This window comes from Talpa occidentalis, unplaced genomic scaffold, assembly GCF_014898055.3.
Source record: "Talpa occidentalis isolate TD23 unplaced genomic scaffold, MPIMG_talOcc4v2.1 talOcc4.16, whole genome shotgun sequence".
In the NCBI taxonomy this organism is placed as follows: Eukaryota; Metazoa; Chordata; class Mammalia; order Eulipotyphla; family Talpidae; genus Talpa; species Talpa occidentalis.
In genome coordinates, this window is record NW_023601653.1 from 64,969,565 (window position 1) to 65,041,653 (window position 72,089).

Sequence of the window (72,089 nt, forward strand, 5' to 3'; positions counted from 1 at the left end):
TTTATTCACTTTACATGGCTGAATTTTATGCTTTATAACATATCTCAATAAAGCTGTTTTTCAAAAATTCTGCGATAATGTTTGAGAACATTTAATCTTTAAAGTAATTTGGAGTTTAGTCATCTTTATCATTTTTACTTTTTCAGTATATCAAGCTCAATCCTTCCTTCAATTTGATTTTTTTCATTATGCTTTGCATTTTTCTTAAAGATATTTATTTTTACAAGAACTGGGGTACAGTTCAGAGGCACGGGTAGTTAAGATAATTCACCAGAGATAGTGTGGGGAGCAGAACAGGCAGACGACCAAAGACACTACTGATGGGAGCAGTGTGCGGGGCAGGAGAGGTCTGCCACACCATGTGGGTTTCTCTCTGGCTGGCCGGGATTTGAACCCTTGCTGCAGAGGCTTTGGACAGCCTCACAGCACAGCGCTCAACCGGCTGTGCCACCGGGGAGGCCCCTATGCTTTGTATTTTTACTGAAGTCATAGGGAAATGATGTTATGCTTTAGTAATGGCACTTTATTTAGAATTGTCTGTTAGCAATTTTTAGTGCTATAAAAAACAATACAACTGAAGTTGGCTTACTGATTTATAGGCAATATTTTTGAGCACTTTACATATTAATTCTATCATTCTAATATATAAATCTAAATATGTATATATGAATTATAAATTTTGATATAATAGTTATGTATTATAAATAATCAGACCTTTCTTCTCTCCACCTGCAATTAATTTTTTATTGGCTCATTACAGACCAGAGCTTTATATCCACTATTGAATAGAAGATACTGTGCTTGATCTCTATGTATTCCCAAGTAGGGGAAAAGATTTCAATATTCATTCTGAAATTTGAGGTTTAGTGTAACTTTTTCATCATCACTCTCCAATTAGTGTCATACCATCACATTCTTATTTTTGTAATGGTTTTATAAGTTGGATGTTCTATTTTTACTCATTTTGCATCAATTGGAATGAGAAATGTTTTCTTTATAAAATGTTTATGAAGTAAATTATTTTTGTTTCTTTCAAATATGAGATGACCTTGCATTTTTGCAATAAAACTATAGAAATCATTCTGCGTGTTTTTTACCCATGTACATATTTTATTTAGATCAGCACATTTGTCTTTCTTATTCTCAAAAAGATTAGACTGTGTTTAATTCACAGCAACATATTTGACATGTCTTGTATCAAGGTAACTTTTAAAAGGATTCCTGTTATTCTGCTGGCTGAAAGACTCTCTGTAAGAGCACTGTGGTATTGAAGTGTTATTTCACTGCTGAAATCAACTGAGCATGTAAACCTGTTTTAGGGGAGTTTTTTTGTAAGATCTCAATGGCTCTAAGACATGTGAAATTTCTTCAGGTAGAATCATTTGCTGTACAGCTTTTGGTGATTTTCATTTTCTACAAATTTTCTATTTTGTGTGCACATTAAAATATATTCATAATAATGGCTTATTGTCTGGTGCACCTATTAAAAACCATTATGGTTTTTTTTCTTTTTCTTTTTTTTTTTTAAAGATTTATTTATTTATTTTATACAAGCACTGAGTACAGTCAGAAGCGTGGGAGGGTGAGAGAATTCGCAGAGCCAGAGCAAGAGCAGAACAGACAGACTTGACAAAATACACTGCTGAGGGGAGCAGCGGACCTGGCAGGAGAGGTGATGGAACCAGAGCTGCAGAGGCTGCGGGCAGCTTCGCAGCCCAGTGCTCAATCGCTGTACCACCAGGGAGGCCCCATTATGTTTTTTTCATGTGGAACCTAGATACAAAGACTTGGGTTCTCAAATGTTAAGTTTTTACACCAAGAATACATTGGCTTTGTTCATTTGGCTTTTTAAAAATTTTGTTTTTTGTCATTTGTTTCTGTCATTTATTGTATCCTTCCTTCTATTATTGTAGAATAATTTCACTTAATTTTGACTTTTCCATTTTTCAGTAACTTTGATGTATGCTTAGATTTCTGTTTTTCCCTTTTCAGCAATATATGCATTTAAGGTATTTGATTTCAAAAGATAAAATATTGCTTTCATATATTCCTTCTAATTTATATGATATTGCGAACATACATTCTGATCATTTCTTTCACAAATAAAATAAATAAATATATCATTGAAAGAAAATCATGAAGGGATTTTCTTTTTATGGTTACTAACTTCTATTTTAGGTGAACTTTGTTAGAGAATGTCTTTGAAGCTGGAAATGTAACATTTCTTTAAATAATGGCTAGTGTGACTGAGAAATAATTTGAACTTTAAAAACCTACATTTTCTGTCCTCCAATTTTTTATTTAAGTGATGTTTAAAAAGTTAACTCTTTGTCCCTAAAGATTTAGTCTTGGGCTTATGTCATACTTTCATAAGTATTCCTATTAAGTTCAGACTTTTTGTAAATAATCACTTCTTGATTATGTTATGATTGGGGTGCGAATCAATGAAAAGCATAATGGGAAATTATTTAAGATTTCCATCATGGAATGGTGATATCATTCAATGATTTGAAAGCTTTATCATTCCAAGAGACAATTTTTATCAATGGAAATTTAAACAACTATTTTATAAATTAAAAACTGAATGCAGAGAAATAGAGAAGAAAAGTGTGGGAACTGGAGATCAATGGACTATAATTAAGTTGAAAATGTAATTCTTTAGCCTACCTGGTGATATATTATTTAATATATATGTGTATCTTAGGGGATTATGGTTTTAGAAAGGTTACCATTAAAATAGACACAATGTATGAAAGTATAAGAAAACGTTATTTAATGCCAAGATACAGCAATCTTATATAACAGTAAAACATCTATTATTCTCTTCACTAGACTTAAGTTTTTAAGGTATTTGGATGAGATAGAAGCAATTTAACAGCCAAGTATGGTGACATTTGTTGCCCCCTGATATCTTTTAGAATAGGAACACAATTTCTTAGAGGCATTTGTCAATGGACAAACTAAATGACACACTACAAATTCAGTCTCCTCTGATCTGGAGGTGTGTGATGAGAAACTGCCTTCACAGTAGCTAGGATTTCCTGTTCAAGTTTTAAGTGACACTTTGGCAAGAAGTCTACTTTTTCCAGTGCAGCTTCACTCTGCAGGTTCACAGGAGAGTCTGTGTAAACCACAGATATTATTTGTTTCCATGAGTAAGCAGGTGTCACACTAGAGGATACTCCACTCTTTGGCCAACAGAAGGTATGTGTCCCTGCTCTCCTGTCTCTCTACCAGCCCATCTCATTATTACAAATGCTGTATATGATGCAGCAATTGATATGCAATCAAATTATAGAGAACATTGTTATCTTTACTGAATAATCCAGGGTGGAAAAATAATCATAAATATGAAACATATTAAAGGTTATCTTAAATATTCAAATAATTTTGTGTATTACTCAATTCCATATATACAAGGATAATTGGGTTTTCAAATCAATACAATTTTATCTGAATTCCCATAAGCATCAGAATATGGATAATTTATTTTGGAATTTGTAATCAATCTAAATATAATTCTACATAACATTTATTGTTCAGCCCAGTCTTTAAATATAGTTTCTTAAAATTAATTAATCTAATCAGGAAGGTCAAATGTAATTCTTTATATACTTTTTTAAAAAGATTTATTTATTTATGCACACAAGATCAGGAGTACAGGCCAGAGATGGTGGGGGTCGAGGATTCACCAGAGACAGCGTGGGGAACAGAACAGCCAGACTGAAGAAATACATTGCTGAGGGGAGCAGCGGGCGAGGCACTAGAGGTCAGCCGAGTCATGTGGGTTGCTCCCTAGTTGGCAGGGGATGGGGCTCATGATGCAGAGGCTGCAGATTGCTTCCTAGTGGGGCACTCAACTCCTTGTGCCACCAGAGAGGCCCCTTATATAATTTCTTAATCTTAATAAAGCCAATTTAATTTTTCATACAAATGAGGATGAAGTAGTCATAAAATTCTAACTTATAAACTATCAAAAAAATTTTAATGTTTCTTAACATTGCCAAGAAGATACACAACACTGATAGAAGAGACTACTGTTAAGGAATTATGTTATATGGCCTAAGGGATATGAATCAAAAATAACTACATCAGTGTGTCAAAACAATAATTAAAATAACTGACCTTTCATTGAGAGCTTATAAATGGCAGGTTGAATGTTACATATTTTACATGTTTTATATCTTATGTTTTTACTCCAGCTTTAGATTGTTAGTAAAATTGGTAGATACTGTGTAATTTTATAATTTTGAAAGCCAGAATTATTTTCAGATTCCTCTCTGCAGAGCTCTGTAATCAATTATGAAATTGCATTATTGATTTATTACAATTATCAATACAATGAAAATCCTTGGAAGTTTGAACCAACAGCAGTGTTCTCTAAATGATTTTTAGTTTATCATTTTATACTTTTTTATCTTTTTCATTCACTCATTTACCATCTTCTTGTATAAAATAAATGTCATTTCAAAATCTTTACCCTATCAATATTGTTCAGGATTTCAAGAAGCTAATGTGTCACCTATTATATTTTATATAGTAAATATTCTTCAAAATTTTAATGATTTCTTAAAACCCTACAATATTTTGAGAAAATTCTGAAGTAGTCCCATCTCCACCTTCCCAGCCCTGCTCATGTGTGCTTGGTGGTAGGAGGTGAAGTGTGTCCTGGCTGCTGATTGTTGTCACTGTCCTGAGGTATCACCTTTGTCAGGCTGCCCTGCTGTTGCTTCACAGGACACCTCACTTCAGGGGGGAATGGCTGCCCCCAGCCTCCTCCTGTTGTAGATTTGTGTTGACAGGACACAGGCCTAGGTCAGAAATTTTCTTGTTCACATGAGATGAGTGAAGTTCCTAAGTATAAATGTTCAGGAGCTCATGTTATGTAATGATGATGTGCTGGTGAGAGTTTGTGGCTTCATACACAATAGTTTTCAGCACACTGTGTGTATGTGCTGTGAGGTTGGAATCTGTCTCTTCCTTCTGGAAGTGTAGGATCTTGTGAAAGAATCCGTTACCTGTGCTTTTTTTTTTTTTTTTTAAAGGATTTATTTATTTATTCAAGAACCGGGGTATAGGCCAGATATGCAGGAGGATGAAAGGATTCACCAGAGACAGAGCGGGGAACAGAGCAGGTAGACTGAAATACACTGTTAAGGGGAGCAGTGGGCAAGGCAGGCGAGTTCTGCTGCACTATGTGGGGTGCTCCCTGGCCGGCTGGGATCGAACCGGCACTGCAGGGGCTGCGGACAGCTTCCCAGTGCTGCGCTCAATCACCTTCACCAGCCTTCTGATGAAGGCTTTCATCAATCCTATGTAAGTGAAAATTCTTTATGTTTGAATAGAAATTTATGAAATCCATACGGTTTTGCCATGAATTGGAGTCTACTTGTAACGGCAGCAATCAGCCATGGATGCTGATAAATGGGTTAACTTCCCAACTAAAGTAAGTTTTATTTAAATAATATGATAATGGTATTAAAAATTATACTTTTTTTTTTTTTGGTTTGCCCCACCCTTATGAACTTAGAGAAGAAATGTATGGAGAGGAATATAAGAAGAATGGCTTTAGTGCATTTGATTTAAATAATAGAAATGAAAAATGGTGCTGAATGTGAGTGGAATCTTGATAAATATTGAAAAAGGACAACTCAGCTTGTCTAACTCCCAACTGTTACAAATATTCGATAAAACTTATCTCCATCCATTTTCAAAATATGCTTGCATCGCAATTAAAAGCAATGCTATGGTTTCTTGGTTTGCTCCAACGTTATGTAACAACAGAATTATGCATTTTTCTTTATTACAGGAAAAGAAAATCTTCAATCACTGGTAACAATCACTGTGTTATGCAACAATCTAAATATTATGCAGATAATTGTGAAGCTCCTTACATGTATTATTGCAAGCATAAATTTTAATTTAAATATAAATACTTAGTTTGGATTTATTTGTGTAACTTTCCATTTCATGAAATAATTCTTATATTGATTTTGTTTTTTTGTTCTAATGACATTTTTCAACATAATTTTTGAATACACTCTCTTCAGCAAAAAATACAGTTAACATTACTTTTGTGCTGACATTTTTTGTTCAACATTTCATGTGTGGCATTCAACCTTCATAAAGATCATTTGTTGTATGAGTCCATTTATACATAATGACAAATTCACTTTCATACAGAAAGTGAATTGGGGGTTGCCAGGAACTGAGGGGAGGTGGGATGAGGAACTGGCCACTGATTGGTTCTTTGTTTCCTTTTGAAATGATGGATGTTTTTCAGTGCTGAGTGTAGTGAGGTTTGCAAAATCTGCATTTTCTAAATGTCTTTGATTTATTCACTTTAAGTCGCTGAGATTTGTGCTTTATAAATTATATGTCAATAAAGCTGTTTTTAAAAAATCCTGTGATGTTTGAAACACTTAATCTTTAAAATAATTTTGAGAAAAATACATGACTGGATCAAGATGAGTGGTATATATACACAATGAAATATTACTCAACAATCAAAAAGACAAACTCATACTATTCACAGCAAAATGGATGGAGCATTTGGGATCATGAGCAGTGAAATAAGTCAGAAAGAAAAACAAATACCAGATGGTTTCACTTATAGGAGGAATGTAGAAGATCCAAATAAGGGATCAGGAAAAAAAATAATTATAATAAAGTGAAAATCAAAACCAATAGGCAACTATAAACCAGAAATATTCTGCCGGAGGGTCGAAGGGAGTAGGATTAAAATGGGTGGCAAGAGCACAAGAGGTTCATGGGTGAATTGGTGGTGGGAATTTCAGGGAGGGGCAGGGGAACTCAATGAACTATGGTTGAGGATGAGACCACATGTTCCCCAACTCAACTATATAATTATAAAGAGTGATTTTAGGAGGATGCCAAAAATGTGTGGGATTGGAATAGAAAGGGTCACAGAAAAGCCAGTGATGGAAGGCCAAAATGGCAGCTTTCTTTGTGTTTAACTTTCTACTCACTTTCCTAGGGTGTGGAACACAATGGGTTCTTTTCTGGACTTGAGGATTAACAGTATTTATTTCAGTACTTCTTTTAGAGGAAGACGGTGTCTTTCTAAAATTTCTATATCAGTCCATATGTTTTTAAAATCACTGTAGAAGAATGTGTGTGACTCTAAGGCAGTCAGCTCCAAAGAGAACACAGGATGGACGGATGGACACATTTGTGCATGTCCAATCTTCTGTTCTAAAGTACTAACCTGGAAAGTATATTTATTAGTAATTAATGAGTGTAAACTTGTGGATAAAATAAGACATTCACATTTAATATGCCATTTTGTCCTTCATTCTATGAGGCCTCTCCCTTACAGACCACCATTGATGTGTGTGTGAGTGTGTGTGTGACTCTAATACAACATGGAAAAAATTAACTTTCGCTCCCCACATACTCTGAATTGGCTATCACCCTCTAATAATGACCTCAATATCTGAGGTTTGTATTTTCATTTTCTTCCTCACTTTTTGTTCTAACCTATATGTGTCAATATTATCCAAGATGTCCTGCAACAGTTTTCCCCATAAACATTTCACAAAAACTTCCCACCATAAAAAATGCCTAAGTACATACAATGATGAAATGCTAGCAATGAAAAAGCACTTGATGTATGAATCAGCATGTGGAGGCCATGAGGTTCCAAAGTAGATAATTAATAATTAAAGGTCTCTTTCTAATTAAATAAAAAAAATACATTTTTACATTCTCACCATTAACTTTTTTTCTTAACTCATTCATTTGTTTTTATGAGTTTTGTTGCATCTCCTTCATTAGCTTTTCTGAGGGCTTTTTTATATCACTTTGACAGCCTTAAGTTTTCTTCTTTCTCATTGAGTTTCTACCTTCCCCCCTCCCTCCATTCCTCCCTCTCTCTATCCCTTCCTTCCATCTTTCTTTCTGTGTAGAAAAACTAGGGTGTAGGCCAGAGGTATGGGGGGTGGGGGCTGAGAAGAGTCACCAGAGACAGAGTGGGGAACATTGGATTTACTGAAATACACTAAGGGGAGCAGCAGGTGAGGCAGGAGAGGTCTGCTGTGCCATGTGAGTTAGTTCCCTGGCGGGGTTTGAACTCAGGCTGTAGTGGTGATGGTGATGAGACTTAACCACCAAGGAGGTCCCTCTTTGAGTTTCTTTAAAAGGCATAGTTCAATTCTGTACCTGATAGGCATATACAGTCTTCTGTGTCTTTGTAGTTTTATTCTGGATAGTTGTTCTTTCATTATGATATATTATTCCCATGAGGTCTCGGTTGCCATGTGTTGTAAGTTTTTGGTCTGCCAATTTTGCTACTTTATAATTACTTATATTAAAATAAAATATGCAGCAATATATTAGACAGTTAAACTACTTTTACTTTTCTACAGGTGCCACTCTGGGTTTACTTTATTTTTATTTTATGTTATTGGTCTTCGCTGGCTTCCATAACTATTGTGATCTGTTTTTGTAATTGAGGGGTCAAAACACTGTCACAAATATTTTGGGGAACAGGACAAATATTTATGCCACAACTGATATTCTTTCTCTGGAGTCCCCAATATGAGACTCTGAAATATGACTATTGTCATTTTACATATTGAGCTCAATACCTGCCCCAAGAGATGAGAGAGGGGGAGTGCTGTCAAAAATACCTTCTCTGTTGTTTACCTCACTGGGGACCTGCCTGTGTAGAGTACCCCAGGTCACCCATGTGGGTCTCCCCTCACTCAGAGTGTGTACCTCCACTCCTTCCCCACTCTCTCCTCTCCAAGCTGGCAGCTCTGCCATCAATCTCCCCGCCTTGGACTCCAACATCCAGGTCTTTCTCTACATCCATTCCTTGTTCAGTCCCCTCCCCCGCCATGTCCCCTCTTTTGTAGTCTAGGGTAATCTCTGAGGTAGAAAGACTTCTTCAGTCTCAACTCAAACCAGAGGACTCTCCATATAGTTTCCTCTTAGGTGTTTCTATTGACAGAGAAGCAATGAACCATCTTGGTGATCTCTCTCCACAAAGTAAATTTACATTTTTATTAAGATTATCACTAATGATTAAAGAGAGTATCATGTATGTATGTATTTATGGATGTATAATATATATGTATGTGTATTTACAATCATTTCACTACTCAATAACATGCTTCATAAGATTGAAAGAACTCACTGAGAAATAAAAATCAACTTTTTAGATTTTTTAAACCAATATTGCAAATTATTAAGTTTCATCTTTTGGGTTTTTTAAGTTATTTCACTCAAATATTCATTGCTTTAATATTTCTTGATAAAATCAATTTTATTCCACATTATACAAACTTTTTTAAAGATTTGTTTATTTATTTATGCGAGAACTGGGGTACAGGCCAGATGTGCAGGATGGTGAAACACAATTTTAAGAACCATAATAGAAAAATACATTGATTTAGACACAAAATCCATAGAAATGAACATCACAGTATACAGAAACTTGGTATAACATGCCTTGCTATGCTAGTTTTGTCGGAATGGGTAAACAAAATTTATGCATGATGTTTTAAAGATATTGTGTCAAGACAGAGATACAATGAATAGTAAGTATAATACAGTTTTCATTTAATTTGGATGAATATTACAATTTCTTTGAACTTTATCTTCATTTTTTCTTCATTCACAATAAATGCATTTTATTCTCTCCAAGAATATATTAATCAATAGGATTCAAATAAACTTTCATTAATGTAATAATTTTTTTAATTTGATGTAGTCCCATCTGTTTATCTTTGCGTTCACTATCACTGCTTTGGGTGATGTGTCTGCAAAGATATCTTTGATGTGCATATCACGTAATGTTTCACCTATATTTCCTTCTATGTATTTTATGGTTTCAGGTCTTATGGCTAGTTCTTTAATCCATTTTGAGTTGCTTTTTGTGCATGGTGTGAGGTAGTAGCAAGTTTCATTCTTTTGCATGTAGCTACCCATTTTTCCCAGCACCATTTATTGAACAAACTTTCTTTGTTCCAGTGTCCAACCAGTATGGAAAGCTGTGTGGAGATTCCTCAACCTACTAAAGATAGAGCTCCCATATGATCCAGCAATTCCACTCCTAGGTATTTACCCAAAGGACACAGAAACATCAAATCCAAAGAGCACCTGCAACCCTTTGTTTATAGCAGCACTATTGGCAATAGCTAAGCTTTAGAAACAACTCAAATGCCCCAAAATAGATGACTGGTCAAGAAGATGTGGTACGTATACACCATGGAATATTACTCAGCATTCAAAAAAGATAAACACATGCAATTTGCAGCAACATGGATGGAGATGGAAGGGATCATGCTCAGCGAAATAAGCCAGAAAGAAAAAGAAAAATACCAGATGGTCTCACTCATAGCAGGAATCTAGGAAACCTAAACAAGGCACCAGGAAAAAGAATAACTATAAGAAAGAAAATATCAAAATCAACAAACAACTATGAACCAGAGACATACTATGGCGCGTGGGGGTCGGGGAAAGGAGGGATGAGGTCAAAATAAGGGGGTTGCAATTGTATGGGGAATATAAAAATAAAATAAAAAAATACTACATTTTATAGAATACATTCTCCATTCATTAAAATCTAAAAAATAGTATATATACCCTTCCAGCATTAAAAAGACTCATGTACCATTTACTTTTAATTTGTGTCATATTCAATCCTTGACTTCTAATATGAAGTTATAATTATAATTTGAAAGCTTATCATCAAAGTTATATTTACTCAATTCATTTAGATTAATCACATAATTCTTTTATCTCTATCCTTTTTGCATATACAAGTTATCAGGTGCAACAGTGTTTCATCATTAGAAGATTTTTTTATATATTTTTAATTTTTTCTAATTTTATTTCTCTTTTTGCATAGGAGAGCTGGGGTATGGCTATAGATGCAGGGGGTAAGAGGATTCATCGGAGAAAAAGTGGTGGAGCAGAACAGACAGATCTACTAAAATACACTGCTGAGGGGAGCAGCAGGGAGATAGGAGAGGTCTGCTGCACCATGTGGGTTAGTTCTATGGCTGGGGATGAAACTCAGGCCAAAGGTGTGATAATGTGATAGCGCTGAGTCTTAACCTGAAAACTGTATCCTTTGTTTATTGTGGAGTTCCAATTCATCCACCTTTCTTATCATTGGATATTCTCACAATTAGAAAGTCACAAATTATGTATGCATACATATGTTTGTATATATGTGTATAACACACACACACCCCTGTATGATTATTTCTACAAATGTCACAAAAAGTAAATAATAGTTACTCTTATTATTATGAGTAATTTTTGAGACTTTATAGTGTTTGACCATAGACTTCATCCTCATCAGCACTTGTTGTTTCTGATCTTTTTGATATAGCGTGCTCTCACAGGAATGAGGTGGTATCTCCTTGTGTCTTGATTTGCGATTCTGTGATAATGATCATTTTGTATATGCTTTCAACTTGCGTTTTTAAAGTCTATTTTTTTCTGCTCTCCCCAATTTTTGGTTCAGTGAGATTTTTGAAAGTTACCCTTGTAATTCCCTTACATAAGTAAAGTGCCCTTAGGTTTTTATCATTTACAACAAATATTCCCACTAAAATACAATTATATTTATTATATAAATACAATGAATGAATGATTGTAATATTTCAGTCATTGAAATGATGATATGGTTTAATATTCTTTTTTTGTCTGTGGAAATCTAAATTGCTTATTTATAAAGAATAAAATTGAATTCAGGAATTTTATGAACTAGGGAAGAGATAAGGAGAAGTTTAGGTATTGATCTTTGCTATAATAGAAAATTTGGAAATGTAGTCATTTTTTTAGAAAAATTAGTGACAAACTTCATTAAACACCTATTGGTAATGGAATAAAAATACGGATTTTTTCCATTACAATATAAATAATATACTGAGAGTATATGGGAAAAGTATATGTCAAGATTTATGAATCTTGGGCCTCCCTGGTGGCACAGGCAGTTGAGCACAGTGCTGTGAAGCTATCCGCACGCAGCCTCTGCAGGAGCGGTTTGGTCCCAGCAGGCCTGCAAGGGTCTCACATGGTGAGCAGACCTCTCCTGTCTTGCCCGCTGCTCCCCTCAGCTGTGTATTTCAGTCAATCTGCCTGTTCTGTTCCCCTCTCTGTCTCTGGTGAATCCTCTCACCCTCCCGCATATCTGGCCTGTACCCCAGTTCTTGTATAAATAAATAAATAAATCTTTAAAAAAAGATTTATGAACATTGCTTGGTAGTAGAATTTAAACATCTAAGACAGTCTTAATGAGGCCTAAGTTTGGAAACAAATAACAAGAATGGGTGTTCAAGTCTTTTATTTCCTGATATATTTCAGAGGCATTTGAAAATGGAAACGGCCAATGACAAGTACAAACCCATCATCTCCTATAGTCTGCTGGTGTGTGATGAGGTGAACTGTCTTCAAAATAGCCCAAGTGTAACAATTTCCTGTTCAAATTGCTAGTGACACATTCATGAGAAATCTGCTTTTTCCACTCTTGCTTCACTCTGAAACTTCACAGGGCAGTTCTCAAGATCACAGATATTGTTTGTGATCACAGATCAAAACAACACGAGCTGGTGAGGATGTGGAGAAGAGGGAACCCTCTTGCACTGCTAATAGGATGCTCTGTGGGCCAGTCCCTGTGAAAATCAGTATGGAGGTGTCTCCTCCTTCACTCAAGGATGCAAAACTTCCTCACCAACAGAAGGTATGTGTTGCTGTTCTCCTCTCTCTGCTGGCCTGTCTCTTTAGTGGAAGTTTATGAAGGTTAGAAGTGAGGCAATTGATATACAATTCATATGCAATCAAATCAAAGAAATTTTGGTATCTTTTTATGAATAATTAGGGGCAAACACAAGAAGAGAATGAAATATTTTGGGGATTTCTCAAAATATTTGAATTCTTTCCAGTGGAGAATTAGTCAAGTTTATAACATCTGTGTATAATTAGATTTGTAGATCAATCAATTTAACTTGATTTTTCACCAGATCATGACAAAGAAAAAATTATTTGTGAATTCACAATAAATACAGATATAATTCTTTATATATTTTGTATTTAGCTCAATATTTAAAATTAGACTCTTAAAATGAATACATTCCTTCATGAAGTTCAAAGGTAATTCCTTATGTAAACACTTAGAGCCAATATAAAACATTTTAATGTTAATAGAAACCAGGATGAGACAGCTTCCATAAAATGCTTTTGAATTTAAAAGTATACAAAATGCTTAAAAATAAACAAAGCGTGTAAAAGAAATACCACACTAACAAAACAAACTGCTGTTTAATGAATTAGGTTGCAGGGTATAAATATTATGAAACAGGGAAAACATGGTGGTTGTATCAAAATAATAATTAAAATAAGGAATGTATTATTGACAGCTGACAAAAATCAGGTTGAGTATCATGTATTACATGTATTATATCTTAGATATTCCTAGTTCCATTTTAGATTAGTAAACTAAAACTACTTTGAAAATTATATAACTTATTTTATTTTTCCTTTTTCTTTTTTAATGAGATAAAATTAAAATGTGATAGTATCAAAGTCAGATTTAATTCTAGATCCCATTCATTACAGAGTCTACTGACTGAATTACTAAAATTATTATTTTTTTTATTTATTGCAATTTGTTGCACAACTATAGCAACATTCATTAACTTGGATAGTTACAGGATCTTTCTGGCAGTTTTAACCAATAATGTTGTTCCAATAATTAACAAATCAATAATGTATGTATCTTATTGTTTTTTTTTATCTAGCTATTAAATCAATTACCTATTTTTTGTATTACTTAAAATTGTGTATTTTTTTAAAAGATTTATTTATTTATTTATACAAACACTGGTACAGTCAGAAGCACGGGAGGGTGAGAGAATTCACCAGAGCCAGAGCGGGGAGCAGAGCAGGCAAAAGGACCGAAGTACACTGCTGAGGGGAGTAGCATGCAGCAGGAGCGGTCTGCATGCCATGTGGTATCCTTGCCCTGTGCCCGGAGGTCAAACCGGTGCTGCAGAGGCTGTGGGCAGCTTTGCAACCCAGTGTTCAACCGCTGCGCCACCAGGGAGGCCCTTAAAATTATGTATTTTTTTAAAAAAATATTTTTGTTGCTTTGTTTTCTTTATTATTTAGGTTTTGGACAAGTTTAGCATGCCATTAACATAATTTCTTTAATATTGTAAATATTCCTCAAATATCACAATAATGAGAGATATATTTTGAAAGAAAATAACCTGAGATTGAATAACACCTCATTCCCTTTTAATAAATAACAAATTACTAAATAAAAAAATAGTGTAGGAAATGCTAATACTGCTATTTCTCCAAATTAGAACAGTCATTAACCATTACTTTTAAAAATTGACAAAAAAGTTTTTTTCTAAACCACCATTCTGATTTCAATACAGTTATACAAGTAATGTTAAGATGCTGCTGTGGAATGTGATTTTAAATTAATAAAGATAATATTGGTCATGAACTCATTTTTGGTTAATTTTTTTGCTTTTCTTTTTCCAACCAATACTATTGTGTCAGCATGGAATATTCTTTCAAAAAAACTACTTTTTCCATCAAGAAACATGTGTTTAAGGTTCCTAGGAGTTCATATTTTTAAATATTTTCTCACTGAGGTAATATTTGTTTACACCGTTGTCTGTATGTTGGAGCGACGGGACCCGCCTCTGGTGATACTACCTTAGTGCTCTAGGACTCTAGAGCAGACATGTGTGTTGTTCAACTGCAATATGAGTCTGTCACTCCGCTCACGCTCCGCCCACAGTGACCTGCTCCTATGCACCATTTATTAAAGACTGAGAAGCATTTATCACAGAGCGCAGTTCCTGACTTTACAGAGCAGCAGAGATGAACCAGCAAAGAGTCACCTATGCAGAGATGAAGCAGGCAGGGATCTCAAAAAAACCGCAAGTGAAACCTAAAGAGAGTAAAAGCTCCACTACTGGAACAGAGCAGGGAGTAACCTATGCAGAATCAAGTCTGCACAATGCTGCTCGGGATCCTCAGGAGAATGGCAAGTCCTGTCACCTCCAAGGTAAAGCATTTAGTAGATCAAAGCACAACTGTTCTGGGAGATGCAGAGGGGTAGATGTGCACAAAGAATAGGGTATTAACTGACATGCTTTTCATTTGTGAGGATCAGAATTTGGCATTGGAATATGGTATTCTAGTAGGAAAACTGATGGCTATTTTTTCCCCAGGTATTGTTATAATTTATAATTGTTGACAAACAACAATTCATAGGTGTTTTCTTTACTAAAAAAACAAAACAAAAAAAAAAACAAAACAATGATGTATTCTGGGGGAAAGATTCCAGTAGGAGATAGAGGTCTCAGGTCTAAATTTATATATGTGATTCCCTGTGCATGTTGATTTTGTTGTGTGTAAACTGAGTAACTGTCTTCATCTGTCCTTTCTCAGCGTCTCTAGTTTCTCTCCCTGCAGGCTTAGCTGCACCTCCAGAGAAGTTCATTGCTGGGATCTTCGGACTCAAGTGCCTTGTGTTGATATTCATTATTGTGCCAGTGTGGCTTTATACCCGTAGGTAAATTTATGAAATATTATAATGGAACTTTTCACTTAATGATTGTCAGTGCTTTTAAAAATTTCCTAGTATTAAGGAAAGAACATATGTTAATATCAGTTTAATTAAATGTTGGATGGTTAATCTCACCTTCTCAAAAGTATAAATACACAGAATGATTGTGGAGATTATTTTGTGTAGATTCAGATATCATGATTCAAAGTCACACTTTAGGAGACTGAAATACTCTATCGAAAACTTTGAAATGATTTTTGAAATTTGGTGACTACAGACTGAAAGAGATGGTGATATTGACTCTAAATTTTTGTGATATTTTCCCCAAGGATTTATTATTTTAGTAATTGTCAAGGAAAGTCAATTTTATTATAAGATTATTACTATAAATCTACCAAAACACGACATTTCTCACTTAGAAATATATTGATTATGAGATTTTCTTAGAACACTATCAATTTTTATAAGAATTATTTTGTTTTTTCTAGCTCCTACTGAAAATCCACACAAGAATGATTCCTCCACAACAACAAACATCCAGAAAGGTACACAAAGATTTCCAAAATTCTGATGTTACTACAGTTTATATTATGTATATAAGTTAGACTAAGTAATGATGGTAATAAATTTTCTGTTAGAACAGACATCATAAAATCAAAAAATAAATGTTCATGAATAATGAGGACAGGAGGGGTTCCTCATATTCAACAACAGGAAGAAATTTTACTTAGAACTTCCACACCCATGTTGCCAATTGGCTCATGTCCTGCTGCTATTAAATGTATAAAAAAATTCACTGTGAAAAATGACCTTATTTACTCTGTGTTAGGACATACACAGTGGATAATTGTTTTGTGAGAGTTTGGATCATATGGGCACCTAAATTATAGCATGAGAAGCTGCCCTTTCTCTGTGAGTGTGTGTTGTATGCACCAGCAGTGAGGCTTGTGCATGTGTTATGTACATGTATGTTCATATCTTAGCATGTATACAATATGTCTTATTTTATTGACACAAATAGTTTTAGGTAATAATTCATAATCTCCCTTCAGCATGTCATTGTGGCCCTTGTCCAAAGGGGTGGATTACGTACTCCAACAACTGCTATTACTTTAGCGCTGAAAAAAAAACCTGGAAGGAGAGCGTGACAGCCTGTCAGAGTAACAACTCTCAGCTGCTCTACATAGACACTGAGGATGAAATGGTAAGAATTTCAGTGTCCCAACCACTTTATTGAAGACTTATTCAGGCCCATTTTATATTTATAGAATTCATACATATTTTTAAAAAAAATGTAGTTTAAAGTTTGCATAAAATTCCATTGTCTGACTTTATGGATTTTTAAAATCTTTGACCCATTAATGCACATTTGAAAAACCTAGTTTGGCTTTCATAGAGGACCATATTTCGTGTGTGTGTGTGTGTGTGTGTGTGTCAAATAAAGATTGCTCTTTAATACACATCAAGGAAGGCAAGAATATTGTGATCGGGCAGATTAATCACCAACTGAATGAAAATTTTATCTGCAGAGCAGATCCTGAGTAGAAGTTCCAGCCCCCAGTACACCCCAGACACCCTGTGTGCTCTCTCTTCACTCCTACTGTCTGGTTATTTAGCCACTGACTTGATTTTTAATTTCATAGATCTCTTTTCTTTTTTATGAACTGAAATACAATCATATGGTATATACTTTTGTTCCGGTCACATCACTCCTCTATAATTTCTTAGTAATTCATCTGCATATTGCTTTTATCTGCTGTTTGCTAATTTTCACTGTAGAATTTTATCATATAACATTTTAAAATCCATTCTGTTTAATGTGTCAGGTGCGGGATGTGAATGTCATCTGCTCAGAGATAAAGAAACTTCCTGGGTTCTCTATTTTCAGTCACAGGGTCCCCTTAGATGTCCCATCTGTACATTCCCAGCCCTGCTCATGTGTCTCTTGGTGCTAGGATGTGAAGAGTATTCCTGGCTGCTGACTGTTGTCACTGCCCTGAGGCATTGCCTTTGTCAGGCTGCCCTGCTGTTGTTGCACAGGACCCCTCACCTCAGTGCAGGATGGCTCCCCTGAGCCACCTCCTGTTGTAGGTTTGTGCTGACAGATCACTGACTTAGGTCAGAATTTTCCGTGTTCACATGACAAGAAGAGTGAAGTTCCTAAGTACAAATGTTTTGAGCTCATGTTATAAAATGATGATGTGCTGGTGAGAGTTTGTGGCATCACTTACAATAGTTTTCAGCACATCACATGTATGTGGTATGAGATTGGAATCTGTCTCTTCCTTCTGAAATGTAGGAACTTATGAAAGATCATATTGCTTGTGTTTTTTAAAAATGAAGACTTTCATCATCCTTATGAAAGTGAAAATTCTTTATGTTTGAATAGAAATTTATGAAATCCATAGCAGTTTCATCATGGATTGGAATCTACCGTAACAGCAGCAATCATGAATGGATGTTTTTAAATGGGTCAACTACCCACCTAGAGTAAGTTTTATTTAAATAATGTGATAATGGCATTAAACATGCTATTGTTTCTTGGTTTGCTCTGACTCTATAGAATTTAAGAGAGGAAAGGTATAAAAAGGAATATAAGAAAATGATATTAGTGCATTTGATTAAATTGTAGACATGTTGAATGTGAGTAAATCTTGATAAACATTGAAGGATAGCTCAGTTTGTCTAACTCCCAACTCTTTCAAGTATTCTATGAAAATTGTCTTGATCCACTTTCAAAATATGTTTGTATTGCAATCAAAAGAAATGCTATTATTTCTTGGCTTGCCCCAACAATCTGTAACAGCAGAATTATGTCTTTTTCTTTATTACAGGATAGGAGAAACATCATCTGCTAACAATAGCTGTGTTGTGCTACAATCTAAATATTATGCAGAAGATTGTGAAGATCCAGATATGTATTATTGCAAGCAGAAGCTTTAAATTAAAACAAAAAAAAATTGGATTCATTTGTGTAACTTTCCATTTCAAGAAATAATTCCTATATTGATTTTGTTTTTGTTCTAATGACATTTTTTAAATAATTATTGAAACACACTATGTTCAGAAAAAGTACAGATATCATTACTTTTGTGTCTGACATTTTTTGATTTAACATTTCATAGTGGCATCCACCTTCAAAAAGATCATTTTTTGGTGTGAGTCCATTTATACATAATGGCAAATTCATGGGTACAAAAAGTCGGGGATTGCCCAGAACTGAGGGGAGGCTGGAGAGGAAGTGACCACCTATTGGTTCCCTGTTTCTTTTTGAAATGATGAAAGTTTTCTGAATATCAAAGTTAATGAAGTTTGCAAACTCTGACTTTGCTAAATGTCTTTTTCTTATGCACTTCAAGGATGAATTATGTTTTGTAAATACATCTTAATAAAGTTGTTTAAAAATAATTCTGGGATTGTGTTTGAGACTACTTAATATTATTTGGAAATTACTTAATATTGATTTCTTATCTGGTATTTGTCAATAAAAATTATTAATATCCATGTTTAATTAATATCTAATGGACTTACATCTTCTCAATTGTTTTCTAAACAGTTTGTTGTTACTTTTACTGTCTTTACAATGAAAATATGTGTTTTGTTAATTTTCTTTAATAATAATTTTGTTCTTTTTTGTTTTGTGCTCTTTGTTTTCTCTTCTTTACTTTTTTTATAATCATTTCACCTACATCTGACTTTTATATTTCAGTTTCTTTGTTGCATATTCATTTCTGCCTTTGCTATTTTTGGCAGTGTATGTTTTAAAGCAATCAATATTTCACAAGACATTCTCACTTTTATTTCTCTAATTGATATGATTGTGAACATTCATCTGGTCATTTCTATGGCTCATATGAAAAATAGAAATATATTACTATAATTAAAACCATGTAAGGAATTCAAATTTATGTTGGTTGACTTCTATTTTAGGTAAATTCCAGTTGAAGTATTTTCTGCAAAGCTGCAAATGTCTTAAGTCTCTAAATATGGCTTAAAATGGCTAGTGTGACTGAGATATCAATCTGTAAATTATATTTATCTTTATTTATTTCATTTGAATGTCCAGATTGCAAGAATTCAAGACAAAGGTGATAAATGACTCTTGGAGTGACACCGCAAATCTATACATTTTATATTAATATGAGTGAACTATACTGTGCATCTTTGTAAAATTATATTTATATGTGAATTTATAGTGTATGCACAGGATGCATACATGTACCAATTTTTAAGTTTAACTTTTCCATAGATGACAGAGAGATCTGCATTTTTGATAAGCAATGAGATTTGCTTAAATATCCATTTATGATTGTTCACTGCATTTTTCTCAAATGTATATACAACTTAGAAGTTACATACAGATTTAAAAATATTGCTAATGGCTTCAAAACTGTATTCAGCATTCTGAAAACTCCTCATTTTTTTCCACCAATGATTCTTTCTACAGGTTTGTGTTTCTACAGGTATATTTTTTCATCATTTTGACTTCATCATGCTTTACATTTTTGTAAAGGATTAATTCATTATTCAGCAAACAACTGTTTAATATAAAACAGTCTATGAATTTCAATTGAGAATGTATCTCTATATGTTTAATATAATTATTAAATTATATAAGTGTTATATTGGTAAATATATAGATAAAAATATATGATAAACATAATATAATTGTCATTTACTCTGGGAAGAATACTGCCATTTCTCGGAACTCCAATTTTTCTTTTTTTCACAATATTTATATTTGTGCCTTCTTCCATAAGTACTTGTTAAATTAATATGATTTAAATAGTTTGTATCAGAATCCTCAATTTTTGTAACATACATTCTTTACTCATTTCCCTCAGCAGTGTATTTCATCAGTCTGTCTGTTCAGCTCCCCGCTCTGTCTCTGGTGAATCCTCTCACCCTACTGCAAATCTGGCCTGTACCTCAGTTCTTGTATAAATAAATAAATAAATCTTAAGAAAAATAAAATAAAATAAAATGCCATCCTGTCTTTCTTTAAAAATAAAAAAATAGTCTGAAGAATTGGTACTCATAGCTTTTCATGGAGTAAATGAATTGGTTGCCCTTTATTATTATTGTTATGCCATATTTACATACTGGAATTTTAAAATAAATATATTTAGAAATACAAAATCTTTTCACTACTATGTTATGTAATTAATATGCATTTGGATTTTACACATAATTTATTTTCTTTGTCTCTTTTGTCCTCCATGAACACACTTTTCTCTAGAATGAATGCATTACCTTTAAAGGAGTAGTAAATATTTTCTCTAGAAGTAGTAACTGAAGTCTCCATTTTAAAAATCTGTGAATATTAATGCACTTAAAAAACATATTGAAAGAATATTTTCATTTGTTATTAAGCTCCAGAGTATCTGTCTCTCTTAGACCTTTAGAATAGCCATTATTAGGGCCTCCCCTGGTGGCGCAGTGGTTGAGCTCTGGGTTGCAAAGCTGCCCACAGCTTCTGCAGCACCAGTTCGATCCCTGGTTGCCGTTGAGGGTCCCACATGGCTTGCAGACCTCTCCTGTCTCGCTCGCCTCTCCCCTCAGCAGTGTATTTCTTTGTCAGTCTGCCTGTTCTGTTCCCCACTCTGGCTCTGGTGAATTCTCTCACCCTCCCAGTGTACTGAACCCAGTGCTTGTATAAATAAATAAATGAAACTTTTAAAAAATACTTTATTAAAAAAAGAATAGTCATTATTAGGAAAATATATGCATACAATAAATTAGCTATCCATTATTTTGAGCAATTTTTATTATGAATTCATATTGTCTGAGTACAGATGTCATTACAGATAAAATTCTACAAAATGAACCCGTAGTTTGACATATAGCAAAAATAATGATATATGTATATGTCAGATGTAATTGAAAATATCAAAGTAAACACATAGACTTCGAATTTTAAAAAATCAACATTGGTCAATGTGACATCATTTGGCATCCTTAATAAATAACTTAATTGTTATAATTCCTCTTGTGGTTAATAGAAAATTCTTAATTTAGTTTATGAAAAGCTAAATATGTATAAAGCTAGCCAATTTTGTCATTGTTGTGGGAAACTCATATATTAGTCCAGATGGAAGGATATAACTATAGTGTTTCCAAATTTAAGACTTTATAAAACTAAAAATTTGACTTTGTATTGACTCAACAGTGCCTTAGAAGTAATTCCCCTAGAGAATGACAGATAAACATATTCTTTTTTTTTTTTTTGATTCAAGGAGAAAATGATGAAAATAACAATTCTCTTTGCAACAAACTTAACACATTCAATGTTTTGTTTCTTTTTTTAAAGATTTATTTATGCATACAAGAATTGGGGTGTAAGCTAGAGGTGTGGGGGGTAGGGGGTGAGAGAATTCACCAGAGTGAGTGGGGAGCAAAACAGACAAACTGACTGAAATACAGAGCTGAGAGAAGCAGCGGGCATGGCAGGAGAGGTCTTCCTTACCATGTTGGTTGTTAGCTGGCTGGCCCTGGGTTCAAACTCATGCTGCTGTGGCTGACAATAAGTTGATAGAGCTGTCATTAGCCCCTTTGCCACCAGGGAGGCCTTGTTTGCTTCTTCTGATGTTCTTGTGCCATTTAACTTTTGTTTTAAAAGCTTACTTTCATCTTTCTCTTTCTGGCTTATTTCACTTAGCATAATCCCTGTTGCTGACTAGGGCATGAGTTATTACTTTTTTGATTGCTGAGTAATATTCCATTTTGTATATGTACCAATACCTGCCAATACTGATTTACTTGTATGTGAAATATAGGAAAACCAAAGGATCAAACAAAGGCAAACCTTAACCCTTGAAAGCTGGCCCTAGATCTACAGCTGTGAGAGGAGGAGGGGAAAGGGTAAAAGTGTGGGTGTGGAGGGAGAGCACAGTGGGTTTTGGTGAAGAACTGTTGGTGCTTCAGTGGTGGCAGTTGTTTGGAGACTTGGGAAAAATCTTGTACTTTAAAAACTGCAAGGATGTGAAACAATGGTACTTCAGGACAATGAATAAATTAAAAAATAAATAAAAATTGACTTTTTCTCTCTTCCCTCTTTTTGGTTATTATATTTTTAAAATATTATTATTTCTATTCTATGTAGTTAGAATTGGGCTTTTGTCATTTACAAGAAATATTCCTATTAAAATACTGATTATCAGGTAAAATCTAAACTGTTTACAGTTTAGAATATTGAACACAGAATAATGGCTAAGAACTGGCAATCATGTGACTTTTATAAAAAAAATTTGAAGATGTAATCATTTTTGAGAATAATTAGTGACATACATCATTTAATACATATTGCTAACAGATTATGATTTTAGAAATATTTCAGTAAATTAAAAATGAAAATTAGAACATAAGGAGAAGTTACATAATCCTAAGATACAGCACCCTTCTCTTAAAGTAGAACATATAAGATGCAAGACCTTAGTTTTCAGTGTTTTGTTGTTGAGATGGAAGAAATAGAACAGCAGTGACCAGACTGGTTCCCTGATATCTTTTGAAATAGGAAAATATATTGATTAGTACAATCTTTTCCAACTTTTTCCGTATTGTTGCAAATGGCATGGGTTGAATATAAAGTAACTAAATTCATAGTCAGATAAAGACAAGTTGAGAAACTAACCTGTGATATCTGACTACAAAACTGAGACCCCAAAGGAGAGGGGTGGAGAAGGAGAGAGGGAGGCACAAGTTCTGTAGTGGTGGACAATGGGCTGGGTGGTGGTGGATGCACTATTATGGTAATGTGTGATGGGGATACCTCAATGTTACCTAAGTTAAAATAATAATTTAAAAAGTGGGAAATAATTTCTCAGAGGCTTTTTTCAATGAACAAACTAAAGGACACATTGCAAAGTCAAAAGTCTCTACTCTGGAGGTGTGATGAAATAAACTTTCTTCACAGTCTAGACAAGTGCTAGAATTTCCTGTTCAAATTTTGACACTGATAGAAATCTACTTTTGCCACTCTTGCTTCGTTCTGAACCTTCACAGGAGAATCTGTGTAAACCACAGATATTGTTTGTTCCCATGGGTGACCAGATGTCCCACTATAGGATACTCCACTCTTTGGCCAACAGAAGGTATGTGTTCCTATTCTCCTCTCTCCCACCCCATCTCATTGATTCAAATGTCACAACTCATATGCAATCAAGTTATAGAGAACTTGTTATCTCTATTGAATAATTCATATGAAATATGTGGTAGAGGTTGTTAAAAATTTAAATTCAGGCTTGTGAAGAATTAGTATAGTACATAAGTAAAAACATAATTAGTTTTTTAATCAATACAATTTAACTTAATATCCCATAAGCATCATGACAGGACCAGTTTATTTTGGATTTTGTGATCAGTTAGCTATAAATCTATATAATGTTTTACTCATTTTTAAAATAAATTCTCAAAATGAATTCATCTAATCAGGAAGGTCTAATGAAATTCCTTATACACTTAGATTCAGTAAAATAATTTTAATTTTTATAAAAATTAGGATTATGAAGTATCCATAAAATTTTTAGTTCTTAGCCATCAAAAGTTAAAAAAAAATAGAATTAAACATTGAAAAAAAAGATCTACAGGCTCCCATTTAATGAATTATTTTATATGACCTTACTATAATGGCAAAAATAATAATGGCAAATGTGTAAAACAGTAAACTAAATATTTGAAATGTTGAGAGCTTATAATAGCCTGATCAAATATTTTATATGCACTCTATATGTAAATGCATATTTGTATTCCCATTTACGTAAGTAAATTTAGCTTGTAAACACTAGCTAATTTTTTTATGATCACATTTTGTAGCTTTCAAAGTCAGAATTAATTCTGGATTCCACTCACTGCAGAGTGATTACTAAGATATTAAATTATATTATTTAATATGTTACAATAGTTTATGCCACTAAAGGAACTTTCATTGATATGGACACTCATAGGATCCTTCTGAAAGTTTGAATCAATAATATTGTCCTCTAAATGAGATGTATTTTATTGTTTTATGCTTTTTTTTATCTTAACCATTTAGATATTTGCCAATTCTTGTCAAAAATAAGTGTCATTTAAAAATCTTTGTCTTGTTGTCAATATCCCTTAGGATTTTATGAAACTTAATGTATCATTGTCATTTTTCATACATAAAACATTCCTTAAAATTTAATGATCATCAGAACTTTATATTTTCAGAAAATAGCATTCAGTAATCCCTTTAATTATATGTGTAAGTGAGGAAATGAAAGCTAATTACTGCAGAAAATTAATAGATATGCTAACATGACTATGCTCCATGGTAGAACATTCAATCTTTACCCAAAAGAGGATTTGCAAATTATCATAAATACTGGTGCATCATTTTTTCTATATAATATAGCAATTTTAACACAATTACTCTAATAGTTTCAAAACATTTCCGAGGATGTTGACTTTAATTACTAAAGAAATTATTATTCATGAAACTTATTCCATTATTATTTGCTCATCATTTCTCTAATCAGTAAAACTGTGAAAAACAGAAGATCATTTTAAAAGCTATTCTACCAAGCAATACATTTTTTAAGTTCTAAGGAAATTATCATCACTGTCCATTGTTCAAACCCACTTGAAAACATCAGTCAACTCACGCTCCACCCACACCGACTACCCTGTGGAGCTGGTCAGCACAGGCACCATGTAATAATGACTCACCTGCAGTTATCAGAGAGCACGTCCGTGGTGCTCCTCAGCTGCAGAGATGAACAGCCAGAGAGAGAACGCCCCAGAGCTGAACCTGGACCCAAGAGAACAGCAAATGAAAGGTAAGGCCACTGAAAGCCTCCTTTTCAGTAACAGAATAGCAAATAACCTCTGTAGAATGAAAGCAAAATGCTTCTCAGGCTCTTGGAGGGAATGACAGGCACTCCCCGTGCAAAGGGAAGACATTCAGTAGATAGCGGTGTGGCTGCTCTGGGATGTACAGTCTGGGTGCCGGGATGAGGGAAAAACTAGGGGATAAGCTCACATAGATTTCCTTTGCCTTGTCAATATTGCTTTGTCATTGTAATGTGAAATGTGTGGAATAATTTTATTCTCGCATTGTTTGAGGTTGTAGTCTTTGACCAACAACACACGCAGAGTTATGTCACCAGAAACAATGGGATATTCTGGCGGCAGGATGACAACGTGAGACGAGAGTCGGATCCAAGTTTCTATGTGTGACTCCTTGGTCAGGCGGGTTCTCGTGTCTGTAAACTGTCAACATTTGTCTCCACCTTTTTTTGGTGTTTCCATTTCTCTCCCTCCAGGCTCGCCATTGTCTCCATGGCAGATTGCTTCTGAGGTCCTGGGGATCTTCTGCCTGGTCTTGGTGTCCACTATAGTGAAGACCATAGTCCTGATTCTCTGTAAGAACACTTTTTGACAGATTAAAAGGAAATTTTTTCCTATGAAGATGTTATTGCCTCTAAAGAGTTCATAATATTACGGAAAATAACTGAGTTTAATCCATGCCTTTAGACTATATTTGGTTGTTTTTTCAAAAATTGTTAATAATATTAAATACACAGAACATATATTTATTTATATTTTTTCTTTAAGGTATGAAAATTATTATATAAAATTTAAACAAAATCATTACAAAGTATATTTATACATTTATCAAAAGTATATTTATACTTTTATCAAAAGTGCACATAACACCATGAACATATGTATTATATATCAAAGGTATGATTAGGAGACTAAAATACCTGACTGAGAAATACAAATTAATTTTTGAATGTGATAAGCCAAATAACTTATGATATTATGTTATTTGCTTCTTTAGGCTTTTGAGAGGTTTTTTTTTTTTCTCTAAATATTCAATACTTAATTTTATTTATTTATTTTCATGGTAAAAACATTTATTTTAGATTTTAATGGTAAATAATACACCTACTTTTAAATGAATAAATAAATATTTGATCTTTTTCAAGCAAATTAATTTTCATGAGATTTTCTTTAGTATTTCTTTTCTAGATATTTAAATACTGGAACAGAATAATTTATCTTCAGTAACAGCAAACCAGGAAGGTGCATCACCATTTTCAAAATAATGATATTATTACATTTTATAAAGTTTTGTTCTATTCTACTCGGAAATTTAATTTGTGGGTGTTATAAGTAATTGTTTATGAAAATCCTCCTGTATGACTTTTTCCTACATATTGCATTGCATTTGTAATAATATACCTATTATGTATAAATATATAGTATATATTATATTTTGATAATATGCTATATCTATTCTACTATGATAATCTGTAAAAATAATTATGTTATCATTGTATCAATATATAAATATTTTATGTTGCATCAAATGCACCAAATGATTTTGCTGGGTTATAAATATGGGTGTATGTTAATTAACTAAGTTATCCCACATTTTTAAAATTTATTCTGTGAACATGTACATTTTACCTAATGGCCTCTTGATCCACAACTTTGTACTTTCAGGAATTTTAATATTATGTCTGATGCTTATTTAACATTATCATTATGCCATTTATAGGCATTTTCCTAATTATTATATTAAACTGAACACATTTTTCTGGAGTATTCAGTACTGAATTATTTTGTGAGATGCTATTCATATTTTTTCCCTGCTCTCCTACATGGTGTCTGTATTTTCCTGCCTGGAGGCTCTAGTTATATGACAGCTGGGTTCTCTTTTTATTTTGTGAGCTACAAGGAACATTTTTGACTATGCCTTAATCTTTTTACTTAAATATTGTAATCCTTTAATGACCAGAATCTATTAATGCTTTCATTTTGCATTTTGAATTTTTTGTATGTCCTGGAAGCAAGGCTTTTTTTTTTTTTTTTTTTTTGAGATCTATCATTTGCAAATATTTTCTCCAACTCTTGTGATTTTTCTTTTCCTTTGAAAGATCAGAAATATTTTATTTTATTACACACATCATCGGTGTGTTCTTTTATGGATTTTTTTGGGTATTATATCTAAAAAATTTCTGTCTAAACCAAGGGCATGTTATTGTTTTTTATATTTTCTTGACGTTTACACTTTACTGTGCAGCCTATTGAGCTTATTTTTTCATATAGTAGGAAGAATGGACAAAATCATCATCATTTAGCTAAAAGCCTGCTATTTCCTCAGCATTGATTGGAAAGTCTACTTTCTTCACTCAATGAGTCTCCATCTTTGTTGAAATCTGCATGTCATGTATGTGTGCATATACTGCACACTTTCTAATCTGTTTTGTTATCTGATTATTCTATTTTGAACCAATCCTAGGGCCTCCCTGGTGGCGCAGCAGTTGAGCACTGGGTTGTGAAGCTGCCCACAGCCTCTGCAGTGCCGGTTTAATCCCCCGCTGCCTGTGAGGGTCCCACATGGCACACAGAACTCTTCTGCCTGCCCGCTGCTCCCCTCAGCAGTGTGCTTCGTCAGTCTGCCTGCTCTGCTTTCCCCTCTGGCTCTGGAGAATTCTCTCACCCTCCCATGTTTCTGACTGTACCCAGTGCTTATATAAATCAATCAATCAATCAATCAATCTTAAAAAAATAATTCACAGGTGAGGGCCCACCTTTATCTACCAAATTGTAAGTTTTTTTGAGAACTATTATCTTGATTTTCTTAAAGAGAATGATCATAGGCATAGAAAGCAATATGTGAATGACTCTATAAACATAATTAAATGGTTCCAATGAAAACTTATATTGGATATATTCAGGCTTAGGTATGATCATTAGCCCAAATACACTGTTTTCACCAAAATATTAACTAATAACTAATATTAATAAATATTACATGTATGGATATTAATTTTGTTATTCTCTACATTGCAGGATACCACATTCTTCAGAGAAGGATAAAAAAATGTCCATTTTTAAATTTTGAAATGAAAATTGTCTTTTGATTCCTGTTTAGAAAAAAAAAAAAAACTTTATATCTGTAAGCATCAAGCACCTTGGCTTACCTAAATTTGGTAAAATGCCACTCATCATCTATAAAGTCCACATTTCTAGCTTTAGGTTGTTTTCTTAGAATTTTTTATAAAGATATCATTTTTAGAACATTGTCGGTTCACAATAAAATGATGCAGATATTTCCCACATGCCCTCATCCACACACAGGCACAGCCTACCCATTAACAACATCAGCAACCAAAATGGTGCATCTATTATGGAGGATGAATCCACATTGTAATAAAATAACCATTTAAAACTTCATAGTTTACTGAGTTTTGCCCTTAATGTTATAGACTTTATTCTAAATCTTCATATTAATTAGGAAGATACATGTCCAGGTACATATTACACCTCTTTTTGTTGTTTATTAAAATAAACCATGTATAAATTATGAATCCTAATGTCAAGAAGTGCTGTATCCAAGTGCTCAAAACTGAATAAGTCCACTACAATTTTCTCATTAATTGATTTGTTCTAGCCCTTGAAGTTGATAATGAAGATTCAACAAACTACAATAGCAAAGCATTTAAGTCATAGACAAGTCAGAAGACACAAATCAGGCAAAGTTTGATGCAAAGAATGATTATTTGGTGAGGACAGATCTCTGGTTGGTCTGTGGAGCAGGAACACTCCTTGCCAGAGTATCCAGAGGCAGAGGCTGGAGTCCAAGAAAATGTGACAAGGATTCCTTGGTGGCACAGAGGTTAAAGACAGTGCTATCAAACTATTGCCAGCCACAGCAGCAAGAGTTCAATCCCCCAGCCAGGAGCAACCCACATGGCGCAGCAGACCTCTCCTGTGTCACCTACTGCTTCCCTTAGCAGTGTATTTTGGTCAATCCATCTGTTCTGCTCCCCACTCCCTCTGGTGAATCCTCTTACCCCCATACCTCTGGTCTACACCCTAGTTCTTGTAGGCATACATAAATAAAACTTTCACTATGGGGGGAGGGAGGGCAAGGGAGTAGGTTCAAAACAAGGGTGGTGGGAATTGTATGGGGACTATAACCAAAAGAAAATGCATATATTGTGCAAAAAAGGAAATATGATATAAAAATATAAATAAATTAAAAAAAAAAAACTGTGACAAACTGACCATGAAAGCTGGCCAGAGGTGAGTGCCACAACACTTTCTGCATGTGGACCCTGACAGCTGCATCTCAGCCAGTGAAGCCACCCCAGCGAAGCCAGGAAGAAGAGCCCCTTCCCTGCAGTTTCTCCCCAGTGTTTGTTAACATTCATGTGTGCCGGAGAGGGAGAAAAGATTATAGGATTTAGCTCCATTATCTCAGAACAGGACAATGAAATATAGATTTGGAGTTGAGTAATAATTTATCAATTGGTACTCAGGTTATCATGCCACAACCACAAAGTTGCTCTATAAGAAACTTCTGTTTCTCTGGGCCTCCTTGCTGGCACAAGAGGTTCAAATGCAACCTGTGAAGCTATTGACAGCCACTGCAACAAGAGTTCCATGCCCCGCCATGGAGATACTCACATGGCGCTGTAGACCTCTCCTGTCTCGCCTGCTGCTCCCCTCAGCAGTGTATTTCAGTCAATCTGCCTGTTCAGTTCCGCACTCTCTCTGGTGCATCCTCTCATCCCCCACATCTCTGGCCTGTACCCCAGCTCTTGTATGCATAATAAATAAATCTTAAAAAAATAATAATGAAAAAAGAAACTTCTGGTTCTGCCCACTGCCTTGGAGAATGTGTAACAGGGTAGTACCCAGGGAAATGGGAGGTTCCAGGATCCCTGCCCTACCCTAAGGAAGGGAAGAGCTAGGCAGGGAGGAGAAACTGAACAGAAGACTGGGACAAGGGAGGAGAGAGCAAAAAGCCCTGGAGGAGGCACATGGAGCAGAGAGACATGTGAAAAAGCTTGGCCTTGGACTTGTACCAGGGAATGGGCAACACAGAAGGATGTGTATACTTGGACAGATGTGGGTGAGAGACCATGGGGAGCCTAGCAATAGCAGCTTTTATTTATTTACTTATTTTTAATTTACACTTTATTTTATTTTATTTTTATTTATTTATACAAGAGCTGGGGTACAGGCCAGATGCACGGGAGGGTGAGAGGATTCACCAGAGACAGAGTAGGGAACAGAACAGACAGACTGATGAAATACACTGCTGAGGGGAGCAGGGGGCTGCAGGAGAGGTCTGCACTCCATGTGGGACCCTCGCCTAGCGGCGGGGGATCGAACTGGCGCTGCAGAGGCTGCAGGCAGCTTCGCAGTCCAGTGCTCAACTGCTGCACCACCGGGGAGGCCCTCAGATTTCTTTCTTATAAAATGTGATGAAAATAGTATTTTATAAAGTATAGCTATATGCAAATTTTTGAATAACTCTTAAAAGGATACTTTAGTGAAGTTAAAAACTAAACCACCACTCTTGGCCCTGCAGACAGGTCTGGGAGACTTGAAGAGCTAAGGGGATAGATAAGCCTGCCTTGGGATAAGGTCATAAAACCGACCACCATTACCAGAAAGGCCATAAAACTAATCATCATGACCAGAAAAACCAGCCCAGCTCCAGTAATGCAGAAAGCAGAGATGAGGACATGTTTCAGTGACCAAGTCCAGCGCTGGACACCAGGCATCTCAGCAGATAACTGGTGCAAACTGGCCCCCACGTTACAAAGTCTGTGAAAACCTTTTTTCTTCTCCCTCTGTCTCTGGTGAATTCTACAAACCTCTCCCTCTCCCCATCCTTAGGCCTCACCTTGATCTTCTCCCCACAACAAAAGATAAGAAAAGCAGGGCCTCCCTTCAGGTAGTTTAGCACAGCACTGTGAAGCTGTCCACAATCCCTGCACTAGGGGTTCCATCCAGGCCGCCAGGGATATACCCACGTGTCGTGGCAGACCTCTTCTGTCTTGCCAGCTGCTCCCCTCAGCAGTGTATTTTGTTCAGTTTGCTTGTCCTGTCCTCCACTCTGTCCTCTCACATTTCCACACTTCTTGCCTGTACCCTGGTTGTTGTATATATAAATACATTTTTAAAAAAGTAAGAAGAACAATTCTGGCCACATAAGCACTCACTAAATCACATTTATTTTTCCTGAAAACCTATGATTTAGTTCCATCACCTGACTTTTTTTGAAAATAATTATTGAAATATACTATGTTCAGTAAAAAGTACATAAATAAATAAAAATAAAAACTTAAAAAATTGTTTTATATTTATGTATGCAAGAATTGAGGTGTAGGCCAGAGGAGTAGTGGCAAGAGGATCACTTGAGACAGAGTGGGGAGCAGAACAGGCAAGATCGGAGAGGTCTGCTGTGCCATGCGGGTCAGCTCCATGGCTGGTGATGGAACTCAGGCCACTGCTGTGATAATGTGATAGTGCTGAGACTTAACCTGAAAGGGAATTCTTTGCTTCTTATTGAGTTCCAATTCATTCACCTTTCCTAGGTCACTGGATATTCTCACAGGTAGAAAGACACAAATTATATATTCATACGTATGTTTCTATATATATGTATGCATACACACACCCTGCATGACTATTATTATATATACATATCATAAAGAGTAAATTATAGTTACTATTAATATTTTGAGTAATTTTTGAGGCTTTATATTGTTTGACCGTAGATTTCATTCTCACCAGCACTTGTTTCTCATTGTTTTATGTTATAGATCTCTCACAGGTATGTGGCGCTATCTCCTTGTGGTCTCCATTTGCATTTCTGTGATAATGGTCATTATGTCATATGCCTGCAACCTGTGTTTTCAAAGTCTATTTTTTTCTGCTCTCTCCAATTTTTGGTTCAGTGAGATTTTTGAAAGTTTATAATTCCCTTACATAAATACATTAAGACTCCTATTAAAATATAATTATAATTGGAGGATGAATGAATGAATAACAGTAATATTTCATTCACTGGATGATGATATGACTTAATATTGTTTTTTCATCAGTGGGAATCTATATAGCTTATTTATAAATAATAAAATTGAATTGCAGACTACGGAAGAGATATTGAGAATTTAAGTTTAGGTATTGATTTTTGTTAGAGTTTTAGAAAATTTGAAAATATAGTGATTTTTTGGGAACAATTAGTGACAAACATCATTAAACACCCATTGGTAATGAAATAATAATATTAATTTTCACATTATAATATAAATGATATAATAAGTGTATAGGTGAAAAGTTTATAACCTCAAGATTTATGAATCTTGCTTTATAGTAGAATTTACACATCTAAGACAGTCTTAACAAGGCCTAAGTTTTCAGCATTTATGGTTGCTATGGAAACAAGTTACAAGCATGGGTGTTCAAGTCTTTGTTCCCTGATACATTTCAGAGGCATTTGAAAATGGAAAAATAAGTGACAACTATAAACCTATCCTCTCCTATAGTCTAGAGGTGTGTGATGAGGTGACCTGTCCTCAAAATAGCCCAAGTGTAATAATTTCCTGTTCAAACTGCTAGTGAGACATTCATGAGAAATCTACTTTTTTCCACTCTTGCTTCACTCTGAATCTTCACAGGGCAGTTCTCAAGATCACAGATCAGAACAACAAGTGCTGGTGAGGATGTGGAGAAGAGGGAACCCTCTTGCACTGCTGATAGGATGCTCTGTGGGCCAGTCCCTGTGAAAATCAGTGTGGAGGTATCTCCTCCTTCACTCAAGGATGCACAATTTCCTCGCCAACAGAAGGTATGTGTTGCTCCTGTCCTCTCTCTGTGCTGGTCCATGTCTTTTAGTGTAAGTTTATGAAGGTGAGATGTGAGGCAAGTATTATTCAGGTCATCTGCAATCAAATCAAAGAGAAGATTGGTATCTTTATTTGAATAATTCAGGTCAAACACAAGAAGGAAAGGAATTGAATTCTTTCCAGCAGAGAATTAGACAAGTATATAACATATGTGCATAATTTGATTTGTAAATCAATACCATTTAACTTGAAATTTCACCAGATCACGACAAGGAGAGTTTATTTTTGTAATTCATAACCAATACAGATATAATTGTATATATTTTTTGTATTTAGGTCCATCTTTAAAATTAGACTCTTACATGAATTCAGTCCATCATTAAGGTCAAAGGTAATTCCTCATCTACATTCTTAGAGTTAATATAATAGGTTTTAATGTTAACAGAAATCAAGATGAGATAGCTTCCATAAAATGCTATTGTGAATTTAAAAGTATACAAAATGCTTAAAAATAGACAAAGCATTGTACAAGAAAACCACACTAATAAAACAAACTCCTGTCTAATGAATTAGGTTACATGGCATAAATGCTATGAAATGGAAAAAACATGTAGGTGTATCAAAATAATAATTAAAATAAGTCATGTATTATTGACAGCTTAGAAAAGTCAAGTTGAGTATCATATTTTACATGTAGTATATCTTAGACATTCTTATTTCCATTTTAGATTAGCAAACTAAAACTAAGGTGAAAGACTATATAACCTTTTCTTTTTCCTTTTTCTTTTTTACTGAGTCAATATTAAAATGTGATACTTAGTATCAAAGTCAGAACTAATTCTAGATCTTACTTATTACAGAGTCTATTGACTGAATCACTAAAATTATGATTTTTAATTATTACAATTTCTTGCCCAACTAAGGCACCATTGATTAACTTGGATAGTTATAAGATCTTTCAGTAATTTTAACCAATAATGTTGTTCCAATAATTAATGAACCAATAATGTACATATCATTTTTTTTGTTTTTATCTAGCTAGTAAATCAATTTCTCATATTACTTAAAATTATGGATTTTAAAATTATGTTTTTTTGTAGTTTTGATTTCATTATTGTTTAGGTTTTGGACAAGCTTAGCATGACATTAACAAAATTTCTTTAACATTTTAAAACTTTCTCAGAATATCACAAAAATGAAAGACATATTTGAAAGAAAAATAACTTGAGATAATTTAATAACAACTCATCCCCTTATAATAAATAGCAATAAAACACTAAATAAAAATTAGTGTAGGAAATGCTAATACTGCTACTTTCCAAATTCGAAAATTCCATCTTTAACCATTAGTTTTAAAAATTGACATAAAAACTGCTGCATCAGTTTTTTCTAAGCCACCATTCCCATTTCATACAGTTATACAAGTGATGTTAAGAGGCTGCTGTGGAATATGACTTTAAATTAATAAAGATAATATTGGTCATGAACTTCTCATTTTTGATTAAATTTTTTGCTTTTCATTTTTTCAACCAATACTATTGTGTTAGCATGGAATATCTTTTTAAAATTACTTATTCTGTCATGAAACATATGTTTAACGTTAGTAGGAGTTTATATTTTTTGAATTTTCTCATTGAGGTAATATTTGTTTACATGATTGTCTGTATGTTGGAGTGATGGGATCCGCCTTTTAGTGCTCTAGGACTTTAGAACAGACATCTTGTTTGTTCAACTGCGATATGAGTCTATCACTCAACTCACACTCCGCCCACAGGGCTCTGATCTTATGCACCATTTATTAAAGACTGAGAAGTATTTATCACAGAGCGCAGTTCCTGACTTTACAGAGCAGCAGAGATGAATGAGCAAAGAGTCACCTATGCAGAGCTGAAGCTGAAACAGGTCTCAAAAAGACCGCAGGTGAAACCTAAGGAGAGTAAAATCTCCACTACTGGAACAGAGCAGGGAGTAACCTATGCAGAATTAAGTCTTCACAATGCTGCTCCGGATCCTCAGGAGAATGGCAAGTCCTGTCACCTCAGAGGTAAAACATTTAGTAGACACACAGCACAACTGTTCTGGGAGATGCAGAGGGGTGGAGGTGCACAAAGAATAGGGAATAAACTGACATATTTTTCATTTGTGAGGCTGATAATTTGGCATTGGAATATGGTATTCTAGAAAGATCTGATGGCTATCTTTTTCAGGTAGTGTTATAATTTATAATTGTTGACAAACAAAAATTCATGTTTTTTTTTTTTTTTTTTTTTTTTTTTTTTTTACTAAAAAAGCAATGATATATTCTGGGGGAAAGATTTTAGTGGAAGAAAGAGGTCTGGGGTCCAAATTTATACATGTGACTCCCTGTGCATTTAGATTTTGATGTATGCAAACTGAGCAACTGCCTCCATCTGTCCTTTCTCAGTGTTTCCATTTCTGTCCCCACAGGCTTAGCAGCACCTCCAGAGAAGTGCATTGCTGGGATCTTGGGACTCACCTGTCTTGTCTTGATAGGCATTATTGTGCACATGTCGGTTTATACCCGTAGGTAAATTTATGAGATTTTAATGGAAATTTTCACTTAATGATTGCCAGTGATTTAATTATTTCATAATATTAAGGAATAGAACAATTTAGTTAATGTATTTAATTAAAATTTGAATGGTTAATCTCACCTTCTCAAAAGTACAAATATACAGAATGATTGGTTGTATTATTTTATGTAGATTCAGATATCAAGATTCAAATTCACACTTTAGGAGACTGAAAACTATGAAATTATTTTTGAAATTTGGTTAATATATACTGTAAGAGATGGTGAAATTTGACTCTAAATTTTTGTGATATTTTCCCCAAGTTTTATTCTTTTATTAATTTTCAGGGAAAGTTAACTTTATTATAGATTATTACTAAAAGTCTACCAAAACACATTTCTAACTCAGAAATATTATACTGATTAGTATTTACTTAGAACACTCTTAACTTTTATAAGGACTATTTTATTTTTTCTAGATCTACTGAAGAACAAGAGAGGAATGATTCCTCCGCAGTAACAAACATCCAGAAAGGTACACAATGATATCCAAAAGTCTAATGTTAGCACGGTTTATATTATGTGTATATGTTAGACTGGGTAATAATTGTAATATATTTTCTCTTAGAACATACATTATAAAATCAAGTAATACATGTTCATGAATAAGGATAATGGGGGGGGTTCATCATATCCAGCAGCAGAAGAAAATTAACTTAGTGGGTTCTGGACACAGAGATCCATGTTCTAAAATTGCGAGTCAGGAGGGCACTTCCATGTGCCAGCAAACTGCCCCTGTTGTGTCTGGATTGCCCTCTAGGCTCCAACTGGCAGCCAGACAGGGCCTGGGTTGCGGGGGCTTTTCAACTCAACTCTGGCTGGGGGACAGCCCCTTCCCAGTTCCATACAGTCTAGTTGGGTTCAAGAAAATTAACTTAGGACTTCCAAACCCATGTGGACTGTTGGCTCATGTCCTGCTGCTATTATATGTATAAACAATTTTACTATTAAAAAATGACATTATTTACTCTTTGTCAGGAATTTACGTGAATATTTTTTATGTGAGTTTGGTTCCTATGGACACATGAATTATAGCATGAGAAGCTGCCCTTTCTCTGTGTGTGTGTGTTGTATGCACCAGCTGTGAGGTGTGTGCATGTGTTATGTACATGATTGTTCATATTTGGCATGCACATTATATGTCTTATTTTATTAAACCAAATAGTTTCAGGTAATTATTCATAATTTCCCTTCAGCATGTCATTGTGGCCCTTGTCCAAAGGGCTGGTTTATGTACTCCAACAACTGCTATTACTCTAGTATGGAACAAAAAACCTGGAAGGAGAGCGTGACGGCCTGTCAGAGTAACAACTCTCAGCTGCTCTACATAGACAATGAGGAAGAAATGGTAAGAAATTGATTGTTCCAACCACATTATTGAAGACTTATTTCACTCAATTTTATATTTGTAGAACTCATAGCTTTCTGGACAATTTTGTCGTTTATTTTAAAGTTTGTGTAACATTCCATTGTCTGATATTGAGGATTTTATAAAATCTTTGACTGGTTAATGCACATTTAAAAACCCAGTTCTGGCTTTCTTAGAGAAACATTTTTCGTGTGTGTGTGTGTGTGTGTGTGTGTGTGTGTTAAAAAAGTTTGCTGTTCAATACACATCAAGAAAGATAAGCATATTGTGACCAGGCAGATTAATCACCACGTGAATGAAAATTGTATCTGCAGAGAAGATCCTGAGTAGAAGTCCCAGCCCCCAGTGCACCCCGACACCCTGTCTCTCTCTCTTCGCTCCTGCTGTCTATGTAGCCACTGACTTGACTTTTAATTTCATAGATTTTTTTTCTTGTTTATGAACTGAAATGCAAACATAGGGTATATACTTTATTCCTGTCATGTCACTCCCCTATAATTCCTCGGTAATTCCTCTGTATGTTTTATTTATCTGCTGTTTGCTAACTTTCACTGCAGAATCTGATGATATAACATTTTAAAATCCATTCTGTTTAATGTGTCAGGGGCACAAAGTGAGTGTCATCTTCTCAGAGATAAAGAAACTTCCAGGGCTCAGTATTTTCAGGCATTGGGTTCCCTTAGTTGTCCCATCTCCACCCTTCAAGCCCTGCTCATCTGTCCCTCGGTGGTGGGAGGTGAAGCGTGTCCCTGGCTGCTGACTGTTGTCACTGTCCTGAGCCATCGCCTTTGTCAGGCTGCCCTGCTGTTGCTGCACAGGACCCTCACCTCAGGGGAGGGATGCTGCTCAGAGCCTCTTCCTGTTGTAGGTTGGTGCTGACATCCACAAGCCTAAGTAATATTATCTTTATTCACATGACAAGAAGAATGAAGTCCTGAAGTATAAATGTTTAGGAGCTCATGTACTCGTGAGAGTTTTGACATCATGCCGATGGCTGTCAGCATACTACGTGTATTGGTGTGAGATTGAAATCTGTCTCTTCCTTCTGAAAATGTAGAATATTTTTAAGAACACATTACTTGTCTTTTTGTTTTTAATTAAGTTTTTCATCATTCCTATGTAAGTGAAAAATATTTTTATGTTTGAATAGAAATTTATGAAATCCATGTCAGTGTTTTCATGGATTGGAGTCTACCGGAACAGCAGCGATCAGCCATGGACATTTGTAAATGGGTCAACTTTCCACGTACAGTAAGTTTTATTTAAATAATGTTATATAGTAGCATGAAAAATGCTATTGTTTCTTGGTTTGCCCCAACAGTATAGAAGTTAGGAGAAGAAAGATAAGAAAAGGAATATAAGAAGAATGATATTAGTGCTTTTGATTTATATTATTGACTGAAGAATGGTGTTGAATATGAGTGGAATCTTGATAAATATTGAAGAAAGGACAGCTCAATTTGTCTAACTGATAACTCTTACAAATATTCTATGGAAATTGTCTTCATCCATTTTCAAAATATGCTTGTATTGCAATGAAGAGCAATGCTATTGTTTCTTGGTTTTCCACAACATTATTTAACAGAATTATACTTTTTTCTTTATTATAGGATAAGAAAACCAGTATATGCTAACTACAACTGCGTCAGGCTACAATCTGTATATTATGCAGATAATTGTGAAATTCCAAAGATGTATTATTGCAAGCATAAGATTTAAATAAAAATAAAAATCTAAGTATGGTATTGTTTGTATAATTTTCCAATTCAAGAAATAATTCGTATTATTCATATTGGGTTTTTTTTTTGCTCTAATGACATTTTTTCAAAACAGTTATTGAAATACACTATGTTCAGCAAAAAAAAATACACATAACATTACTTTTATAACTGCCATTTTTAGTTCAATTATTCATTTGTTTGAGTTCATTTGTGTGTGAGTTCAGGAGTCCAGTTATAACTAATGTCAGATTCCTTTCATAAAAAAAGTGGATTGAGGGTTGTCAGTGACTGAGAGGAGGTAGGATGAGGAACTGGCCACTGATTTGTTGTCTGTTTCTTTTTGAAATGAAGGACATTTTTTTCAGTTCTAAGTGTAGTGAGGTTTGCAAAATCTGAATATGCTAAGTGTCTTTGATTTATTCACTTTAAATGGCTGAATTTTATGCTTTATAAAATATATTTCAATAAAGCTGTTTTTAAAAAATCTTGTTCTCAAACATTGTTTGAGAACATTTAATATTGAAAATAATTTCAAGAGAAAATACATGACTGGATCAAGAAGATGTGTCATATATACACAATGGAATATTACTCAGCAATCAAAAAATATAGTCATGCCATTCAAAGCAAAATGGATGCAGCTGGAAGGATCATGCTCGATGAAATAAGCCAGAAGGAAAAAAAAAATATCAGACGTTTTCACTTAGAGGAGGGATGTGGAATTTCCAAATGAAGGATCAAAAAAAAGTTATTGTATAAAGTGAAAAGCAAAATCAACAAGCATCTATAAACCAGAGACATTCTGTAGGGGCAGAGAAGGGAGTAGGATCAAAATGGGTGGGAAGTGCACAAGGGACTATGGTGATGGTACATGGGTGAATTGGTGGGAATTTCAGGGGGTCAAGGGGAACTCAATGATCTATGCTTGAGAAGTGTGTGCCCTCTTGGTGGGCATGGTATTATGTCTTGTACAGGGAGGTTCAGTCAGATCACATGTTCCTCAACTCAACTATGTAATTATGAAGAATGATGTTAGGAGGATGCCAAAAATGGGTGGGTTTAGAATAGGTAGAGTCACAGAGAAGTCAGTGATAAAAGACCAAAATAGCAGCTTTCTTTGTGTTTAACTTTCTACTCCCGTTCCTAGGGTGTGGAACACTGTGGGTTCTTATTCTGGACTTGAGAATTAACAGTATTTATTTCAGTACTTCTTTTAGTGAAGATGGTGTCTTTCTAAAATTTCTATATCACTAAATATGTTTTCAAAATCACTGTAGAGGAATGTGTGTGACTCTAAGGCAGTCAGCTCCAAAGAGAACACAGGATAGACACATTGTGCATGTCCAGTCTTCTGTTCTAAAAGTACTAACCTGAAAGTTGTATTTATTAGTAATTAATGCCACTTGGTCCTTCATTTTATGAGGCCTCTCTTACAGAACACCATTATGTGTGTGTATGTATGACTTCTAAGACAACATGGAAAAAATTACCGTTTGCTCCCCACATACTCTGAATTGGCAATCACACACTGATTTAATGATCAATATCTGACGTTTATATTTTCCTTTTCTTCTTCACTTTTTGTTGTAAACTATATGTGTCAATATTTTCCAAATTTCCTGCAACAGTTTCCCCATAAACAGTTCACGTAAACTTACTACAATAAAATATACCTAAATATATACAAATAATATAATTCTAGCAATGAAAAAGCACTTGATGTTTGAATATGCATGTGGCAGCTATGAGGTTCCAAGGTAAACAATTAAAGATCTCTTTCAAATTTCCTATTAAATAAAAAATACACTTTTACATTCTTACCATTAACTTTTTTTCTTAACTCATTCATTTGTTTTTGTTTTTCTTCATCTCCTTCATTAGCTTCTCTGTGGGCTTTTTTTTTTATCACTTTGACAGCCTTAAGTTTTCTTCTTTCTCACTGAGTTTCTTCCTTCCTCCTGCCCTCTCTCTATCCCTTCCTTCTATCTTTCTTTTTGTGTATAAGAACTGGGGTGTAGGCCAGAGATGTGGGAGTGAGGGGTGAGAAGATTCACTAGACAGAGTGGGGAACAATGGGCTTACTGAAATACACTAAGGGGAGCAGCGGGTGAGGCAGGAGAGGTCTGCTGTGCCATGTGAGTTAGTTCCTTGGCAGGGATTGAACTCAGGCTTTAGTGGTGATGGTGCTGAGACTTAACCACCTAGGAGGTCCTTCTTTGAGTTTCTTTAAATGGCATATTTCAATGCTGTATCTGATAGGCAGATACAGTCTTCCATGTCTTTGTAGTTTTATTCTGGAGAGTTATTCTTTCATTATGATGTATTATACCCATGAGGTCTCGGTTGCCATGTGTCATAAGTGTTTGCTCTGCCAGTTTTGCTACTTTATAATCACTTATGTTAAAATAAAATATGCAGCAATAACTTAGACAGTTAAAGTAATTTTTTTTTCTAAAGGTGGCGCTCTGATTTTACTTTATTTTTGAAATTTTTTTTTTAATTTAATTGCTCTTTGCTGGCTTCCATACCTATTGTGATCTGTTTTTGCAATTGAGGGATGAAAACACTCACAAATATTTTGGGGAACAGGGCAAATGTTTATGTCACACCTGATATTCTTCCTTTCTGGAGTCCCCGATATGAGACTCTGAAATATGACTATTGTCATTTCACATCATGAGCTCAATACCTGTCCCAAGAGGCTAGAAAGAGGAAGTGCTGTCTGAATACCTTGTCTGTTGTTTACCTTACTGGGGGACCTGCCTGTGTAGAGCACCCCAGGTCACCCGTGTACTTCTACTCCTTCCCCACTCTTTCTTCTCCAAGCTGGTGGCTCTGCCATCAATCTCCCCACCTCGGACTGCAGCCTCCAGGTCTTTCTCCACATCCATCTCCTGTTCAGTTCCCCCCAGCCCCTTGTCCTTACTGGTGTAGTCTAGGGTAATTTCCAGGTAGAACGCTCTTTATTCTCAACTCAAACCAGAGGACTCTCTCTATAGTGTTTTCTCTTAGATGTTTCTATATACAGTGAAGCAAGGAACCAGTTCTTTTGCCGTCTTGGTGATCTCTCTCCACAAAGTAAATTTATATTTTTATTAAGATTAACACTAACAACGATTCAAGAGAGTATCATGTATGTATATACGTATAAATATATATGTGTAAATAATCATTTCACTGCTCAATAACATGCTTCATGATATGAAAGAACACTTTGAGAACTAAAAATTAAATTTTTGGATTTTTTTTATTTTTTATTTATTTATTTATTTATTTATTTATTTATTTATTTATTTATTTATTTATTTTTATAGAGGCATGCTTTATTTATTTGTTTGTTTGTTTGTTTGTTTATATATGCACTGGGTACAGTCAGAAGCGCGGGAGGATGAGAGAATTCACCAGAGCCAGAGCGGGGAGCAGAGCAGGCAGAAGGACAGAAGTACACTGCTGAGGGGAGCAGCGGGCGGCAGGAGAGGTCTGCGCGCCATGTGGGACCCTCCACCGGTGGCTGGGGAGCAGCCAGGGATCGAACCGGCGCTGCAGAGGTTACGGGCAGCTTCGCAACACAGCGCTCAACCGCTGCGCCACGGGGGAGGCCCCTCTTTGGATTTTTTAAACCAATATTGCAGATTATTAAGTTTAGTCTTTTGGGTTTTTTTAAAGTTTTTTCACCCAAATCTTCATTACTTTAATATTTCTTGATAAAATCAAGTTTATTCCACATTATACAAACCCTAATATACCAATTTTCAAATTATAAAACCATAAATATTATAGTATTTTGGTTAATGTTAATTTTATAAAGAATAATTTACCTTTTTCTAGTTATTGTAATGTTAATTCAATAATTCATCTCGATATTAAGAATCAAAAAAGCAAAGAATGATATTTAAAATTTTGATTTTATTGCAGTTTACATTTCATCTAAATTTTAGTCTGTCAAGAAATGTTATGTGTGTTTTGGAGGGAATGTAAATTATGAAATCAAACAATAAATGTTCATAAATAATGATTATACTTGAATGTATCTTCTTACCCAACAATGTAAAGAAATGTGGGCCTCCCTGCTAGTCTAGGGGTTATGTCTTAGTGCTATTACCAGTATGGCCTGGGTTAAACCCAGGGCAAGGAGTTATATGGCACAGCAGACCTCTTTGTCTCACCTTCTGCACCCCTGGCAGTGTATTTCAGCAGAACTTCTTGTTCTGCTCCCCACTCTGTCTCTGTGAAACTGCTCAACACCCCTAAATTTAACATCATAACATCATTGTGAAGCCCAGAAAACCAAATTGTCGTTTTCTATGTCGTATGTTTCTCCAGTGTAAATCCCTCAAATTCCTTCTAAAACACAATTTTAAGAACCATAATAGAAAAATACATTGATTTAGTCACAATATCCATGGAAATGAGCCTCACAGTATGTAGAAACTTGGTTATAACATGCCTTGCTATGCTAGTTTTGTTAGAATGGGTAGACAAAATTTATGTGTGATGTAAAAATATTATGTGTCAAGAGAGAGATACATTGAATGGTAAGTATAATACAGTTTTCACCTAATCTGGATGAATATTAAAATTTCTTTGAACTTCATTTTCATTTCTTCTTTATCACAATAAGTGTATTTTACTCTCTATAAGAATATATTAATCAATAGGATTCAAATAAACTTATGTTAACATATCATATTTTATAGAATATATTCTCCATTCATTAAAATCTAAAAAATTAGTATTTGTACCTTTCCAGCATTAAAAAGACTTATGTAATATCTACTTTTATTTGTGTCATATTCAATCCTTGACTTCTATTTTCTTTCTTTTTTTTATTTAAAGATTTATTTATTTATACAAGCACTGGGTATAGTAAGAAGTGCGGGAAGGTGAGAGAATTCACCAGAGCCAGAGCGGGGAACAGAAAAGGCAGACTGATGAAATACACTGCTGAAGGAAGCAACGGGCGTGGCAGGTGAGGTCTGTCCCACCTCGCCGGTGGCCGGGGATCAAACCAGTGCTGCAGAGGCTGTGGGAAGCTTTGCAGCCCAGTGCTCAAGCGCTGTGCCACCAGGGGAGGCCCTCAATCCTTGACTTCTAATATAAAGTTATATTTGTAATTTGAAAGCTCATCATCAAAATTATATTTATTCAATTCATTTAGATTCATCATGTAATTATTTTATCTCTATCCTTTTTGTATATACAAGTTATCAGGTGTAACAGTGTTTCATCATTAGAAGTTTTTTTATATATTTTTAATTTTTTTATTTTATTTCTCTTATTTGCATAGGAGAACTGGGGTATGGTTATGAGGTACAGTGGGTGAGAGGATTCATCAGAGAAAAAGTGGTGGAGCCAAACAGACAGGTCTACTGAAATACACTGCTGAGGGGAGCAGCAGGGAGATAGGAGAGGTCTGCAGCGCCATGTGGGTTAGCTCTTTGGCTGGGAATGAAATCAGGCCAAAGGTGTGATAGTGTGATAGTGCTGAGACTTAACCTGAAAATGGTATTCTTTGCTTGTTATGGAGTTCCAATTCATACACCTTTCTTATCACTGAATATTCTCACAATTAGAAAGTCACAAATTATGTATGCATACATACGTTTGTATATATGTGTATACACACACAAAGACCCCTGTATGACTATTTCTATAAATGTCATAAAAAGTAAATTATAGTTACTTTTATTGGGCCTCCCCGGTGGCGCAGCGGTTGAGCGCTGGGTTGCGAAGCTGCCCTCAGCCTCTGCAGTGCCGGTTCGATCCCCGGCTGCTCCCCGGCCACCGGAGGAGGGTCCCACATGGCGCGCAGACCTCTCCTGCCGCCCGCTGCACCCCTCAGCAGTGTACTTCGGTTCTTCTGCCTGCTCTGCTCCCTGTTCTGGCTCTGGTGAATTCTCTCACCCTCCCGCGCTTCTGACTGTACCCAGTGCATGTGTAAACAGAACAAACAAACAAATAAATAAATAAATAAACATGCCTCTATAAAAAAAAAAAAAAAAAAAAAAAAAAAAGCTACCATTATACTTTTATTATTTTGAGTAATTTTTGAGACTTTATAGTGTTTGACCATAGACTTCATCCTCATCAGCACTTGTTGTTTCTGATCTTTTTGATATAGAGCTCTCACAGGTATGTGGTGGTATTTCCTTATGTCTTTTTTTGCGATTCTGTGATAATGATCATTTTGTAATCTGCTTTCAACTTGTGTTTTAAAAGTCTATTTTTTTCTGCTCCCCCCAATTTTTGGTTCAGTGAGATTTTTGAAAGTTACCCTTGTAATTCCCTTACATAAGTAAAGTATACTTAGGTTTTTATCATCTACAACAACTATTCCTGTTAAAATACAATTATAAATGAAGGATGAATGAATGAATGGTGGTAATATTTCAGTCACTGGAATGACAATATGGTTTAATATTCTTTTTATCAGTGGAAATCTAAATTGCTTATGTATAAAGAATAAAATTGAATTCAGGAATTTTATGAACTAGGGAAGAGATGTTGAGAAGTTTAGGTATTGATGTTTGCTATAATAGAAAATTTGGAAATGTAGTGATTTTTTAGAATAATTAGTGACTAACATCATTAAACACCTATTGGTAATGGAATAAACATGATTTTTTCCCATTACAATATAAATCAAATACTGAGGGTATATGGGAAAATTACATAATGTCAAGATTTATGAATCTTGGGCCTCCCCTGGTGGCACAGCAGTTGAGTGCTGGGCTGTGAGGCTGCCCACAGCTTCTGCAGTGCTGGTTAGTTCCCCGGCCGCCAGTGAGGATCCCACAAAAAAGAAAAAAAAAAATTTGAATTTAAAAGTATAAAAATGCTTAAAATAAAAAAAGAATGTACAAGAAATACCATGCTAATAAAACAAACTTCTGTCTAATAAATTAGGTTACAGGGTATAAATGTTTGAAACAGGAAAAAGATGGTGGTTGTATCAAAATAATAATTAAAATAAGGAATGTATTATTGACAGCTGGCAAAAATCAGGTTTAATATCATGTATTACAGGTATTATATCTTAGATATTCCTAGTTTTAAATTAGTAAACTAAAACTAATTTGAAAGTTATATAACTTTTTAATTTTTCCTTTTTCTTTTTTAATCAGATAAAATTAAAATGTGATAGTATCAAAGTCAGATTTAATTCTTGATCCCACTCATTACAGAGTCTATTGACTGAATTACTAAAATTATTATTTTTTATGTATTGCAATTAGTTGCACAACTAAGGCAACATTCATTAACTTGGATAGCTACAGGATCTTTCTGGCAGTTTTAACCAGTAATGTTGTTCCAATAAGTAATGAATCAATAATATACATATCTTATTGTTTTTTTATCTAGCTATTAAATCAATTACCAATTTTTGTATTACTTAAAATTATGTATTTTTAAAATATTATTTTTTGTGGTTTTGTTTTCATTATTGGTTTAGGTTTTGGATAAGTTTAGCATGTCATTAACATAATTTCTTTAATATTGTAAATAGTTCTCAGAATATCACAATGATGAGAGATTCATTTTGAAAGGAAATAACCTGATATTGAATAACACCCCATTCCCTTTAAATAAATAACAAATTACTAAATAAAAATAATTAGTGTAGGAAATGCTAATACTGCTGTTTCTCCAAATTAGAAAAATCAGTCATTAACCATTACTTTTGAAAATTGATATAATTTTTTTTTCTAAACCACAATTCTGATTTCAATATAGTTATACAAGTGATGTTAAGATGATGCTGTGGAATATGACTTTAAATTAATAAAGATAATATTGGTCATGAACTTCTCATTTTTGGTTAATTTTTTTGCTTTTCATTTTCCAACCAATACTATTGTGTCAGCATGGAATATCCTTTTAAAAACTACTTTTTCCATCATGAAACATAGGTTTAAGGTTCCTAGGAGTTCATGTTTTTAAAATATTTTCTCACTGATGTAATATTTGTTTCCACCGTTGTCTCTATGTTGGAGTGATGGGACCCGCCTCTGGTGATATTACGTTAGAGCTCTAGGACTTTAGAGCAGACATGTGTGTTGTTCAACTGCAATATGAGTCTATCACTCAGCTCACGCTCCGCCCACAGTGATCTGGTCATATGCACCATTTATTAAAGACTGAGAAGCATTTATCACAGAGAGCAGTTCCTGACTTTACAGAGCAGCAGAGATGAACCAGCAAAGAGTCACCTATGCAGAGATGAAGCAGGCAAGGGACTCAAAAAAACTTCAAGTGAAACCTAAAGAGAGTATAGCTCCACTACTGTAGGGGATCCGGGAGTAACCTACACAGAATCAAGTCTGCAAAATGCTTCTCGGGATCCTCAGGAGAATGACAAGTCCTGTCACCTCAAAGGTAAGACACTGAGTAGACACACAGCATCACTGTTCTCGGAGATGCAGAGGGTGGAGGTGCACAAAGATTAGGGTATTAACTGACATGTTTTTCATTTGTGAGGATCAGAATTTGGCATTGGAATATAGTATTCTAGTAGGAAAACTGATGGCTATTTTTTCCCCAGGTATTGTTATTATTTATAATTGTTGACAAACAATTTTAGGTGTTTTCTTTACTAAAAAAACAATGATATATTCTGGGGTAAAGATTCCAGTAGGAGATAGAGGTCTCAGGTCCAAATTTATAAATGTGACTCCCTGTGCATGTAGATTTTGTTGTGTATAAATTGAATAACTATCACCATCTGTCCTTTCTCAGGGTCTCCAGTTTCTCTCCCTGCAGGCTTAGCAGCACCTCCAGCGAAGTTCGTTGCTGGGATCTTTGGACTCAAGTGCCTTGTGTTGATATTCATTATTGTGCCAGTGTGGGTTTATACGCGTAGGTAAATTCATGAACTATTATGTAATGGAACTTTTCACTTAATGACTGTCAGTGCTTTTAAATATTTCCTAATATTAAGGAAAGAACATATGTTAATATCAGTTTAATTAAATGTTGGATGGGTAGTCTCATCTTCTTAAAAGTACAAATACACAGAATGTTTGTGGAGATTATTTTGTGTAGATTCAGATATCATAATTAAAAGTCACACTTTAGGAGACTTAAATACTCTATTGAAAACTTTGAAATGATTTTTGAAATTTGGTGACTACATACTGTAAGAGATGTTGATATTTGACTGTAAATTTTTGTGACATTTTCCCCAAAGATTTATTATTTTATTAATTTTCAGGGAAAGTCAACTTCATTGTAGGTTATTACTAAAGTCTGCCAAAACACATTTCTAACTCAGAAACATTATACTGATTAGTATTTACTTAGAACACTCTTAACTTTTATAAGGATTATTTTATTTTTTCTAGATCTACTGAAGAACAAGAGAAGAATGATTCCTCTACAGTAACAAACCTCCAGAAAGGTACACAATGATTTCCAAAAGTCTAATGTTAGCACAGTTTATATTATGTATATATGTTAGACTAGGTAACAATGGTAATAAATTTTCTCTTAGAACATACATTATAAAATCAAATAATACATGTTCATGAATAAGGATAATAGGAGGGGTTCATCATATCCAACAGCAGAAGAAAATTAACTTAGTGGGTTCTGGACACAGAGATCCCTGTTCTAAAATTGTGAGTCAGGAGGGCACATCCTTGTGCCTGCAGTCTGCCCCTGTGGTGCCTGGATCCCTCTCTGGGCTCCAACTGGCAGTCAGATGGGTCCTGGGTTGCCAGGGCATTTCAGCTCAGCTCTGGCTGGGGGACAGCCCCTTCCCAGTTTCATACAGTCTAGGTAGGTTAAAGAAAATTAACTTAGAACTTTCAAACCCTTGTGGCCAGTTGGCTCATGTCCTGCTGCTATTATATGTATAAATAATTTTAATATTAAAAAATGACATCATTTACTCTTTGTCAGGACATTTAGGTGGATATTTTTGTGTGACATTAGTTCATATGGACACATAAATTATAGCATGAGAAGATGACCTTTCTCTGTGAGTGTGTGTTGTATGTGTCAGCCATGAGGTGTGTGCATGTGTTATGTGCACGATTCTTCATATTTCGGCATGTATATGATATGTCTTATTCTATTAAACCAAATAGTTTTAGGTAATTACTCATAATTTCCCTTCAGCATGTCATTGTGGCCCTTGTCCAAAGGGGTGGTTTAAGTACTCCAACAACTGCTACTACTTTAGTGCTGAACAAAAAACCTGGAAGGAGAGCGTGTCGGCCTGTCAGAGTAACAACTCTCAGCTGCTCTACATAGACACTGAGGAAGAAATGGTAAGAAATTCATTGTTCCAACCACATTATTGAAGACTTATTTCACTCAATTTTATATGTGTAGAACTCATAGATTTTTGGACAAATGTGTAGTTTATTTTAAAGTTTGTGTAATAGTGTTTGCTTCGGCAGCACATATACTAAAATTAAAGTTTGTGTAATATTCCATTGTCTGATATTGAGGATTTTATAAAATCTTTGGTAAATGCACATTTTAAAAACCACTTCTTGGCTGGCTTTCTTAGAGAATCATTTTTCCTATATATGTATATATATATGTGTGTGTGTGTGTGCCAAATAAAGTTTGCTGTTTAATACACATCAAGAAAGACAAGCATATTATGATCAGGCAGATTAATCACCAAGTGAATGAAAATTGTGTCTGCAGAGCAGATCCTGTGTAGAAGTCCCAGCCCCCGGGCACCCCAGACTCCCTATCTGCTCTCTCTTCACTCCTGCTGTCTATTTAGCCACTGACTTGACTTTCAATTTCATAGATCTTTTTTCTTGTTTATGAACTGAAATGCAAACACTCCCCTATAATTCCTCAATAATTCCTCTGCATATTGCATTTATCTACTGTTTGCTATTTTTCACTGCAGAATTTTATCATATTACATTTTAAAATCCATTCTGCTTAATGTGTCAGGTGCCCAAAGTGAGTGTCATCTTCTCAGAATAAAGAAACTTTCAGGGTTCAGTATTTTCAGTCATAGGAACCCCTTAGTTGTCCCATCTCCACCTTCCCAGCCTTGCTTTTGTGTTCCTCTGTGGTGGGAGGTTTAGCGTGTCCAGGCTGCTGACTGTTGTCACTGCCATGAGGCATCACTCTTGTCAGGCTGCCCTGCTGTTGCTGCACAGGATCCCTCAGCTCAGGGGAGGAATGGTTGCCCTGAGCCTCCTCCTGTTGTAGGTTGGTGCTGACAGGCCTCAGGCCTACGTAAGATCTTCCTTATTCACATGACAAGAATGAAGTTCCTAAGTATAAATGTTAAGGAGCTCATGTACTGGTGAGAGTTTTGGCTTCATGTCCACAGCAGTCAGCATACTGTGTGTATTGGTGTGAGATTGGAATCTGTCTCTTCCTTCTGAAAATGTAGAATAATTTGAAAGATCACATTACTTGTGTGTTTTTTTTTTTTTAAATGAAGGCTTTCATTATTCCTATGTAAGTAAAAAATCTTTATGTTTGAATAGAAATTGATGAACTCCATATCAGTGTTTTCATGGATTGGAGTCTACCGTAACAGCAGCAATGAGCCATGGATATTTGTAAATGGGTCAACTTCCCATTTAGAGTAAGTTTTATTTAAATAATGTTATAGTAGCATTAAAAAATGTGATTGTTTCTTGATTTGCCCCAACATTATAGAACTTAAGAGAAGAAAGATATGAAAAGGATTAAAAGAATAATGATATTAGTGCTTTTGATTTAAATTATAGACATGAAGAATGGTGTTGAATGCGAGTGGAATCTTGAGAATCTTGATAACTATTGAAGAAAGGACAGTTCAGTTTGTCTAACTGATAACTCTTACAAATATTCTATAAAAATTGTCTTCATTCACTTTCAAAGTATGCTTGTATTGAAATGAAGAGCAATGCTATTGTTTCTTGGTTTGCCCCAACATTATATAACAACAGAATTATGTCTTTTTCTGTATTACAGGATAAGAAAGCCAGCATCTTCTAACTACCACTGTGTTATGCTACAATCTAAATATTATGCAGATAATTGTGAAGTTCTAAAGATGTATTATTGTAAGCATAAGATTTAAATTAAAATAAAAAATCTAAGTTTGGATTTGTTTGCATAATTTTCCATTCAAGAAATAATTCTTATTATTCATAATATTTTTTTTGTTCTAATGGCATTTTTTCAAAATAATTATTGAAATACACTATGTTCAGCCATAGTACAGATCACATTACTTTAGTGCCTGAAATTTTTTGCGGTGTTCAATCTTCAAAAAGATCATTTGTGGGCCTCCCTGGTGGCACAGGGGTTAAAAACAATGCTATCAAGCTATCACCAGCCACTGCAGCGTGAGTTGAATCCCCATGGACCAGGGAAAAACCACATGGCACAGCAGACCTCTCCTGTCATGCTCGTTGCTCACCTTAGCAGTGCATTTCACTAGATCTGACTGTACTGCTCCCCACTCCATCTCTGATGAATCCCCTCACCTCCTGCAACTCTGGCCTACACCCCAGTTCTTTTATGCATAAATAAATAAGTCTTTAAAAAAATCATTTGTTGGGCTTCCCTGGTGGCGCAGAGGTTGTGCGCTGGGTTGCGAAGCTGCCGGCAACCTTTGCAGCACCGGTTGGATCCCTGGCCACAGGGTGAGGGTCCCACATGGCACGCAGACCTCTCCTGCCGCCCGCTGCTCCCCTCAGCAGTGTACTTCATCAGTCTGCCTGTTCTGCTCTCCCCTCTGGCTCTGGTGAATTTTCTCACCCTCCCATGCTTCTGACTGTACCCAGTGCTTGCATAAATAAATAAATAAATAAATAAATAAATAAATAAATAATGAACAAATAAATAAATAAGTAAACCTTTAAATAAATCTTTAAAAAAATAATTTGTTGTGTGAGTCCAGTTATAAGTGATGGCAAATTCACTTTCATACAGCATGTGGATTGGGGGTTCCCGGGGTCTGAGGGGAGGTGGAATGAGGAACTGGCCAATGATTAGCTCTCTGTTTCTTTTTGAAGTGATAGACCATTTTTAGTGCTAAGAATAATGATGTTTGCAAACTCTGAACATGTTAAATGTCTTTGATTTATTCACTTTGCATGGCTCAACTTTATGCTTTATAAATTATTTCTCAATAAAGTTGTTTTTAAAAAAAATTCTGTGATGACATTTGAGAGCATTTAATCTTTAAAGTAATTTGGAGTTTAGTCATCTTTACCGTATTTATTTTTTCAATCTACATCAATCTTAATTCTTCCTTAGATTTGATTTTTTTCTCATTATGCCTTGTTTTTACAAAAGACATAGAGAAACGATGTTAATATACTTTATTTACAAAAGTCTGGAATATCTGTTAGCAATTTTTGGTGTTGTAAAAAGCAATACAACTGAAGTTGGTATTGAATTTATATGCAATGTTTTTGCTGACTTTATATATTAATTCTATCAAACAATATATGACTAGTATAAGAATATATGAAGTATGAATTTTGATGTAAATAGTTATTTCTTATAAATAATCACACTTTTTCTTCATTCCAAGTGTAATTACTTTTTTAGTTGGCTTTTTACAGGCCAGAGCTTTATTTCCGTTACTGAATAGTAGTTACTATGATTGATCTCTACGTATTCCCATTTTAGGGAAAAATATTTCAATATTCATTCTTATATATGAAGTTTATTGTTACTTTTTCTTCATCACTGTCCAATTAATGTCATGCCATCACATTCTCATTTTTGGTATTATGTTTTTATTCATTTTGCATCAATTGAAATGAGAAATGTTTCTTTGTAAAATGTTTATGAAGTAAATTATCTTTATTTCTTTCAAGTATCTAGATCATCTTGCATTTTTGCAATAAAACTATAGCAATCATTCTGTGTGTTCTTTATCCATGTATATATTTGATTTAGATCAGCACATTTTTCTTTCTTATTCACAAAAAGTTTAGCCTAAATTTTAATTCACAGGTATACATTAGACAATTTTTGAATCAAGGCTACGTTAGTAAGGATTCCTGTTTGTCTACTACCTGGAATACATTAGTATTTAAGTGTTACTTCACTGCCGATGTCATCTGACTATGTAAACCTGTTTTAGGGGAGTTTTATGTTAAAACTCAGTAGCTCTAAAACATATGCAGTTTCTTCAGGTAGAAGTGTTTGCTGTACAACTTTTTGGTGATCGCTTTTTCTACAAATTTTCTATTTCATATAGGCATAAAATATATTCATAATATTGGCTTATTGTCTGGTATGCTTACTAAAAACCATAATGGGGGAGCTCCCTCATGTTGCAGGGGTTAGTCGCAGTGCTGTCAGACAATCCCCACCCACTACAGATGAGTTAGATCCCAGGCCAGGGGCAAACCCACTTGGAGCAGCAGACCTCTCCTCTCTTGGCTGTTCCTTCACTCAGCAGTGTATTTCAGTGGTCTTACTTTTTTGCTCCCCACTCTGTCTCTGGGAATCGTCTTACCCAGGGCACCTCTAGCCAACAACCTTTTATTTGTATGAATAAATAAATAAAATAAATCTTTTAAGGAAAACAAAAATCATGCATGGTTTTTTGCATAATGGTTTCTCATGCATAATCTATGTACAAAAGACTTAGGTTCTCAATTGTTTTCTTCAATAGAGTAATTGTTATTTTTTTTTACAATGAGAATACATGTGCTCTGTTCATGCTCCTTATCAGTTTTGTTCTTTGTCATTTGTTATTGTTATTTATTTTTTCTTCTATTGTTTCAGACAAATTTTACTTATTTTTTGCTTTGCCATTTTCAGTTTCTTGGATGTATGATCAGATTTCTGCCCTTTCAATTTGAGTGATATATATGCATTTAAGGCAATTTGAATCCAAAGATAGAACATTACTTTCATATTTTCCTTTGAATTCATATGATGTTGTGAACATATATTTTGATCATCTCTTTGACTCATAAAATAAATAGACTTATCACTGTATTCAAAATCATGCAAGGATTTCATTTTTTATGGTTACTTCTATTTTAGGTGAACCCTCTTACAGAATTTTCTTTGAAGCTAGAATGTTTCACATTTAATAATGGCTAGTGCGACTTTGTCCTTTAAAAACCTACTTTTTCTGTCCACCAAATTTTGGTTAAATGATATTTTTAAAAAGTCAACTCTTTTTTCCCATAATAGTCAGGGTTGGACTACTGTTATATTTACAAGAAATATTCCTATAAAAGTACAGACATTTTGTAAATAATCACCCCTGTTGATTATGTTATGATTAGGACATGGATTAATAAAAAACTATAATGAGAAATTGTTTAATATTTCAGTCAGGGAATGGTGATATAATTCAATAGTTTTGAAAAATTTATCATGTCAAGAGACAATTTTTATCAGTGGAAATCTAAACAACTGTTACAAATTGCAAAACTGACTGCAGAGAAATAGAGAACAGCTTAGGAGCTGGTGATCAAGGGGATATTGTAATAAAGTTGAAAATGCAATTCTTCAGAAAATTAGTGACATCTTTTTTTAATATTTATTAGTTAGGGGATTATGGCTTTAGAATGTTTCCATAAAATAGAATTGATATATGAGAGTATAAGAAAACAATACGTAATGCCAAGACTCAGCAACCATATCTAGCAGTGAAACATCCAATAGACAATTAAAGTTTTTGTATTTGTGGTTTAGATGGAAGCAATTTGACAACAGATATTGTTAAGTCTTTTGTCCCCTTGTATCTTTTAGAATAGGAACACAATTTCTTGGAAGCATTTGTCAATGGACAAACTAAATGACACACTACAAGTTCAGTCTCCTCTGCTCAGGAGGTGCGTGAAGAGAAACTGCATTCACAATAGCTAGGATTTCCTGTTCAAGTTTTAAGAGACACTTTGACAAGAAATCTACTTTTTCCAGTGTGGCTTCACTGTGCACCTTCACAGGAGAGTCTGTGTAAACCACAGATGTTGTTTGTTTGTATCCAAGAGTAACCAGGTCTCCCACTAGAGGATATTCCACTCTTTGGCCAAGAGAAGGTATGTGTTCCTACTTTCCTGTCTCTCTACCAACTCACTTCATAGATCACACATGCTCTATATGATGCAACAATTGCTATGCAATCAAATTACAGAGCACTTTGGTATCTTTATTGAATAATTCAGTATGGGAAAATAAAATAAAAATGAAATATATTATAGGTTATCTTAAATATTCAAGTTTTTTACTGTGAAGAATTACTCAAGTGCATATATACAAGGATAATTGGGTTTTAAATCAATACCGTGTTATCTGAAATCCCATAAGCATTGTGACACAGAACAGTTTATTTTGAAGTTTGATCTAAACATAGTCAAAAATATACAAAACAGTGATATAGAGACTCCTGTCTAAGGAACTATGTTATATGGTCTAACTGACATGAATCAGAAATAACTGTCAGTTTGTCAGAACAATAATTAAAATAACTTACTTTGAGAGCTTACAAAAGGCAGGTTGAATGTTAGGGGTTTTACATTGTATCTTATATGTTTTTATTCCAGTTTTAGATTTGTAAGCAAAATTAGTACACTCTATATAACTTCTGTAGGTTTCAAAGACAGAATTAATTTCAGATTCCATTCTGTGAGGAGCTCAATTATTCAAGTATTAAATTCCATTTTCTGATTTATTACAGTTAAAATCCTTCTGGAAGTTTGAGCCAACAGTTGCCCCCTAAAAGATTCTTATCATTTTTTTTTTTACTTTTGTATCTTTCCTGTTCACTCATTTACCAACTTCTTTGTATGAAATAAATAAATGACATTTCAAAATCTTTGAATTGTCAATATTGTTTAAGATTTCAGGAAGTTAATGTCATGTATTCTATATAGTAAATATTCCTGAAAACTTTAATGATTTCTTAGAACCCTACAATTTTTTTAGAAAAATACCATATTTTAGCCTCTAGTCCCTTTTAATAATAAATGTTACTCACAATGTAAAAGTAATTTAGAGTTGGAAATTAATAAAATTTAATACAACTGTTACACACTATAGAATATCAGTCTAATTATCAATACATTGCAAAAGTTAGCATATCATTTTCCATTATAGCACTTTATGACAGTTATTCTGATAGCTTCAAAATGTTTTGTACAATGATGATTTTAAATTAGTGTGGATGTTATTATTTGTGGACTTTATGTCATTGGTATTTGGTCTTCAGCTCCCCCGACCATTAAAATTGTGTGAAAAATAAAATAGCATTTTTTAAATGATTTCATATTATGCGACACATTTTTTAACTCTAAGGAAATTTTAATCTGATCGTCCATTATTCAACTGCAATATGAGTTTATTACTCTACATGCTCCACCCCTGTTACTACACTAGGGATCTGGTCATCATGCACAGTGTTTAGTAAGGACTTGCCTGCAGCTATCAGAGAGCACCATCCTTGACACTACTCAGCTGCAAGGATGAATGAGCAAATAGAGAACTACCCAGAGGTGAATCTGGACCCAAGAGGACATCAAATGAAAGGTAAGGGCACATAAAGCTCCACTTCACCAACAGAATTGCAAACAACCTCTGTGGAATGACATCTTCAAAACACTTCTCAGGACCTTCGAGGGAATGACAAGTACTATGCGTGCAAAGATAAAATATTTAATAGACATGCATGTAACTGCTCTGGACTGTATGATTGGGGTGCTGGTGTGCAGCAATAGTGGGGGATAAGCTCACATAGTTTTCCCCTGTGAAAGTTGGAGCTTGAAATATGACTATGTCATTCTAATCTGAAATGTGAGGATGAATTTTGATCCTGCATTGTTGGAAGCTGGAGTCTTTGACATCTAATGGGCATTATGTTTACTGAAAACACATTTTTTGATATTTTCCCCTAAAGCTTTAATCTTTTATTAATTTTCTCAGAAACTCAACTTTATTATAGATTATTACTATAATCCTACCAGCATACAACATTTCTAACTTATAAATATTATACTGATTAGTATTTACTTAAAACTCTATTAAAATTATAAGGATTATTTTATTTTTTTAGCTACTACTGAAGATCCATAGAAGGATGATTCCTCCATAGTAACAAACAGCCAGAAAGGTACATAATGATATCCAAAATTCTGATGTTAGCACAGTTTATATTATGTATATATGTTAGACTATGTAATAATGGAACAAAATTTCTGGTAAAACATACATTATAAAACAAATAATAAATGTTCATGAATAATGATAAATCAGAGGGGTTCATCATATCCAACAACAGGAAGAAAATTCACTTAAAACCCCCATACCCATGCGGCCAATTAGCTCATGTCCTGCTGCTATTATATGAATAAACAATTTTACTATTAAAAATGACTTTATTTTCTCTTTGTCAGGACATTTAGGTGGATATTTTTTGTGTGACTTTGGTTCATATGGACACATAAATTATAGCATGAGAAGCTGAGTTTTCTCTGCATGTGTGTTTTATGTGCCAGCTGTGAGGAGTGTGCATGTGTTATGTACATGATTGTTCATATTTCAGCATGTATATGATATGTCTTATTTTATTAAACCAAATAATTTAGGTAATAATTCATAATCTGTCTTCAGCATATCCTTGTGACCCTTGTCCAAAGGAGTGGATTATGTACTCCAACAACTGCTATTACTTTAGTGATTGAAAAAAAAACCTGGAAAGAGAGCGTGATGGCCTGTCAGAGTAGCAACTCTCAGCTGCTCTGCATAGATACTGAGGAAGAAATAGTAAGAAATTCATTGTTCCAACCACTTATTAAAGACTTATTTCACTCAATTTTATTTGTAATTGTAGAATTGTAATTTGTAGAACTCATAGATTTTTGAACAAATTTGTAGTTTATTATAAAGTTTGTGTAACATTCTATTATCTGATATTGAGGATTTTATAAAATCTTTGACTGGTTAATGCATATTTAAAAACCCAGTTCTTGGCTTTCTTAGAGAACCATTTTTCATACATACATACAGATAGAGAGATAGATAGATAGATAGATATAGATATATATAAACATATCTATAGATATATATGACAACCATGAATTTATATAATTTATATAATATTATATAATATGACTGCTGTTTAATACATATCAAGAAAGGTGAAAAAAAAAAGAAAGAAAGGCGAGCATATTGTCATCGGGCAGATTAATCACCAAGTGAATGAAAATTTTATCTGCAGAGCAGATCCTGAATAGAACTTCCAGCCCCCAGTGTACCCCAGACACCCTGTCTGCTCTCTTCACTTCTGCTGTCTGTTTATTTAGCCACTGACTTGACTTTTAATTTCATAGATCTTTTTTTCTTGTTTATGAACTGAAATGCAAACATATGGTAGATACTTTGTTCCCATCATGTTACTCCCCTATAGTTCCTCAGTAATTCATCTGCATGTTGCTTTGATGTTCTGGTTGCTAACTTTCACTGCAGAATTTTATGATACAACATATTAAAATCCATTCTATTTAATGTGTGAGGTGCCCAAAGTGAGTATCATCTTCTCAGAGATAAAGAAACTTCCAGAGCCCAGTATTTTCAGTCCAGTCTCCACATTTCCAGCCCTGCTCTTGTATTCCTTGGTGGTGGGAGGTGAAGTATGTCCCAGCTACTGACTGTTGTCACTGTCCTGAGGCATCGCCCTTGTCAGGCTGCCCTGCTTTTGCTGCACAGGACCCCTCACCTCAGGGGGGGATGCTGCCCAGTTCCTCCTCCTGCTGTAGGTTGGTGCTGACAGGCCTTAGGCCTAGGTCAGATTTTCCTTATTCACATGACAAGAAGAATGAAATTCCAAAGTATAAACGTTTAGGAGCTTGTGTACTGGTAAGAGTTTAGGCATCACACCAATAGCTGTCAGCACACTACATGTATTGGTGTGAGATTAGAATCTTTCTCTTCCTTCTGAAAAAGTAGAATATTTTGAAAGAACATATTACTTGTGTTTTTTTTTTTTTTAATGAAGCCTTTCATCATTCCTATGTAACTGAAAATTCTTTATATTTGAATAGAAATTTCTGAAATCCTTATCAGTTTTGTCGTGGATTGGTGTCTACCGTAACAGCAGCGATCAGCCATGGACATTTGTAAATGGGTCGACTCCCCAACTAGAGTAAGTTTTATTTAAATAATGTTATAGTAGCATTAAAAAATGCTATTGTTTCTTGGTTTTCCCCAACATTATAGAACTTAGGAGAAGAAAGGTATTAAGAGGAATATAAGAAGAATGACATTAGTGAATTTGATTTCAATGATAGACATGAAGAATGGTGTTGAATGTGAATGGAATCTTGATAAATATTGAAGAAAGGACAGCTTGGTTTGTCTAACTGATAACTCTTACAAACGTTCTATGAAAATTGTCTTCATCCATTTTCAAAATATGCTTGTATTGCAATTAAAAGCAATGCTATTATTTCTCGGTTTGCCCCAACATTACATAACAATATAATTATGCCTTTTTCTTTATTACAGGATAAGAAAACCAGAATCCGCTAACTATCACTGTGTTATGCTGCAATCTGAATATTATGCAGATAATTGCGAAATTCCAAATATGTATTATTGCAAGCATAAGATTTAAATTAGAATAAAAAAATCTAAGTTTGATTGTGTTTGTGTAATTTTCCAATTCAAGAAATAATTCTTATTATTCATATTTTTTTGCTCTAATGACATTTTTTCAAAATAATTATTGAAATAAACTATGTTCAGCAAAAAATACACATAAGATTACTTTTGTACCTGACATTTTTAGCAACATTTCATTTGTGGTGTTCAACCTTCAGAAAGATCATTTGTTGTGTGAGTCCAGTTATAAGTAATGGCAAATTCACATTCATACAGAAAGTGGAACGCGGGTTGCCAGGGAGGTGGGATGAGGAACTGGCCACTGATTTGTTGTCTGTTTCTTTTTGAAATGAAGGAAATTTTTTCAGTGCTAAGTGTAGTGAGGTTTGCAAACTCTGAATACACTGAGTGTCTTTGATTTATTCACTTTAAATGGCTGAATTTTGTGCTTTATAAATTTTATCTCAATAAACTGTTTTTAAAAAATCCTGTGATTATGTTTGAGAACATTTAATATTTAAAATAATTTTGAGAGAAAAATACATGACTGCATCTAGAAGATGAGGTATATATACACAATGGACTATTACTCAGCAATCAAAAAAGATAAACTCATGCCATTCACAGTAAAATGGATGCAGCTGGAGGGATCATGCTCAGTGAAATAAGCCAGAAGCAAAAAGAAAAATACCAATGGTTTCACTTATAGGAGGAATGTAGAAGATCCAAATGAGGGATCAAAAACAAAAGTTATTATATAAAGTGAAAATCAAAATCAACAAAGAACTATAAACCAGAGACATTCTGCAGGGGTAGAGATGGGAGTAGGATCCAAATGTGTGGGAAGTGCACAACGGACTATCGTGATGGTTCACGGGTGAATTGGTGGTAGGAATTTCAAGGGGACAAGGGGAAATAAATGAACTATGGTTGAGCAGTGTGGGTACTCTTGGTGGGCATGGTGTGATATCTTGTACAGGAAAGTTCAGTCAGATCACATGTTCCTCAACTCAACTATATAATTACAAAGAATGATGTTAGGAGGATGCCAAAAATGGGTGGATTTAGAAAAACAGTCACAGAGAAAGTCAGTGACAAAAAGCCAAAATGGCAACTTTCTTTGTGTTTGAATTTCTTCTCATGTTCCTAGGGTGTGGTAAATAATGGACTTATTCTGGACTTGAGAATTAACAGTATTTATTCAGTAGTTTTTTAAAAATATTTATTTATTTAAGCACACAAGTACTGGGGTTCAGGCAGAGGTGTTGTGGGTGAGAGAATTCACCAGAGATAGAATGCGGAATAGAACAGACAGACTGACTGTAATACACTGCTGATGGGGAGCAGTGGGTAAGTCAGGAGAGGTCTGCTGCACCATGTGTGTAGCTCCCTGGCTGCGTATTGAACTTGTGCTGCAGTGGCTGCTGATTGCTTCATTGGTTGCGTCGCAACCCCTTGTGCCACCAGGGAAGCCCTATTTCAGTATTTATTTTAGAGGAAGATGGTGTCTTTCTAAAATTTCTATATCAGTAAATATCTTTTTAAAATCACTGCAGAAGAATGTGTGTGACTCTAAGGCAGTCAGCTCCAAAGAGAACACAGGATGGACACATTTGGGCATGTCCAATCTTAGGTTCTAAAAGTACTCGAAAGTTGTATTTATTAGTAATTAATGCCATTTGGTCCTTCATTTTATGAGGCCTCTCCCTGACAGACACCATTGTGTGTGTGTGTGTGTGTGTGTGTGTGACTCTAAGACAACATGGAAAAAATTACCTTTTGCTCCCCACATCCTCTGAATTGGCTATCACACACTGATTTAATGATCAACATCTGAGGTTTATATTTTCCTTTTCTTCTTCACTTTATGTTGTAACCTATATGTGTCAATATTATCCAAGATTTCCTGCAACAGTTTCCCCATAAACTGTTCACATAAACTTACTACAATAAAAAATACCTAAATACATACAAATAATAAAATTCTAGCAATGAAAAAGCACTTGATCTTTGAATAAGCATGTGGCAGCCATGAGGTTCCAAGGTAAACAATTAAAGATCTCTTTCTAATTAAATAAAATAAACACATTTTTACATTCTTACCATTAACTTTTTTTCTTAACTCATTCACTCATTCATTTGCTTTTGTGAGTTTTGTTGCATCTCCTTCATTCGCTTCTCTGGAGGCTTTTTTTTTTATCGCTTTGACAGCCTTAAGTTTTCTTCTTTCTCATTGAGTTTCTTCCTCCCTCCCTCCCTCCATACTTCCCTCTCTCTATCCCTTCCTTCCATTTTTCTTTTTGTGTATAAGAATTGGGTGTAGGCCAGAGATGTGGGGGTGGGGGGTGAGAAGATTCACTAAATAGGGTGGGAAACAGTGGGTTTACTGAAATACACTAAGGGGAGCAGCGGGTGAGACAGGAGAGGTCTACTGTGCCATGTGAGTTAGTTCCCTGGCAGGGATTGAACTCAGGCTGTAGTGGTGATAGTGATGAGACTTAACCATCTAGGAGGTCTTTGAGTTTCTTTAAATGGCATATTTCAGTTCTGTATCTGATAGGCAAATATAGTCTTCCATGTCTTTGTAGTTTTATTCTGGAGAGTTGTTCTTTCATTATGATGTATTATTCCCATGAGGTCTCAGTTGGGATGTGTTGTAAGTTTTTGGTCTGCCAATTTTGCTACTTTATCATTACTTGATTACTTGTATTAAAATAAAATATGCTGCAATAACTTAGACAGTTAAAGTACTTTTACTTTTCTACAGGTGGCACTCTGGCTTTATTTTTTTCTTTTTTTTTTTTTTAGAGGGAATTTTAGATCCCTTCTTCTATTATTATTATTTTTTTGATTGATTTATTTATTTATACAAGCACTGGATACAGTCAGAAGCGCGGGAGGGTGAGAGAATTCACCAGAGCCAGAGCGGGGAACAGAACAGGCAGACTGACAAAATACACTGCTGAGGGGAGCAGCGGGCATGGCAGGAGAGGTCTGTGCTCCACATGGGACTCTCGCTGGTAGCCAGGGATTGAACCTGCGCTGCAGAGGCCCAGCGCTCAACTGCTGCGCAACTAGGGAGGCCCTGGTTTTACTTTATTTTTTTATTTTATTTTAATTGGTCTTTGCTGGCTTCAATACCTATTGTGATCTGTTTTTGTAATTGAGGGATGAAAACACTGTCACAAATATTTTGGGGAACAGGGCAAATGTTTATGTCACACCTGATATTCTTCCTTTCTGGAGTCCCTGATATGAGACTCTGAAATATGACTATTGTCATTTTACATCATGAGCTCAATACCTGTCCCAAAAGGCTAGAGAGAGGAAGTGCTGTCTGAATACCTTGTCTGTTGTTTACCTTACTGGGGGACCTGCCTGTGTAGAGCACCCCAGGTTACCCATGTACTTCTACTCCTTCCCAACTCTTTCTTCTCCAAGCTGGTGGCTCTGCCATCAATCTCCCCACCTTGGACTGCAGCCTCCATGTCTATCTCCACATTCATCTCCTGTTCAGTCCCTACCAGGTCCTCTCTGGTAAGTCTAGGGAAATCTCTGTGGTAGAAAGTGTTCTTTAGTCTCAACTCAACCAGAGGACACTTTCAGTATAGTTTCCTCTTAGATGTTTCTACATACAGTGAAGCAAGGAACCACTTCTTTTGCCATGTTGGTGATCTCTCTCCACAAAGTAAATTTACATTTTTATTAAGATTATTACTAACAATGATTAAGGAGAGTTTCATGTATATTTATGTATAAATGTATGTATGTGTATATAATCATTTCACTGCTCAATAACATGCTTTGTGATATTGAAAGAACTCATTGAGAACTAAAAATTAACTTTTTAGATTTTTTAAACCAATATTGCATATTATTAAGTTTAGTCTTTTGGGTTTTTTTTTAAGTTTTTTTCCACCAAATCTTAATTACTTTAATATTCTTGATAAAATCAAGTTTATTCATATAATACAAATCTTAATATAACAATTTTTAAATTATAAAACCATAAATATTATAGTATTTAGGTTAATGTTAATTTTATAAGGAATAAATTACCTTTCTCTAGTTATTGTAATGTTAATTCAATAATTCATCTCTGATATTAAGAATCAAATAAAGTATAGAATGATTTTTAAAATTTTGATTTTATTGCAGTTTACATTTCATCTAAATTTTAGCCTGTGAAGAAATGATGATGTGTGTTTTGGAGGGAATGTAAATTATGAAATCAAACAATAAATGCTCATAAATAATGATTATACTTGAATGTAGCTTCTTACCCAACAATGTAAAGAAATGTGGGCCTCCCTGCTAGTGTAGGGGTTAAGTCTCAGTGCTATTACCAGTATGGCCTGAGGCAAGGAATTACCAGTATTACCACTATTATCAGAATTACCTAGGGCAAGGAGTTATATGGCAGAGCAGACCTCTTTGTCTCACCTTCTAAACCCCTGGCAGTATATTTCAGCAAAACATCCTGTTCTGCTCCCCACTCTGTCTCTGGTGTCTTTGGTTTTGTCACAATGGGTAGACAAAATTAATGTGTGATGTCGAAAAAATATTATGTGTCAAGACAGAGATATAATGAATGGTAAGTAAGTACAATAACAATACAATACAGTTTTCATTTAATTTGGATGAATATTACAATTTCTTTGAACTTTATCTTCATTTCTTCTTCATTCACAATAAGTGTATTTTACTCTCTATAAGAATATATTAATCAATAGGATTCAAATAAACTTTTATTAACATATGACATTTTATAGAATACATTTTCCATTAATTAAAATCTAAAAAAATTAATATTTGTATCCTTCCAGCATTAAAAAGACTTATGTACCATCTACTTTTATTTGTGTCATATTCAGTCCTTGACTTCTAATATAAAGTTATATTTACAATTTGAAAGCTTATCATCCAAATTATATTTACTCAATTCATTCAGATTAATCACATAATTCTTTTATCTCTATCCTTTTTGCATATGCAAATTATCAGGTGAAACAATGTTTCATCATTAGAAGATTTTTATATATTTTTAACTTTTTTAAATTTTATTTCTTTTTGCATAGGAGAGCTGGGGTATGGCTATAGGTGCAAGGGTTGAGAGGATTCATCAGAGAAAAAGTGGTGGAGCAGAACAGACATATCTACTGAAATACACTGCTGAGGGAAGCAGCAGGGAGATAGGAGAGGTCTGCAGTGCCATGTGGGTTAGCTCTTTAGCTGGGGATGAAACTCAGGCCAAAGCTGTGATAGTGTGATAGTGCTGAGACTTAACCTGAAAATGGTATTCTTTGCTTGGTGTTGAGTTCCAATTCATCCACCTTTCTTATCACTGAATATTCTCACAATTAGTCACAAATTATGTATACGTACATATGTTTGTATATATATCTATACACACACACACCCCTGTATGACTATTTCTATAAATGTCATAAAAACTAAATAATAGTTATTCTTATTATTTTGAGTAATTTTTGAGACTTTATATTGTTTAACCATAGACTTCATCCTCATCAGCACTTGTTGTTTCTGATCTTTTTGATATAGAGCTCTCACAGGTCTGAGATGGTATCTCCTTGTGTCTTGATTTGCAATTCTTGATAATGATCATTATGTAATATGCTTTCAACTTGTGTTTCAAAAGTCTATTTTTCTCTGCTCCCCCAATTTTTGTTCAGTGAGATTTTTGAAAGTTACCGTTGTAATTCCCTTACATAAGTAAAGTACCCTTAGGTTTTTATCATTTACAATAACTATTCCTGTTAAAATATAATTATAAATGATGAATGAATGAATGGTGGTAATATTTCAGTCACTGGAATGACAGTATGGTTTAATATTCTTTTTTATCAGTGGAAATCTAAATTGATTATTTATAAAGAATAAAATTGAATTCAGAAATTTTATGAACTAGGGAAGAGACGTTGAGAAGTTTAGGTATTGATCTTCGCTATAATAGAAAATTTGGAAATGCAGTGATTTTTTAGAATTAGCGACAAACATCATTAAACACCTATTGGCAATGGAATAAAGATATGATTTTTTTCCATTTCAATATCAATAATATACTGAGGGTATATGGGAAAAGTATATAATGTCAAGATTTATGAATCTTGGGCCTCCCCTGGTGGCTCAGGCAGTTGAGCACAGAGCTATGAAGCTGCCCACATCCTCTGCAGCACAGGTTAGATCCTGGTGGCCCGGCGAGGGTCCCACATGGCGAGCACACCTCTCCTGTCTCACCCGCTGCTCCCCTCAGCAGTGTATTTCATCAGTCTGCCTGTTCTGTTCCCACTCTGTCCCTGGTGAATCCTCTCACCCTCCCACACATCTGGCCTGTAACCCAGTTCTTGTATAAATAAATAAATAAATCTTTAAAAAAATTTTAGGTATCTTGCTTGATAGTAGAATTTAAACATCTAAGACAGTCTTAATGAGGTGTAAGTTTTCAGTATTTATCATTGCTATGGAAACAAAATACAAGCATGGGTGTTTAAGTCTTTTATTCTCTGATATATTTCAGAGGCATTTGACAATGGAAAAGGTCAATGACAACTATAAACCCATCCTCTCCTATAGTCTGCAGGTGTGTGATGAGGTGAACTGTCTTCAAAATAGCCCAAGTGCAACAATTTCCTGTTCAAACTGCTAGTGACACTTTAATGAGAAATCTGCTTTTTCCACTCTCGCTTCACTCTGAATCTTCACAGGGCAGTTCTAAAGATCACAGATATTGTTTGTGATCATAGATCAGAACAACAAGTGCTGGTGAGGATATGGAGAAGAGGGACCTCTTGCACTGCTGATAGGATGCTCTGTGGGCCAGTCCCTGTGAAAATCAGTATGGAGGTGTCTCCTCCTTCACTCAAGGATGCACAACTTCCTCGCCAACAGAAGGTATGTGTTGCTGGTCTGTCTCTTTAGTGGAAGTTTATGAAGGTTAGAAGTGAGGCAATTGATATACAATTCATATACAATCAAATCAAAGAAATTTTGGTATCTTTATATGAATAATTAGGGTCAAAAACAAGAAGAGAATGAAATATTTTGGGGATTTCTCAAAATATTTGAATTCTTTCCAGTGGAGAATTAGTCAAGTTTATAACATCTGTGTATAATTAGATTTGTAAATCAATCAATTTAACTAGAATTTTCACCAGATCATGACAAAGAAAAGTTTATTTGGGAATTCACAATAAATACAGATATAATTCTTTATTTTTTTATTTAGCTCAATATTTAAAATAAGACTCTTAAAATGAATTCATTCCTTCATGAAGCTCAAAGGTAATTCCTTATGTACATACTTAGAGCCAATATAAAAGATTTTAATGTTAATAGAAATCAGGATGAGACAGCTTCCATAAAATGTTTTTGAATTTAAAAGTATACAAAATGCTTAAAATAAACAAAGCATGTATAAGAAATGCCATGCTAATAAAACAAACTTCTGTTTAATGAATTAGGTTACAGGGTATAAATGTTATGAAACAGGAAAAACATGGTGGTTGTATCAAAATAATAATTAAAATAAGGAATGTTTTATTGACAGTTGACAAAAATCAGGTTGAATATCATGTATTACATGTATTCTATCTTAGATATTCCGAGTTCCATTTTAGATTATTAAACTAAAACTAATTTGAAAGACCATATAACTTCTTATTTTATTTTTCCTTTATCTTTTTTAATAAGATAAAATTAAAATGTGATAGTATCAAAGTCAATTAATTCTAGATCCCACTCATTACAGAGTCTATTGACTGAATTACTAAAATTATTATTTTTTATGTATTGCAATTAGTTGCACAACTAAGGCAACATTCATGAACTTGGAGAGTTACAGGCTCTATCTGGCAGTTTCAACCAATAACATTGTTCCAATAATTAATGACCCAATAATGTAGGTAGCTTATTGTTTTTTTTTAATCTAGCTATTAAATCAATTACCAACTTCTTATATTACTTAAAATTATTTATTTTTTAAATATTATACTTTGTTGTTTTGTTTTCTTTATTGTTTAGGTTTTGGACAAGGTTAGCATGCCATTAACATAATTTCTTTAATATTGTAAATATTTCTCAGAATATCACAATAATGTGAGATATATTTTGAAAGAAAATAACCTGAGAATTTTGAAAGAAAATAACCTGAGAATGAGATATATTTTGAAAGAAAATAACCTCATTCCCTTTTAATAAATAACAATAAATTACTAAATAAAAATACTTAGTGTAGGAAATGCTAATACTGCTATTTCTCCAAATTAGAATAATCAGTCATTAACCATTACTTTTAAAAATTGACACAAAAGTTGGTACATTATTTTTTTTGTAAATCACCATTCTGATTTCAATACAGCTATATAAGTGATGTTAAGATGCTGCTGTGGAATATGACTTTAAATCGATAAAGATAATATTGGTTATGAACTTCTCATTTTTGATTTTTTTTTTTGCTTTTCATTTTCCAACCAATACTATTATGTCAGCATGGAATATCCTTTTAAAAACTTTTTCTGTCATGAAACTTATGTTTAAGTTTCCTAGGAGTTTCTATTTTTTAAAATATTTTCTCACTGAGGTAATATTTCTTATACCACTGTCTGTATGTTGGAGGACGGGATCCGCCTCTGTTGATACTACCTTAGTGCTCTAGGACTTTAGAGCAGACATGTGTGTTGTTCAACTGCAATATGAGTCTATCACTCAACTCACGCTCCGCCCACAGGGATCTGGTCCTATGACCATTTATTAAAGACTGAGAAGCATTTATCACAGAGCACAGTTCCTGACTTTACAGAGCAGCAGAGATGAACCAGCAAAGAGTCACCTATGCAGAGCTGAAGCTGGCAAAGGACTCAAAAAGGCCGCAAGTGAAACCTAAAGAGAGTAAAAGCTCCACTACTGTGACGGAGCCGGGAGTAACCTACGCAGAATTAAATCTTTACAATGCTGCTCGGGATCCTCAGGAGAATGGCAAGTCATGTCACCTCAAAGGTAAAACATTGAGTAGAAACACAACATAACTGTTCTGGGAGATGCAGAGGGGTGGAGGTGAGCAAAGAATAGGGAATAAAGTGACATGTTTTTCATTTGTGAGGCTGAGAATTTGACATTGGAATATGGTATTCTAGTAGGAAACCTGATGTCTATTTTTTCCAGATATTGTTATAATTTATAATTGTTGACAAACAACAATTCATAGGTGTTTTCTTTACTAAAAAAGCAATGATATATTGTGGGGGAATAATTCCAGTGGGTGATAGAGGTCTCAGGTCCAAAGTTATTTATTTATTTATTTTCAGGTCCAAATTTATATCTGTAACTGCCTGTGTTTTTATAATTTGTTGTGCACAAACTGAGCAACTGTCTCCATCTGTCCTTTCTCAGTGTTTCCATTTCTCTCCCTGCAGGCTTAGCAGCACCTCCAGAGAAGTGCATTGCTGGGATCTTGGGACTCACCTGTCTTGTCTTGATATGCATTATTGTGCTGGTGTGGGTTTATACCTGTAGGTAAATTTATGAAATATTATGTAATGGAACTTTTCACTTAATGATTGTCAGTGCTTTTAAATATTTCATAATATTAAGGAATAGAACATATGTTAATATCAGTTTAATTAATGTTGAATGGTTAATCTCACCTTCTCACCTTCTGTGTACAAATACACAGAGTGATTGTGGAGGTTCAGACACCATGATTCAAAGTCATTCTTTAGGAGACTGAAAAATTATTGAAAACTATGAAATGACTTTTGAAATTTGCTGACTGCATACTGTAAGAGATGGTGAAATTTGACTCTAATTTTTTTATGATATTTTCCCCAAAAGCTTTATTCTCTTAGTAATTTCCTTGGAAATTCAACTTATTATAGATTATTATTATCACCCAACCAACATACATTTCTTTCTTTTTTTTTAAGATTTCTTTATTTATGTATATAAGAGCTGGAGTGTAGGCCAGAGGTGGGGGTGCAGGGGTGGGTGAGAGGATTCACCAGAGACAGAGTGGGGAACAGAACAGGCAGATTGACCAAAGCATACTGCTGAAGGGAGAAGTGGAGAGTCAGGAGAGGTCTGCACCATGTGGGTTGCTCCCTGGCTGGCTGGGAATCGAAGTTGTGCTGCAGAGGCTGTGGATAGCTTCATAGGTTGGGTCTTAACCGTGCGCCACCAGGAAGGCCCCCAACATACATTTCTAACTTACAAATATTATTTTGATTTTTACTTAGAACACTATTAATTTTCATAATGATTATATTTTCTAGCTGCTATAACTCCAGAGCAGAATGATTTCTCCCCAGTAACAGACATCCAGAAAGGTACACAATGGATTCTGAAATTCTGATGTTAGTTCAGATTATATGATATATATATGTTAGACTAGGTAAAAATGGTAACAAATTTTCTGGTAAAATATACTTTATAAAATAAAAAAATGTTAATGAATAATGCACATAGAGGGGTTCATCATATCCAACAAAAGGAAAAAAATTCACATAGAATCCACACATGCATGTGGCCAACTGGCTCATATCCTACTACTATTTATATGTATAAATAATTTTACTATTAGAAAGATGATTTACTCTTTGTCAGGAATTTACGTGGATATTTTTTGTGTGAGTTTGGGTCATATGGGCACATAAATTATAGCATGAGAAACTGCCCCTTTCTCTGTGTGTGTTGTATGCACCAGCTGTGAGGTGTGTGCATGTGTTATGTACATGTCAGTTCATATCTTGGCTTATAGATGATATGTCTTATTTTAGTTATGCGAATAGTTTTAGATAATAATTCATAATCTCCCTTCAGCATGTCATTGTGGTCCTTGTCCAAAGGAGTGGATTACTTACTCCAACAGCTGCTATTACTTTAGTGATGAAAGAAAAACCTGGAAGGAGAGCGTGACGGCCTGTCAGAGTAAGAAGTCTCAGCTGCTCTACATAGACACTGAGGAAGAAATGGTAAGAAATTCAAATCCCAGCCATATTATTGAAGACTTATTCCAGTCTAATTTCTATTTATAGAAATTCATATATATTTTTGCATAAATTTGTAGTTTATTTATAGTTTGTATAACATTCCATTATCTGATTTTGAGGATTTTAATAAAATCTTTGTACCATTAATGCACACTTGAATACCTCAGTTCTTGGTTTTCATGGAGAACTGTATTTCATATATATATATATGAGATATATATGAGGTGTATATATATATATATTTGTATATATACATATTAAATAAAGATTGCTGTTTAATGCACATCAAGAAAGGGGCGCATGGGCCTCCCCGGTGGCGCAGCGGTTGAGCGCTGGTTTGCGAAGCTGCCCGCAGCCTCTGCGTTGCCGGTTCGATCCCCGGCTGCTCCCCGGCCACCGGAGGAGGGTCCCACATGGCGCGCAGACCTCTCCTGCCGCCCGCTGCTCCCCTCAGCAGTGTACTTCGGTCCTTCTGCCTACTCTGCTCCCTGCTCTGGCTCTGGTGAATTCTCTCACCCTCCCGCGTTTCTGACTGTACCCAGTGCATGTATAAATAAACAAACAAACAAACAAATAATAAATAAATAAAAATACATGCCTCTTTAAAAAAAAAAAAAGAAAGAAAAGAAAGGAGCGCGGACCTCCCCTGGCGGCACAGTGGTTGAACGCTGGGCCACGAAGCTGCCTGCAGCCTCTGCAGCACCGGTTCCATCCCCGGACGCCAGAGAGGGGCCCACATGGCACTCAGACCTCTCCTGCTAAGTCCGTTGCTCCTCTCAGCAGTGTATTTTGTCAGTCTGCCTGTTCTGTTCCCCACTCTGGCTCTAGTGAATTCTCTAACCCTCTCACACTTCTGACTGTACCCAGTGCTTGTATAAACAAATAAATAAATCTAAAAAAAAAAATAAAAAGTAAGGGGAGCATATTGTGATTGGGCAGATTAATCACCCAGTGAATGAAAATTGTATCTACAGAGCAGATCCTGAATAGAAGTCCCAGACCCCAGTGCACCCCTGCACGCAGTCTGCTTTCTCTTCATGCCTCCTGTCTGGTTATTTAGCTACTGACTTGACTTTTAATTTCATAGATCTCTCTTCTTGTTTATGAACCAAAATGCAATCATACGGTATATATTTTTGTTCCTGTCTTGTCACTCCCCTAAAATTCCTTGGGTTTCATCTGCATATTGCATTTATCTGCTGTTTGCTAATTTTCACTGCAGAATTTCATGATAGAACATTTTAAAATCCGTTCTGTTTAATGTGTCAGGGGCGGGATGTGAGTGTCATCTTCTCAGAGAAAAAGAAACTTCCTGGATTCGGTATTTTTAGTCATAGGGTCCTCTTAGTTGTCCCAACTCCACCTCCCAGCCCTGCTCATGTGTCCCTCTGTGGTGGGAGGTGAAGCATGTCCTGGCTGCTGGCTGTTGTCACTGTCCTGATGCATCGCCCCCTGTAAGGCTTCCTGCTGTTGCTGCAGAGGACCTGTCACCTCAAGGGATGAATGGCTGCCCCAAGCCTTCATCTGTTGTAGGTTGGTGCTGACAGGCCTCAGGCCTAGGTCAGATCTTCCTTGTTCGCATAACAAGAACAGTGAAGTTCGTAAGTATAAAAGTTTAGGAACTCATGTTATATAATGATGCTGTGCTGGCGAGAATTTGTGGTACTATG

The 72,089-nt window shown here is 34.7% G+C and overlaps 3 protein-coding genes across 5 annotated transcripts in view; all 3 read left to right on the forward strand.

Annotated features, from left to right (window-relative positions):
* The first annotated feature begins 14,842 nt into the window (after positions 1-14,842).
* On the forward strand, positions 14,843-18,508 carry LOC119246994 (NKG2-A/NKG2-B type II integral membrane protein-like). Its single transcript, XM_054696769.1, has 6 exons — positions 14,843-15,061; positions 15,472-15,567; positions 16,054-16,110; positions 16,618-16,769; positions 17,955-18,055; positions 18,400-18,508. The coding sequence occupies exons 1-6, from the start codon at positions 14,875-14,877 to the stop codon at positions 18,506-18,508; spliced, it is 702 nt and encodes a 233-aa protein (XP_054552744.1). The 5' UTR covers positions 14,843-14,874.
* Positions 18,509-35,043: 16,535 nt separating this feature from the next.
* On the forward strand, positions 35,044-50,964 carry LOC129146021 (NKG2-A/NKG2-B type II integral membrane protein-like). The gene is made up of 11 exons (XM_054696770.1): positions 35,044-35,230; positions 35,635-35,734; positions 36,199-36,254; positions 36,976-37,127; positions 38,299-38,399; positions 47,133-47,245; positions 47,606-47,729; positions 48,211-48,266; positions 48,989-49,140; positions 50,338-50,438; positions 50,810-50,964. Exons 1-11 carry the CDS (start codon positions 35,044-35,046, stop codon positions 50,916-50,918), a joined length of 1,251 nt encoding a protein of 416 aa, XP_054552745.1. The 3' UTR covers positions 50,919-50,964.
* A 17,228-nt stretch (positions 50,965-68,192) lies between these two features.
* Positions 68,193-72,089, forward strand: part of LOC119247720 (NKG2-A/NKG2-B type II integral membrane protein-like) — a 5,043-nt gene continuing 1,146 nt past the window's right edge. For 2 of the 3 annotated variants that reach the window (XM_037514363.2, XM_054696811.1), the window contains exons 1-4: positions 68,193-68,431; positions 68,848-68,943; positions 69,703-69,756; positions 70,250-70,401. In XM_037514363.2, coding sequence (XP_037370260.1) covers positions 68,245-68,431; positions 68,848-68,943; positions 69,703-69,756; positions 70,250-70,401 — 489 coding nt within the window. In that variant the 5' untranslated portion in view covers positions 68,193-68,244. The remainder of the gene's footprint in view (positions 68,432-68,847; positions 68,944-69,702; positions 69,757-70,249; positions 70,402-72,089) is intronic. The other variant, XM_037514364.2, reaches the window with a different exon arrangement.

What these genes read in the sequence shown, in the direction of transcription:
- LOC119246994 (XM_054696769.1), top strand. Translation starts at nt 14,875, where the DNA reads ATGAACCAGCAAAGAGTCACCTATGCAGAGATGAAGCAGGCAGGGATC. An exon ending in AACAACAAACATCCAGAAAG is followed by an intron (nt 16,111 to 16,617) that starts GTACACAAAGAT and finishes ATCTCCCTTCAG; the next exon opens with CATGTCATTGTGGCCCTTGT. An exon ending in TAGACACTGAGGATGAAATG is followed by an intron (nt 16,770 to 17,954) that starts GTAAGAATTTCA and finishes ATGTTTGAATAG; the next exon opens with AAATTTATGAAATCCATAGC.
- LOC129146021 (XM_054696770.1), top strand. Translation starts at nt 35,044, where the DNA reads ATGAATGAGCAAAGAGTCACCTATGCAGAGCTGAAGCTGAAACAGGTC. An exon ending in TAGACAATGAGGAAGAAATG is followed by an intron (nt 37,128 to 38,298) that starts GTAAGAAATTGA and finishes ATGTTTGAATAG; the next exon opens with AAATTTATGAAATCCATGTC. An exon ending in GGGTCAACTTCCCATTTAGA is followed by an intron (nt 50,439 to 50,809) that starts GTAAGTTTTATT and finishes TCTGTATTACAG; the next exon opens with GATAAGAAAGCCAGCATCTT.